General features: G+C 37.4%; 1 protein-coding gene across 2 annotated transcripts; it reads left to right on the plus strand.

The window, feature by feature from the left end:
- Window positions 1-36,576: 36,576 nt before the first annotated feature.
- Window positions 36,577-48,432, plus strand: LOC107780673 (uncharacterized). Of its 2 annotated transcripts, none has more exons than XM_075234084.1 (19): window positions 36,577-37,724; window positions 37,820-38,377; window positions 38,509-39,867; window positions 39,959-40,283; window positions 40,408-40,669; window positions 40,810-41,026; window positions 41,285-41,646; window positions 41,780-41,872; window positions 42,150-42,285; window positions 42,667-42,803; window positions 43,669-43,737; window positions 45,089-45,158; window positions 45,233-45,308; window positions 45,611-45,684; window positions 45,837-45,944; window positions 46,387-46,551; window positions 47,468-47,572; window positions 47,684-47,764; window positions 48,091-48,432. In XM_075234084.1, exons 2-19 carry the CDS (start codon window positions 38,321-38,323, stop codon window positions 48,220-48,222), a joined length of 3,828 nt encoding a protein of 1,275 aa, XP_075090185.1. In that variant the 5' UTR covers window positions 36,577-37,724; window positions 37,820-38,320; the 3' UTR covers window positions 48,223-48,432. The 2 variants fall into 2 exon arrangements, with proteins under 2 accessions (XP_075090185.1, XP_016456724.2); XM_016601238.2 differs by having other exon boundaries at window positions 36,578-37,724; window positions 45,086-45,158.
- Window positions 48,433-72,089: the final 23,657 nt, after the last annotated feature.

Here is a 72,089-nt window from a genome sequence, read left to right on the forward strand (position 1 = left end):
GTCTTAAATGAAACTACGGAACTATTCCCGATCTCGAAATTCCGTTTGGACCTCGATATAACCAAAACCCGCTCCAAACCAAATTTTAAAGAACTTCTAAAACCTTCAAGAACCAACTTTCACTATTAGGCGTCGAAACGCTCCCAGGTCATCCAAAACCCGATCCGAACATACGCCCAAGTCCGAAATCATCATACGAACCTAATGGAACCGTCAGATCCCGATTCTGAGGTCATGTACTAAAAATATTGACCAAAGTCAAACTTGGCCTTTCAAGCCAACCTTAAGGAACCAAGTGTTCCGATTTCAACCCAAACTCTTCTAAATACCGAACCAACCATCCCTGTAAGTCATAAATCAGTAAAAGCAAGTACGAGAAGTCTTATTTAGGAAAACGGGGTTCTAGCAAGTAAAACGACCGGTCGAGTCGTTACATTCTCCACCTCTTAAACAAAGGTCCATCCTCTAACGGGTTTAGATTTATACCTGAAGTGCTGAATAAGTGTGGATATTTGCTCCGTATGTCCTCCTCAAACTCCCGGGTCGCCTCCTCGACTGGTTTGCCCTCTACTTAACCTTTACTGCGGAAATCCTCTTGGATCTCAACTTGCGGTCTTGTTTAGCAACAATAGCAATTGGCTCCTCTTCATAACCTAAGCTCTCATCTAACTGAATAGTGCTGAAATCTAGCACATGTGACAAGTCGGCATGATATCTCCGGAGCATAGACACGTGAAAAATTGGATGAACCTGTGATAGGCTGGGAGGTAAAGCAAGGACATAAGCAACCTCCCCAACTTGCCTCAACACCTCATATGGGCCTATAAACCTTGGGCTCAACTTTCCCTTCTTTCCGAATCTCATAATACCCTTCATCGACGAGACCTTCAAGAGAACCTTCTCGCCGACCATAAATGATACATCGCGCGTCTTTTGATCAGCATAACTCTTCTGTCTGGACTGTGCTGTACGAAGTCGCTCCTGAATCAAAATTAAAGTCCTTTCATTTGTTCTTAATTATGAAATAAAAATTGGGATTGAAGAATTTGCACTTACAGATGATTATGTGATGTGGTAAAGTGCTTAGGAGGGTTAGCCATTATTCCTAAATATATCATACCCGTCCCTTAGCCCACATTATAATCATGAATAAGTCATAATTGATTTTAGATTGAGCGAGCCTCTATTAGTAGAGATTTACATTAAGGGAAAGCCTATGGTACCAATTGCATGCATGTGACTTCTTCTGTGAGAGTGAGCGATTTTATTTGATATATATGAGTCCTTAAAATATATTTGAGCATTTGCTTTGAATGTGTGGATTCAACTTACTCTTTTGTTCTTGTTGTGAGGGTACATGGTTTCACGAGGGATAGGTAACGTTACTAGACTTCTCTAGGATGTTGGGTGTTCAAGCCATGAGAGCATTATGACACTGAGTTAATTTTAGAGGCTAGAATTCTTATAATCATGTCGTCTTTATTGTGAATATTTTTGAAGAATGGCATAAGTTAAGGGAAGTGTAAGTGATTGCATATGCTGCAGTTTAATTGTTGCTATCAACCGTGGTCACTGGTGTAGTGTGCTTCAAATGTGTAAATATAAAGTGCCCAAGAATAGTATTAATTTATGGTTGCTCGAGGACGAGCACGAGCTTAAGTATAGGGTGGTGATGTTTGGCTAAAAATCTATATTTTTGCATGTAATTTGCCTTGCATTATACATCGATCTTGTTAATTTTTGTGTGAACATTTATGACTCGAGATTAATAGTGTTATTTATTTGTGTATGAGTCAATTGGAAGTGATTTGGAAATTTTGCATGGAAATTTACATCAAAATGGAAGAATTTGGAGGAAGAATAAGTTTGGTGCCTAGGTTGGTACCAGGAACCAACCAAAACGCCATTAACAGAAGTGGAAAAAGTTTGGGACTTGGGGATTTCAACCCTACACGTCCCCAATATGTATAAAAGGGGTTCTAAACCTATTTTTGAGGGGGATCGAACATACTTTGGAGCAAGGGAGAATACAGAGCCGCCATGGAGGCCGGAATTCATCAGATTCAATCTTTCTTTTATCAAACTTAGTAATTTTTTCGTTTCTTTGGATGAATTATTGTTTTTCTACCATGTCTATGTGAAGCTAAACTTCGCGTTTTAGGGTTGTGGTTGTCATGGATATTGAAGTTTATTACTTACATTACCACTAATTCGAGTTATCGTCTTTTGTTGTTTCTCTAATTCTATGCATAATTGCTTAATTGTTTGGCCAGCAATTGAGTTCTATTTTCTATCTATGTTATGCTTGGAAAAGCCGTGTTTAGATTAGAGTAGAATTAGAGACAACTTGTTTCTGAACCCGTGGCTCGGGGAAAGATTTTGCGGTTAGGATAGGAATATACCTAATAGTCTTGCTTAGTTGAATACAGTATTATATTCATTCGTGATAGATTCAATACCATAGGAATATAGGGTTGATATATTATGGATAGACGGATAGCATTGTGGGAACATGTTATTTATATAAACGATCCGGTCAACTAGAAACCATAGATAATTCAGATTAGCATGTGTAATTACGAACTCAATAGGATTGATAAAATGACCACAACCCTGAAATCTCTATCTCCCTTGGTTACGTGTTTAAATTTCACAATAGTAGTTGTAATAGACAAACCAAACTTTTGATTATCTTGGATAGTAAATCGATTTTAGTTTGCTTAGTTAACGATTAATCTAAGTCTCTGTGAGTTCGACATCCGACCTTCGAGTCACTTTATTAGTTGACGGCCACGTATACTTGCGTGTACTTGGGGAATCAACATAACGCCTCTGAAAAAGCGTGTGATAGTATCAAAGAGATGCTACATGAATTTTGTATCATGTCGGGATATTCCATCAACTTCACAAAGTCTAACGTTTATGTATGTTCCAATATATCTAGATGATATGCTCTTACTCTTTGTCACGGCCCAAAATCCACTAGTGGTCGTGATGGCTCCTAACACCGCTGTCAGGCAAGCCAACAGTGACTAGTCAATTTAATTACTCATTCTAGTACGTTAAAATCATATTTTTTCTTAATGAAATAGTGCAAAATAAAATTTACACGAACTACAATAGTGAATAACCTATAGGAACCCCCAAAACCCGGTGTCACAAGTGCTTAAGCATCAACTAGGAAATGTAATAATATACAATATTTGTCTGGAATACAAATTAGAATGGATAACATAAATAACTTTGATGGAGACTTTGCAGGTTGCGGGTCATAACATGAAATGCAGCTCACAGTAAAGTCTCCCGCAATGGACGCGCCTCTGCACACAAAAGACTACCAGACATATAAGTACCTGCACACAAAGTGCAGTAAGTGTAGTATGAGTACGTAAATCAACACATACACATTAAGTATCTAGCCTAACTCCAGAGAAGTATTGACGAGGGGTCGACATCAATACTTACTAGTGGTCCAATAAGATAGATACAATAGAAGTAAATAGATGTGAGTAAGAGTAGATAAACGAAGTAACAAGTTTAAATACGTGGTACAATCCTTCTCTCAGCAATGACTCAAACTCTCAGCTAGTAGCTACCTCCTCAATCGGAGTATATATATAATGCACCTTACCAGATAGATCGTCACAGCTTAATCAGGGAAAGCTCATATATTTGTTGGCTTCTTGCCAATTATTACACATGATTTCATAAGAGTATTTGATAGAAATGTCGAGGCGTACAACCCGATCCATCATAACATTACCAAACAATAGATACATTTATTTTATTTCCGAGGTGAATGGCCCGCTCCCATGAGAGTGTAGTACATAAATCCTACTGAGGCATATGACCTGATCCATCATAGTGTGCACACTATCGAGGGTCGAACGACACGAACCATAGATGTATATATCCTGCGGAGGTGAACAACCCGATCCCATTAGAATAAGAAGCTTTGACGGGTCCTCGACCCCACTCATGATTAGTCGTGTGAGTTATAGAGTTTTAAGGGAACATTTTGATGAGAACACATAACGCGGGAGAATTTCATAAGGAGAGTATAATTAAATTTGTGGCTTATCATGAAGCCTGTCAAATCCCTACAATAGCAAGTCTATCACTGTACACAAGTCTAGTCTCAAATCGCAACGTAATATGAAGGAAATTACTAGGCAAGAGACAACTCAAATAGTATAGTTATAGGATGGTGTGAACCTAAGTCTACCCGGACATAACATGAATCTAGATACGAATGGACTCTCGTCACCTTGTACGTACGTAGACCCCATAATAAGTAACACATAACAATTACATCACCTAGGGGTAGTTTCCCCCTTATAGAGTTAGACAGGAGACTTACCTCGCTTCGAAGTTCCATAACTGGCTCCAACACCCCTCAAACACCTCGAACCAAAGCTCGTTGATCCAAAACTATTCAAACAATGTGCAAACCAATCAAAAGATACTCTAATACCCATAATTAATCAATCTAAACAATTCCCAAATTTGCTCGAAAAGACTATAAAATCAACCCTCGGGCCCCCGTGCCCGGATTCCGAAAATGTTCGAAGATAAATCTTACCCATAACATTACTAACTCGAATATACAATTTATTCTTAATTTCATTTCCAAAATTGTGGTCAAATTCCAAAAATATCAATTCTAGATTTTTTACCAAAACCCCCACGATTTCTACTAATTTTCATGTTTAAATCCTTATACAAACCATGTATTTAACATGTAATAGGTGGTAATCACTTACCTTGTGTTGCTTGATGAAAATCCCTCAAAATCTCCCAAGAATCGAGCTCCAAAAATACCAAATGAAAATGATGAAATGACTGAGTTCGATCCATTATGTTTTGCCCAGTTTTTGCGTCTGCGGATCACTTGACCGCATTTGCGGTCCTGCTTCTACGGATCTCTCATCGTTTCTGCTATCTAGGGCTTCCAGCCCATTTACACATCTGTGGTCTCCCATGCGCAGATGCGCATCTACATCTGCGGATATACTTCTGCACCTGCGCCCCCAGGCTTCCTCTCTCATTCTCGCACCTGCAACACTCCTACGCATCTGCGACCTCGCAGGTGCGGACAAGCCTTCTCACCTGCGATCACTGCCCAGCTTCGCCAAAACCGCACCTGAGACCATTTATTTGCTTCTGCGGTCATGCACCTATGGTCAAATTTGCAGGTGCGATTACACCAGAACAGGTGCCCTTCAGCCATTCTTCAAGATTCAACCTGATCTGTTTACCATCCGAAACCACCCCGAGTCCCCCCGGGACCTCAACCAAATCTACCATCAAGTCCTAAAATATAATACGAACTTAGTCGATCCTTCAAATCACATCAAACAATTCTAAAACAACGAATCGCATCCTAATTCAAGATTAATGAACTTTAGAACTTTAAACTCCTACATTCGACGCCGAATCCTATCAAATCAAGTCCAATTGACCTCAAATTTTGCACACAAGTCCTGATTGACATTACGGACCTACTCCAACTTCCGGAATCGGAATCCGACCTCGATATCAAAAGGTCCACTATTGGTTAAACTTCCCAAAAATCATGTAATTTCCAACATCCACCAATTGACGCTGAAATGACCTACACACCTCCAAATCAACGTCTGGACACGCTCTTAAAACCAAAATCACCATATGGAACTATTCCAAGGCTCGGAATCCCAAACGGACATCGATAACATCAAAATCTACTTCAAGTTAAACTTAAGAATTTCTTAAACTTTTTAAAATACCAACCTTCCATAATAAGCACTGAAATGCTCCCGGGTGATCCGATATTCAACCCGAATACACGCCCAAGTCCGAAATCATCATATGAACCTATTGGAACCTTCAAATCTCGATTCCAAGATCGTTTACTCAAAAGTCATTCCTTAGTCAATTCTTCCAACTTAAAGCTTCCGAAATTAGAATTTTCTTTCCAAATCAACTCCAAACTTCTCGAAATTCAATTCCGACCACATGTACAAATCATAATACTTGAAGTGAAGCTACTCGAGGCCTCAAACAACTGAACGATGCACTAGCATGCATCTATGCTGAAATCACACCAGGCACCACATAGGTCGGTTATCCATAATAAGATCCTCCAACCACAATAGCTTTAATTTCACGAATTCGGTTCCCGCAATACATCTCCTGAGGCATATAAATTCTGTTCCAAATCTCGCAATACTTCCACTACAAAATAGACGTGTAGAAACTCATAACAACCTGCCGAATCAATAATTAATGGAGTTTCTCCCTCTGTCCAGAACCATTACCTCATTCTGAACTGAATAAAAATATTTTCCCTTTAATGCACCTTGTATAAATCTGATTGCATAAATTTCAGGTATAATAATCTCGTCTCACCCAGTACCAATCGCTCAGGCAATAAGCCGCCTCAACACTGACTCGGATCTCATATGACGTCGTCAATGCACCGAGAAGCTACAACTCGAATATGACACATAAGGAGGAAGAACTCCACGAAAGAATTACCCAGCCCGCGAAACGAATAAAACGGTCGAACAAATGGTATGAACCCTTCTCAGATGATGAGAAGCAAAATATGTTGGAATAGATATATGGAACTTTACTCATCATAACACTATTGCGGTGTGCAACCCGATCCAAACATGATACCGTTGTGGCATGCAACCCGATTCGAATGACGTACCCGTGGCAGCGTGCCACCCGATTCACTCATAACAATAAATAAGGACATACTCATCAAGCTATAATGCTTCTACCTGTGGAATATCGAATATCAGCCATAAGCACGCTAAGTACAAGAATACAACTCTAGGGAGACGGATAGCGCCATACGCTTCAAAATCCGAGCATAACTAAGGTGCAATAAATGAGCTGCATCTCGGGAGCCATCCTACTCACATAACATCACAAGCTACACGGGACCTCAACACGTGTGCGAATAATCAAGCCATAAAATCTGAACCAAACTCACACGGTCCACAACCCAAAGAATAGGACGCCTCTCAGGCATAAACTCTCGCATTCACGATATTACCATAACCTCCATACTTGGTCTAAATCTTTATCAATCAAGTGACTAACATGCCACACTTATACAAATCTCCTAGTAGGGTACGCTCCCACGACCTTCCGCTCAGGTGGAAATGTCCGCACATCCATACCACCGATCGTACTAATTATGTAAGGCAAATAACTATCCGCAAATCAATACACAATGCCTCTTCCACCGAACAACATTCTCAGGCAACACTAAGATAATACCAACTTACTCTAAACATCTGAATTCTTCCTTGATCCTCCGAGCTCATGACATTCTTATCAACACCAAACCGCACCCTTGATCCTTAACTTCCAATTCCCATGGCACTCACAGCACCCATCGTGTCGCTACGCGAGAATACATGATTTCATCATAACCCATGAACTACTAGTAGAATAACACTTCATTGGCTAGAAACCTTTCACTTAGCTCATTTACTAAGAGCCCATGCAACCTCAAGTCGTGATCTAAATCGTCATAACTCTTCCGAAATCTATTTACACAACAAAGCCATTTAAATCAAATACTTTCCAAATCAATCAGTTCATGGTGGTTGTCAAGCTCGCACGTACAACTACAAACCACATGTTTAACTTCACTCAACGAAGAAATTGATCCTTGCCACAATCATGTTGATTCAGCCATTACTAACCGACCCAACTTTGTTCAATTTACCCCTAACCTGTTTTAGAAATAATAATAGCTCCATTCACAACATAATGAACCCAACTCGCACTCGTCCTGAGTGACCCAAATCACGAGACCACATCGTCTCAATACTCATGAATCATCTCAAATTTTCCTCATGTGCTCAATAGCATCTCCGACTGGTACACCCATTCTGCAGGACCTTCCGTGAATCCGAAGCTATTTATTCCTTTCCTCCAATACTGCACCGTATACCCGATAGTAACATGGAACATTCCAATTTCTATTCACAATCCACTATTAAGACTCGATTCTTAACCACACATCGGACCCGAAATCCTTAGGCACTGCATTTAATTCTTCAACCCACTAGGACCGTTATTGAGAGTCACCCACTCTGACCTGGTCCTAAATATAACCAACTCCAACGCTCTACCAGCACATGAACAACCTCTCAAAGAAGCCACGCGCTGAACTCTTTTCCTTGTACATCACGTCCATAAAAGCATAAGCTCCGAGTCTTCACAAAAACCTGAACATGCATCGATAACGCCGAATATAGCACATGCCCATCTAGTTATTTGCTGAATTACCCCTTATATTTCCTTTTCTTAGTCATAAATAATCCGCCAACGCACCGATAACCAGAAACCGCACAAGCAGACAACCACGCAATCCAATTGTAAACAGTGAGTCTCCCCCACTTAACTCTAAGCTACCGTCACATAATGCATAGCCCACGACGATTCCTACTTCTAAATTACCATGATCTCATTCCATTAACCACCGAGACTTCTCGAAGTATTTTGTTATGCTTTTCATGAATATCCTGGATCACCAGTCACAGTCACACACTCGATCTCTTACCGAGTAGCAAGAAATATACCTCGTAGAAGCTTCATCAACATCACACCACCGCTAACCTGCTCACAGGAGATAACCCACTTGTGGAATTCCTTACCGACATCTTCCAACGATAATGCACTGGGTACTACTACCACGTAATCAGTAAATTCTTCGGAGCCCATGCTCGCCCACCAGCTGTATAAGTCTGTTCCTTCCCCATCTACATCAACTGAAAGTTCAACAATACCTTCAAAACCCAAAGTCATGTTGTATCCGAAACGATAATCAAGTTTTCCACACCCCTCATTATTTCCAGCAAACTCCTTTCTGCCATATTCAATCTTTCTTCGTACAATAACCATCACTCCAAATAAAATTCGTAGGCCAAATCACCTTCCATCACGATTCCCAAACCGTTTTACACTCTCTCAAAGCATGTGGCTATCCTACCACAGAATCTATATGTTACTCTGCCCTTCCCACTTCGGTCAAACTATCTCCTTTAAGCAACATTTCGACCTCTGTTGTTCATACTTGACCTGCTAGTGATTCATCTATCGCGAGACACTTTCTGCCATGCCCTCCCTCATATTTTGCTACCCAAATGTTGCACCACATCAAATCCATACTTGTAGCACCTGAACTGATAAATCACTACCAACTCTAAAGCTCCTAGAAGATCACTTATCTCGAGCCATCAGCATTAGAAACACCAATTCGATTCTGAATCGCTGCACACCACTATCTCTGACAACCGACCCTCAGGCACCATTTCACCACACCCTGCCCCAAAGGCAAAATCAAAGGAGACCATAACACCGGTGAACAGTAATGTGTTCAAACAATGACGGCGACATCGCATCACAATGGAAATTCCACCACACTCGAAAATATCAAGTCTTGTTACTTCATCAACCAAACATGGACAGCTATAGTCTGATTGCCTTTCCTTCGCTGGAATTATATGCTGAACCTTTAAATCATACACTGAGAAATCCATCTTTCGAGTCATTCACTGTCGCATTCCATACATAAGCACTCTACCATTTCACCAACATTTTATGATAACAATGTATAGTCATCGTAGCAATCTGTGCACGGTCTCAGAACCATAGAATATACCGCTACTGAGCTGGAACATAAGAACATCCCTCCACAAGGAGATGATAATATCCTTCCCAAACACGCAGGGAGAAACATCTGGCACCACGTCTGTAGTAGCACTACAACTCTTCGACTCCCAATTAATAACAAGTGCTTTGTGCCGCATAATATTGAGTAGGAAGGAAATAAAGGCACAAGCTGCAATGGAATCAAACTGCACGATGAGGAAATCAAGAAGGGAAGTTCTCCTAACAGCCTGTGTAGCCTCTCGAAGATAAGTACAGATGTCTCTGTATCGATCCGCAAGAATCTACTAGATAGAAATTATTAGGTTCAATCAGGATATTAACCTCTATGTAGCCTCAAACATGGTTCAAATAGCTCACAAAGGGGTACAAACATAAGAAACATAACAACGTGAAGCTTAGCAATCAATTCAAGGCATTTTATAGCCTATGCATTATCCCAAGCATGAATAATACCCATGTGTACGCACATGGGCTCAAACCTCACATGTGTGTCACCCATAGCACGTAGCCATCACAAATAACTTAGGCAACTAGTGTCTCAACAAACTTTAGGTAAAATACTTACCTCAATCAAGCCCAATAAATACTATAAGAATCCCTTCCGCGTGAATCAACTTCCGGAGCTCTAATCTAGCCAAAATAAATTAATAATATCAATAGAAGCAACAGAAAATAACCCCGACAATAAACTATGATCTTGATACAAATATACGCACTCAATCCAAAAACGTTAGCAATTATTTCTTCACTTAGATTCATGATTCAAATGCTAAAATCATGAATAATAAACAAATATGAGTGAAATATACTTACCTCAATCCAAATCGTAAAAATCCTCTCCAAAATCGCCCAAGTCCGAGCTCCCAAACTCCAAATGTGATAAAATAACTCAAACTCTCAAAATAAGATTATTTAAGTGGCTACCTAGCGATGTCCTTCGTGATCGCATGACCTACTTCGCTATCGCAAAGCACAAACCAGAAGCTATCTCTGAAGACCATATGCAATCACGAGGACCTGGGTGCTAATGCGATGCCTAGCGCTATTGTGCCTACCCGAATGCGGACCTTCACACGTGAATGTGAAGGCTAAAAGCCTGAAGCTCCCAACCGACCACCCCTTCTATGCGAACGTGACTCCCAAGTTGCAAACGTGAAGGCCACTGCCCCTTATGCTCTGCGAACATGACAACCCTCATCGCGAATGCGAAGATCGCGAATGCAAAGAGAAAACATACTTGCCACCAAAATACTCTCCACCATCGCGAAGTACACTACAACTTCAAAAACCAAAACAAGGGAAAATGGTCTAAGACCCATTCGAAATCCACCTAAGGACCCCGGTATCCATCCAATCACACCAACCAATTCCAAAACAAAATACGAACCTAGCTTTAAATCACACAAACCAATATCAAAACCACGAATCTCACCTCAATTCAATCCTAAGGAACTAATCCAAATTTAAAACTTACGTCGAGCACGCCTAAACAACTCGTAATGACCTCAAATTTTGCATGCAAGTCCCAAATGATAAAATAGACCTATTCTAACTCCCAAAATCACAATCTAAACCTAATATCATCAAAGTCAATTGTCGGTCAAACCTATGAACCTTTCAAACTTTCAATATTCCAACTTTCGCTAAATAAGACCAAATCAACCTAGAAACCTCCAAATAAAAATTCGGACATACGCCTTAGTCCAAAATTACCATAAAAACATATTGGGACAATCAAAATACCATTCCAAGATAGTCTATACAAAAGTCAAATTCTGGTTAACTCTTATAACTTAAGCCTCCAATCTTGGGCCTAAGTGTCCTAGTTCTATCCAAAACTTTCCCAAAACCAAACCAACCACCACTACAAGTCACATAATCACAAATACATATATGTAAAGCATCGAGTAGGGGGATCGAGGAAGAAATACACAAAATAACTGGCTGGGTCGTTACACAACCTTGATCGTATCATATGACATCACATGGCCCAAGAATGTCACCAAATCCAACCAAAACTCGCACTTAGAAAACTTAGCATACAACTTGTTTCTCTCAAAATCTAAACCACAATCCTCAAATACTACTCATATTTCTATGCACAATAGGAATATACCAAGATATCATAGATTAACACAATAACAAAATAATCCAAACACGACTGAAATACATTGTTCATCAAATGCATGAAAGATGTCGGGGCATTAATCAAACCAAAAGACATTACGAAAAACTCATAATGCCTATAACGAGTCCTAAAATCCATCTAGGGATGTTTGAAGTCCTAATCTTCAAATGGTGATAACCCGATCTCAAATTAATCTTCAAGAATACCCTGACACCCTACAATTAATCAAACAAATCATTAATGGAAGGAAATATAACGACTCTACTAGTCATTTTCAATATTTAGCATTATTTCCCCTATTTGATGCATTACCTATATGTATTTTGATTACATAACATGTCGGGGTAGTTGGTTTGGTTTTTAGGAGTTTTGCAGTGAATTGGGACACTTACTCCCAAGGTTGGAAGTTTAAGTTGTAAGGGTTGATCAGAGTTTGACTTTTATGTATACGACTCCAGAATAGAGTTTTGATGGTTTTAATAGCTTCACATTGTGATTTTGGACTTAGGCGTATGGCCGGATGTTGATTTGAAGGTCTGTAGGTTGGTTTGGTGCTTTTTGTCAAAAGTGGAAAAGTTAAAGGTTTGGAAAGTTGATAGGTTTGACCGAGAGTTGACTTTGATGTTTTTGAGTTTGGATTGTGGTTTCGGGAGTTAGAATAGGTCTGTTGTGTCTTATGGGATTTTCATGCAAGATTTGAGATCATTCGGAGTTGAATTGATATGGTTCAACATGAGTTTTGGAAGTTTAAAGTTTATTAGTGTATTAGGCTTGAATTGGGGTACGATTCGTGGGTTTGATGTTGTTTTTTGTGATTTGAAGTCTTGAGTAAGTCCATGTTATGCTTTAGGATTGGTTGGTGTAATTGGACGGGGTCCCGGGGGCCTCGAGAGTATTTCAAATTGAGTTCGTGAACTTAGTTGTATTACTAAAGGTTCAGACTTTTAATGTTTTTGCATCTGCGGAGGGCTTGGCCACATATGAAGAGCCGCAAGTGCTGCTTATCAATGCATAAGCGGAGAGTGGCCGAGGGAGGCTATGTCTACAGATGCAGACCATGGAGCACATGTGCGAAGCCGCGGGTGCGGCCATTAGTCCGTAGAAGCGCACTCGCAAGTGCGAAGGAGTGATTCGCAGAAGCGGATTGTTGGGGGATTAGTTGTGTCCGCATCTGCGATGGTATTTTTGCAGATGTGGCATCGCATGTGCGACTATATGGAAAACAGATGCGGTTTTGCTGGACAAAATACATATGTCGAAGGGTTTGGTCTTTTTCTCATTTTGGAGTTGTAGAGCTCGGTTAGAGGCGATATTTTAGTGGATTTTCATCATAATTGAAGGGATAAGTGATCCTTAATTGATTTTGATATTAGATATTGATTACCCATGGATTATTACATCTAATATTCATAAATTAAAGGTGGTATTTGATGTTTTTAATATGATTTTAAAGAGTGGGATTTGGTGATTTGAGGTGGCAATTGGATGAAACACATGTAGTTGGACTCGTATCGGAATTTGTGAGTTTGGTCGGGTTCAGGGGTGCGAGACCGGGGTTGAATTTTTTATTTTGATTAAAGATCTTATCTTTATCACTTGGAATCATTTTCTATGGCTTTTATTGATGATATTAAGTTATATTGGCTAGATTCGAGATATTCGGAGGTTGATACACGCGTGAAGGGCTTATTAGAGGTTTGATTTGGCTTGCTTGAGGTAAGTATATTACCTAAACATGGTTGAGGCACTAGTTGCTTTAGTTATTTATGTTAGCTACGTGCTATGGATGGCGCACATGTGTGGGGCTAAGTCCATGTGCGTGCAGGGGGTATTTTCCATGCTCGAGGTAGTGCTTAGGATATGATATGCCTTGAATTGATTGATAAGCTTCATGTTGTGATGTTTTTCGTATTTGTACCCCTTGTTGTGAGCTATTTGAGCAATGTTTGAGGTTCATAAAGGTTAAATCTCCTTATTAAACTTGATAGTTGCTAATTTGTGATGTATTTACCTGATTTGAGCTATGATATCATACTTGCACATGCATACACTTTAGCATGTCATTTATGTCGGTCCATGAGTATGAAATTTCATGTTCTTTGATTATGTACCTTTATTATTGCATATCTGCTTTATGTGTGATATGGATTGGACTGGTAGCCCGTGACCACACCGGGCGAGTTGTGATATTGTGTCAGTGACCATGCGGGTTCCTTCGAAATGATACAAACTCCTCTTCATTCTGTTGTGCTCAGCGAAAGAATTACCTAAGCATACTTTTTTGGATCCAAACTTCTTTGTTCTATCTAAGTCTTCTTTTGCACAGAAAAATGTTGTTAAGACTGTGATCACGTCGGGTGAATTATAATTATTGCACGTGAGTATGTCATACAATGTGTGGATATGGATCCATCCCCCTAGGGTCACCCTCTCATGTGCCTTCTTGATGGTGTACATGCGGATTTAGGAAAACTGATCAGGGGTTTAGTACTGTTATGGAATTATGAGGAAACGGTGGCCAGTGTTTGATTTGATTATTGCATTTCATCTTTACTTGCAACTTCCTTGACTGCTATCTATTTTATTTCATATCTTCTTTTTATGCTAGATTTTTGACTGAGTAGAGTACGTTACGTAATTGTGTTCACCAAGGTGGTTCTCTCTATGATTTATGACTTGATCATACTATTTTTTTTGTACTTGTTGGATTTATGAACTGTATAGGTAATTAGTGAGTATCACTTATAATTCTTACTTCTATTTTAGTAATGACACTTGTTGTGTACATGGGGTTGATTGTACTCACACTACACTATGCATTTAATTGTGCAGATCCAGGTGTTATCGTGTCGCCAGTAGCGGAGTTTTTCTTGCTGAGTCATTCCGAGAGACGAGGTAGAGCTGCATTTTGACCGTAGTCTTGGTGTCTCTTTTCATCTTGTACTATTGTCTATATTTCAGACAGTATTGTTATTTATCTTTTTCAGACTTGTATTTTTGTTTAGAGCTCATGACTTTGTGTTTACCAGTTTTGGGGGATTTATCATGTATTAGCATTATTATGTTATATTGAAGGCTTTAGACTTGTATCATTTTGTAAATTCTATTATTATGTTTCGACTGGTTATGTTAGGCTTGCCTAGCAAGTGCATTAGGCGTCATCACGCCCAATTGGTGGTTTTGGGTCGTGACAGGAAATGGGTACTTGTCTTTGATAGTTACCTTGTTCAGTTGCCTATAATCATTGCACATCCTTATAGAACAATCCTTCTTCTTGACAAACAACACCTACACGCCCCAAGGATAAACACTTAGTCTGATGAATCCCTTATCCAACAACTGTTGCAACTGCTCCTTCAACTCTTTCAACTCAGCTTAATCCATGTGATACAGTGCGATAGATATGGGTTGATTGACCTACACCAAATCAATACCTTCCAAAAGTCCACAGTAACATATCCCTAACACATATCATTAACTGTCTAACTCTTAACATATCTTCACAGTCTACAATCAAGGAATAGTCTGCCTATGAGAACATCCAGTCTCTAAACCTCAAGGATACACGAACCTCCATATCTGATCCTAACTCCTCTACTCAAATGACTGACACATTGCTCATACACAATCACCTTATAGGAAATACTCCCTTCAATATTTCGCGCCACGGAGCCAAAACTTGAACATCAGCAGCCAATAACTAGGCGATAATCGATAGTGCTCGCATTCTCTTAAACATCTAAAATTGTCCATGTTGTCTAGATCTCACGACCTTCCCTTCAAAACTGAATCGTAACCTTGTACTTGCAAATCTCAGTCACACGCAGTGCACCGCATCTATCATGATATCACATGAAAATACGAGAATCTCATTATTAACTCTATATCACAAGTAGGATAGACATCCCATTAACCAGAAACCTTTCGCTTAACTCAATCCTGGAGAACATCACAACACACAACAACTTTCCATACCAGTAGAAGATATCACGCTCGAGTTGTGGTCAAATCCATTATGAACTCTTCGGAACACATTTACACATAACCAAACCATCAAGCTGAATTCCTTTAAATCAACTAAGTCACACAGATTTCCAAACCCAAAAGTATTGCCACATAACACATGTAAAGCCTCACTACAACAAAGGAACCGATTATTTCTATTATGATGATGGTCCAAACCACTACCAAGCTGGCCCATTTCTTCGAATTCTTCTTAACTTTCCTCCAAGATAACACTTCTCTTTTCCAATACACTACAGTCCTCAATCAAAGCTCACCCCAAGAGACCCTAACATGAAACCACGTCATCTTAAGGCCCATAAGCCACTTTATTCCCTCTTAAGTACCCAATAGTACCGCAAACCGAGATGCCCACTCTAAAGAGACCTTCTATGAATCTGAAGTTATTTCTTTCCTCTCCCTAATACTGATATAGAATCAATAATGATATAGAAATACCGCAAGTCTCGGCACTATCCAATGCAAGTCTCAGAACTTAGCCATACACAAATTTGAGAACCCCTAAACACCATATATGAATTCTGAACCCATTAGAACCTTCTCAAGAGTCATTCACCTTGCTCTAATATCCTATCCACAGTCAATGCGTGTTGAGCGACTTGTGGCCCACCAGCACATGAATATCCAAAAAGAAGTAACCAAGCAATTCATTTTCCTTGCGCGCTACATCGTTAACAAATATCAAACCTGAATCATTCCAAGATCTTCATATAACTATACGTATAGTGCATTATGCATCTAGAAATTTCCTTGCCCGCATCATCATCGAAGTCAGCCCTTCAAGTAATAGTTGATCCACGAGTATGCCTCAGTCCAAAACTAATATAACACCTGATCTTGCAGTCTGATCGTTGATAGTAAACTCCCTCACTTGGCTCGAAGACACATAACATAACATCTGATAACCCACAATACTCTTCCTTCATAACTGCCATGATCTCGTACTATTATCCAGCTGAATTCTTCATAAGTTCATGTAGCACCAGTCATAAAACATTCCAAATCATCTGCCTCGTGCATACTCATCCTCGTGATAGTCGTGCGAAGTTACTCAAGTGATCCAGACTCTAATTGTAGCTCATACATCCCACTAGATAGAAAGTAAACTCTTCACAGAAATATCACAAGAGTTACTCAACCTCAGACCCTATCGTAAGAGATAACCTACCTGCTTAGCCTCCAAACCGACATCTCACTATGACCCAACCATGGTCACAACAACTACGCAATTAGCCTTCCTAAGTCTACACTCGTCAACAAGCTATAAGAATTCACTCTACTCAACAAATGAACAACCAAAAGATCCAACCGCGCACTCGCAACTCAAGACGATACAACTCATCAAGACAAAAATCAAATAATCCATAGCCCTTTGCATCCCAAACAAATCCTTCCCGTGATATCCAACCATATAGGATTACTTTTTAATCACATAATACTTATCACATGGCTATCTCGCAACTCGCTGAGCCATCAATCCCACTCCTGGGACACTACTAGACATATAAGTCCAAATGCACATGCTCATACAACTGAATCTGCCAAACCCTAGTTGTGGCCTAAACTTGGCCTCAAGTCCTCCAAATCGGCTCACCTTCACAATACAGATACATATTCAGCACCTTAACCACGACATCACAAGTTGTCGGTGTATAGTTGATACCGCATACTTAACTTCAAATATGAGTGAATGGAAGAAAATCGAAGATATAAGCTTCAAGCTGAATAAATGTCCCATGATAAGAAAAAAAAGAAGGTGAAGTTTCTTAGATGACACGTAGCCTCCCGAAGATAGGTATGGACGTCATCATACTGATCTGTAAGACTTTACTAGACATTTGCTCATGACTCGTAGAACCTATGAACTTAGAGCTCTGATACCAACTTGTCACAACCCAAAATCCACCTAGTCGTGATGACACCTAACCCCAACATGCTAGGTAGGCCAAATATAGAATAATGTAACTCAAATGAAAGATCATTATTAACAAGAAATAAAAATAGTTGAATTCCATAGAACATCCCAAGGATTGGTAGTACAAGTCATGAGTCACTACGATTTAGATTTATAAAGCTGATACGAAATAAATACATTATCTGTTTGGAATATACATAAATATAAGTACGTATCCTGAACTACCAAGAACAAGTGGTAGCTATTTTTTAAAAAGCAGGTACATTTTTAATGCCAGCCTCTGTCATCCACAACAGCTCAGCTCCAAGATCTGCATGGAAGGTGCAGAAGTATAGTATGAGTATAACCAACCCATGTACTCAGTAAGTATCCTAACTAACTTCGGTAAAGTAGTGACGAGGTCTCAGGTAAAGAATACATGTTATATATAACTTGTACAACTCAAAAATATATACGTGTACCCAACAATAGTATCGAAGTCTAAACATGAAACACAGTAGCACATAGAGAGGAAGTGTGTATCTCTCTTAATAGTTCAGCAAATAAATAAAATATGAATTTGATATCAGATGACACATCAACAATTGCATATAGAGAAGATATACACATGTACTATTCCAGTTAAACAACTCAGCATATGGAGAAGATATGTGTCCAGCATCATTAGATCCTAAAGCTTGCAAATAAAGAAGATATGCATAAAATATCACGTAATCCATCAGCAGTTGCTTATAGAGAAAATATGCTTGTCATATCAGGTAATCCATCAACAATTGCATATAGAGAATATATACATGATTAAGCAAGTCAAGTTACACGGATCTACATATAGAGAAGATATGTACAGTGATTCATCCCATTAAACAAAGCAGCATATATAGAAAATATTCATAAAAGACATGTATACATTCAATAGCTAGCATATAGAGAAGATATGCAGTAAAATCATGTATACATCCAAGGAGTTGGCAAATAGAGAAAAGATGCAAAGTTCAACCAATGATCAATTTTCCATAATCCGCATCAACTAGAAACCCATCGGTTTCTCACAACCTGCGTGTACACCATCAATAGAGAAACATGAGAGTGTGACCCTAGGGGGATGGATACTTATCTACACACTGCATGGACAACTCGCATGCCATAATCGCACAAAACAACTCACGTGCCATAATCATAACAACAGCACGGATAACTCACGTGCCATAATAAATCAACTCGTACGAATACGCCAGACAATAGCAAATGTTATGCTCAAACAGGGAATCAACTCCTTCACATGATCTCTAACTTGATTCATGGAGCTCGCATAGTCATACAAACATATATAGCATGGTAGCAAAAGGCACAGTATCCAAATCAAGGCATAGAATAGTTTACAGACTTCTCCGAACATGAATCATACATAGCACCCATACATACGCTCATCACCTCGCATATACGTTGCATCTCACACATGTCAAATAGACAAGCAAGGTAATTTCCTAAGGGTTATTCCATTAATAAGATTAGGCAAGATACTTACCTCATTCGGACTAGCTTTCAACCTTAAATCGGGTACAAATCTCTCTCTAGCCCTCCAATCGCGCAAATCCAAGTCAATCATCAATCAAGAAAATCAAATAATGCTATAGAAAGTGATCCCAATCCATAAAATTTCGATCTTTGAAGAATTCCCAAAGAGTCAACAAAGTCAATCCAGGTCTGCGTGCCTAAAATTCGAAACCAATACCAAATTTTGGTGACTCATAAGCTACCGACTCCAAATATATAATTAGTTTCCAAATCCAACTTCAATTTCATGTTCAAAATCCCAAAATTTATTCTCTTAAGTTCAAGTCAAAACCCCATAATTTTCACTCTTCAAATCTTTGATTTAGGTGTAGTAATCCAGGGAAAACAAAATATATAATCAAAACAAAGATAAAATTACTTACTCTCATGATTTGGGTGTTTATCTCCTCCAAAATTGGCTTACTTGTGTTCCAAGAACTCAAAAAGTGAAGAAAATGAACTCAAAATTCCAAAATTGGATATTTTAAAACCGCGGCCAAGAAGTCTCGCGTTCGTGATGAATAAACCTGAATAAACTTACTCAACTCTCTCCTAACAACCTTTAGTTTAATAGCCATAACTTTATGTACAAAGCTCCGAATGATAAACGTTTGATTTACTGAAAACTAGAAACAAAGGGCTACAATGTTCGTTTCTGGATTATCTCCATGGGTTGCAAGATATAAGCTCCCAAGTTCAGCCCAGTGACAACAGAAATTTCTTCTGCGCGATCGCGAACAAGGCGTCTGTGATTGTGATTTGCAAGATCCAAACTGCAATTTACTCTTCGCGAACGTGGCCTGGAGCTCCGTGATCGCGATTCATACACCTATAGCCAAAAACCAACAACTGAAAAGGGCTTAGAAATGGTCCAAAACCACCCCAAAACTCACTCGAGCCACGCAGAACCCCGTCCAATCATACCAACAAGTCCAAATACATCGTCCAAACTTATCCAATGGCTCAGAACAACAAAATTAACATCAAAATCAAGAATCGAAGACCAAAATCATTCTCTTAACTTACAAACCTTCAAACTTTGTTGAACGCATCTGAACCATACTTAAACGTCCCGGATTAGAACCAAACTATGCGTACAATTTCCAATCAACTAAAAGAATCTATACAAGGTATCAAAACCACAATAGGAGTCTGATAGCATCAAAGTCAACTCTCGGTCAAACTTATGAACTCTCCAATTCTTCAAATTGCTAACTTTCAACAAATAGAGCTAAAACCTTCTAGGAACATCCAAATTCAAATCCGAAAATATGCCCAAGTCCAAAATCACTATACAAATCTATTAAAATAATCAAATTCTGATTCTGATGTTGTTTACTCAAAAGTCAAACCTTGTTTAACTCTTCCAATTTAAAATTTCCAAATTGAGAACCACTCTATCAAATAAATTGCAAACCACTCAAAAATTAAATTCAACCATGTACGCAAGTCATAATACCTCATATGAAGCTACTCAAAGTCTCAAACCACCGAATAGAATTCTAACGCTCAAAACAACCGGTCGGGTAGTTACACAGACTTTGAAGGCTCAACATTTACTTTACTAGGGGAAGCTTTAGAAGTATCTATATTTTGTTTCCAAGCGGCAGGCTTTGAAGGCTCTGCAATTGCTATCTTTGCTGAAGATTTATGCTTCTTAGTAATTGATTTCTTTATCATATTACCTACATGCAAATATGCTATGTCACATTTAATAATTTAAAACTTATAATCGGAATAAGAAAAATAAGCCTCAATTCCAGCAAATAGCTATGACCATACGACAATCGACCACATATTTATTAATAAATGTTAGGTCACCAGACCAGCGAAAATTTAAAATACAGAGCCCAAAGACAGTCGAACAAGGAAATATAATCACCCGCACCGTAGAAATAGTAAATAAACATGTACGAATCCCTCTACAAACCCCAAATCACAGTTGTAAGAAACGAAAAAATAGAAATTTAGGATTTATCCAGTATTGGCAAGATTTTTGGTAAATATTCAGTACTTGTTGGGTCTATATAGACGATTCAACCTAAAATCGAAGCTTGATTCTTGTCGGAGGCTGTTGGAAACCACCGTGATCGAGTGGGTGAATGAGAGAGAAGAGAGAGAATAAAGAGAAATTGGGCGGAAAATAAAGGAAATAAAAGTTTTTCAATGTTTAATAGTTAACCTACAAGTTTTAAAACTGTTAAAAAGATCCCAACCACCTTAACCCACTCTTTAGCTATTTTTCAAGCCATAAGAAATTGAGAAAAAAAATAGGAGTTTATATGGCCAATTCAAGTTTGGTGGAGGTCTTTACTACAATTATTCTCGTGAGACTTCACAACTTTCCTATCATAGTAGGAAAAGATAATGACAAACTCTAACTCCTTGTATAACAAATATCGCACTTTCTTTTTCTTTTTTTACTATTCTATTATAATGATAGGACCAAAAGATAATTTTTTATCTCATAATTTCTTTTCCATAAATGACAACATAATTAGAAATTAATTGTAATAACTTTGAAAAAATCTAAATTAATCACTAAGTGTAAGATGAACAATTTAACAAATGTAGTTCTCCAATCTTCATAAGTTTTTTCCCTACTTTATGGTAGTCTTTTGCAATGAAATTTCATAAGTAGTAGTAAGTATTTTTCCTATTATATTTTCTTTTAAAATAAATTATATATCTGTTAGCTTGCAAAAGATAATTAATTAACTTTGTGATTTCAGTTCTCTCTCACCCTCTTCTCTTATTTTGTAAGTATATCCATATTAATTCATTTTTGTTGTCTTGAATACTTACTCTTTGTAATTTGCATTTATTATTTAATTTTCACTTAAAAGAGTACCACATATTCTTTCAAGAATAATAAGAAAAAAGGTTAACATTCTACTATAACTAAAACTAACAACCGTTTAATTAAATTCAAAAGAATTTAAAATTAAAACCTTAATAAATATCTATATCTATATTATATTAAAAGCACGAAACCTCTTAGAGAAATGTTCGCCTTTTTTACCCTTTAAATATAAATTTTATATTGTACAAAATTGTAACTTAAGTTAATTTCCTAATATTTAGGACTACAAAATCAACTAAAATTTTGATTATTAATCTTTCCTTATTGGAACTATTAAGAAACTCCTAATATTTAGGTTACATAAATTTGTTCCATATTTTAATTGTGTAAATTATTATAGCTTCTTTCCTACATGTACATTAGATATTTACTAATAAAAATGGATCTAATTCTAAGTATTTAAACATTGTAGTTGACATTAGTAAGAAAATATCTTTTAAGTAAGTTTACAACGACATGCCTACTTTTGAAAATTATAATAATTTATAGTAATAATAAATGCTACAATGTAATTTAAGTTTTTATTTACATATTGTAATATATACCTATATTAAATCAAAAACCCAGTTACAATATTTGATAAGTGAAACATATATAAGATACTCAAATTTATATATTGAAGATAATAGCAATAAATTGTACTGTAATTTATAAGAAATTTAAGTTAGTTTTAAGTAAATCTTCCTACATATTTCTTTAAATCTGTAACGACCCAACTTGTCATTTTAAAAATCTATGCCACATTCAGCTGCATAAGGTCTCGAGCAGTTTCGTAATATATATTATGACCCGCGTGTATTATCGAGTTTCGTTTTCGGAAGATCCGGGATTTAATTTAAAGAACAATTCTCATTTTTGAAGCTTAAATGGAAAGAGTTGACTAGAGAGTTGACTTTTGAGAAAATGATCCCGGAATAAAATTTTGATGATTTCAATAGCTCTGTATGGTGATTTTGAACTTAGGAGCGTATCCGAAAAAAAATTTAGAAGTCCGCAATGAAATATTGCTTAAAATGACGAAAGTTAAATATTTGGAAAGTTTGATCGGGGAGTTGACTTTTTGATATCGAAGTCAGAATTCAGTTCTGTAAATTTTTATAGATCCGTTATGTCATTTATGACTTGTGTGCAAAATTTGAGGTCAATCGGAATTGATTTGTACGTTTCGGCGCAAAATATAAAAGTTGGAAGATTTGAAAACTCATAATTCGATTCGATGCGCGATTCGTAATTTCGGTGTTGTTTGGCATGGTGTGAAGCCTCAACTAAATTCGTATTGTATTTTTGGACATGTTGGTATATTTGGTTAAGGTCCCGAGGGCCTTGGGTGGATTTCAGAAGGTTAACGAAATGCATTTCGGACAAAAGGAGCTGCTGGAATTTTTCTGCTGCAGAAGCTGTTTTTGGACAACAACTGGTGCAATCGCAGAGTTGACTTTGGAAACTTATATCTCAAAATCTATAAGCAATCTGAAAATTATCAAAACATGAAAGTTGTAGCCTTTGATTCTAGTTTCCAAAATGATAAACCATTCATCATTCGGACATTTGTACAAAATGTTATGATCGATTGACTGAAACTGGTACTGTAGATTTTGGCTACAGCAGTGTGCATCGCCAGAAATTTCTGCTGCACAGGGATGACTTTGGGAGCTTATATCTCGCAATCTATAAGGAGCTGGGCGATGATCAAAACATAAAAGTTGTAGCCCTTTGTATCTAGTTTGCAGAACTTTAAACCATTTGGCAGTTGGAGTCGAGTACAAGAAGTTATGGTTGATACACTACAGGTTATCGAGGAAGAGTTTGATGTTTTCAACATAAGTATGTAATGATCCAAAGGTCCATTTTTAGTTCTAGAGATCAAAATTCAATTTCGAGACTTTCGAGATTTTGATAATGAATTATATGATTGATTTGGAAAGTTTGGTCTAACTTTATCTAGTCACGATTGAGTTTTTAGCGCGAAATATGAGTTAATTGTTTAACGAGCGAAATTGGTATCGCATTGAGAAAATGAGCTCTGAATTGAGTTTCGCTTAAACGAGTAGGTCCGTATTTTTATTTGTGACTCATAGGAATAAGAATCATCGAATTCTGAGTTCGTATGATGGAGTTAGAGCCTTTTTAGTGAAATAAAACTGCTAGTGTAAACAGTCCTGGTGCGCACATTAAGCGACCAGATTTGACACTTTTAGCGATGGGATTGGACTTTTAGCGACCAGAATAGTATTTTTTGGGTAGAAACTTAAGGACCAAAAATGGTCATTTCCTTCATTTCGTTTTGGATTTTTGGAGCACGGTTCTTGGGCGATTTTGAGGATTTCTTCAAGACTTCAACTTGGGTAAGTATCCTATATCCAAGAGTGATTATATTTCATAAATCTATGATCATATTCATTATTTATTTCGGATTTAAATGGAAGAAATCAAGATTTTTGTAAAACTTTTCAAGAACAAAAATTTTAGATTTGGAGGTCGAGTTGTTATCAGAATTTGATAAAATTTATATGGGTGGACTCGTAATTGAATAGGTTATCGGATTTTGTAAGTTTCATCGGATTCCGAAATATGGGCCCCACATGCAATTTTTGAGTTAAATTTCGGATTTTGTTAGAAAATTAGTATTTTCATATGGAATTAATTCCTATAATTAGTATTCACTGAATTGAATTAATTTGGTTAGATTTGAGTTGTTCGGAGGTCAATTCAAGCAAGAAGGCGATTTTGGAATATCGACCTAACTTTAAAAAGGTAAGTATCTTGCCTAACCTTGAGTGGGGGAATTACGCCTTAGGCATTGAGTCTTATGTGAAAATTGTGTAATTGAAACCATGTACGCGAGGTGATGAGTACGTACTTGGTTTATATATGCATATTATATCGGTTGAAATTCGTAGACTCCCTTAAGTATTAAATTGGAAAATTGTTGTAACCTATTAAATCCCTTATTTGTCATGCCACATTCCTTGTTTGCCGAGGTTGTTTTTATATGATAATTTGGTGCGATTGTCACTTGACTTTTATGTGAACTTTGTGTTTGTTTGAGTTGCCATTTTTATGGAAAATACTTTCATTATTGATTTTTACCTACAGATAATTTAAATGGAAAAATTTAGTTAATAAGATGAATAAATCTATTTATTTCTTGAAGTTATGATTTAAAAGAGGTATTTTTCCTTGATGAATTACTTTTCAGTCCATGTTGTTGAAAATTTAGAATTGAATTATAAAGGGCGTGAATCATATTGAGGCAAAGTGTCAAATTGTGAAATATTATTTGGTTGAGTTGTTCATTACCGAACATTTTGTTAAGATGTTGTACACATTATGATCGAGTCGTGGGCTCCTTATTGTGGAAAAATAATAAATTATTGATATATGTGGAAAGTTGTAATATTTGAGCACTTGATGTGCAATTTGTGATATGTTGTGATATGTTGTAATATTTGAGCACTTGATGTGCAATTTGTGATATGTGAGCACTTGAGGTGCAAGTTGTATTATGTTGTGATATTTGGGCACTTGAGGTGCGATTTGTGAAATATTGTGATATTGATACGCATGCGGTGATATAAGGTCAGGGTATTGAAACGCATGCGGTGAGATAAGGGTGGCTTGAAACGCGTAGCTAGTAGGGAAACTATTAGAAGTCATGCGGTGTGATAAGGGTGGCTAAAATGCGGGATGCTATTTCGGGAAAAATAATTTCTTTAAAAAAAATAAAATGTGAAGGCTCCCGCGGTGATATAAGAAAATGAGATATTGTGAATTTATTTATGATTTGGGACTACGAGGCGGTACCTCGGGAGTGCCTTGTTGATATTACTTTATTTATGTTCTTGTCTTGGGTGATTTTGTTTCATTTAATATGTAAATTCTTGTATTATTCTGTGATGTACTAGTTAACTTTATTATTATGTGTTTTGTGCTCCTAGTTGTATTGTGTTGGCTTTGGCGTTTTAGCACAAGACTCTGAAGAAGTATATTTCTCGTTTTTCTTACAGATTTTCGATGATTGAGCTAATTTAAATTAAAAACAATTATTATTATGTTTTAAATTAAATAGTTTTACATCCAAGTCAGTAGTTTATCTGATGCTTTAATTTAAGTGCAATGTTATTTTCTACACCCAAATGATTTCTAAAATAAATTCATTTCTTTGTTGATTGTTTACTTGATTTAAAAATTGTAAACTCGCTTTAGTGGAAATAAATTGATCATGTGGATCTTATATATATTGATACTATTGGCACGTGAGTTGTCCATGCAGTTGTGATAGAAATATGGGTACGAGGTGCCGTGAAAATATGGAAGTAGGCTGAGACCCGTATGTTTATGATTTTGAAATGAGGTTTCACAAGGTGACTTTTATTTGAAAGAATTATATTCAAAATATTATTTCAAAGAATTATATTCGGAAGGTATTTATTCGAAAGAATTATATGTAAAAGATTTATATTTGAAGGACATGTTTAATTGGTTGTACTTGTGTTCCTTATTCGTCTGAGCAATAATTATGATGTTCTTGTTTCCTTGCTGTTATATCACTGGTTGAATTTGTTGTTATCATTGCTAGTTATTTTTCAGAACTATTGTAAACTGTTATATTGCACAGGTTATTTGACTAGTGAGTATCTTGACTGTACCTCGTCACTACTCCACCGAGGTTAGTCTTGATACTTACTGGGTACCGACTGTGGTGTACTCATACTATACTTCTGCACATTTTTGTGCAGAGCCGGGTATTGGAGATATCACACTCGGGCAGAGTCAGTGTGTTGATCACAAGGATTCAAGGTAGAGCTACTTGGTCGTCGCAGTCCCTTGGAGTCTTTCCATTTTATTGTACTGTCAACTCTTATTCGAACAGTATTGTATATTCGATCTTTGAGATTCATTGCATGTATTCAGTTAGAGTTCGTGACTCAGTATTACCAGTCTTGGAAAAGTATTATAATTATTTCCGCTGTTGATTTCGACACGTGTATTAAATTATATATTTTTAAAAAAGGCTTAAAATGCAATTGTAATTGGCTTACCTAGTCTTAGAGACTAAGTGTCATCACGACACCTTTGGTGGGATTTTAGGTCGTGACAAAATCTTTTCTTGTTTGAAGAACGTGGGAAGTCCTAATATTTAATAAAATTAATTAATATAATTATAATACCTTACATGTTACTCTTTAGGATATTGATATAATTTTATTCCAGTGTAAAATTTATTTTTAAAGAGTAAAAGATTGATTAAATTTTTTATGAAATTTATTTTTAATGAAACTTGAATACGAAATGTTGATCGATTTTTTTATCCTTTAAACATAGATTTTACCTTTGACAAAATTATCGTTTAATTATTTTTCTAACATTTTAGGACTTTGGAGTCAACTAAATTTTTACTTAGTAAATCTTTCTTTATTTTAACTATGTAGGAAACACTAATATTTACTCTTTCGGACCCAACTTATTGGCAGTGTTTAACTGAGCATGGAGTTTAAGAAAGACGAAAGACTTTTGATATTAATGGTCTAAAACAAGCTACATGCGTTTATGCACGTATAATCATTTTCTTAAGAGTAAATTGGAAAATTTAATATTAAATTATTTCTAAACAAGGAAGTATGGTATTTTTTATTGAGATAAATTAGAAAGGAAGCATGATACGTAAATTGGGATGAAGGAAATAGGATTTTAAAATCTAAGATTTTATCTTATATAAATTATTCATTAGATGAATTTGGTAACATAACTATAATTTCTTTTGAAAATATAGAAAGCCAAAATAAATAACCTTTTTATCGAAAAATTATTAGAAATGTATGGGTTCAATATTATCCTAATTGCCTTCAGAGACAACTAAAAAGTCCAATAACTTTTTATAGCAATTAAGCAACAAAAATAATCAGTAAATATGATTTTTTGGTTTCATGGCAAAGCAAATACTTGTACTCGAGAGACACAAGAATTTTTTGTCCATTTAACTAAATAGTATCAACATTGTTCACTTTCAAAAACATATAGTACTTTTTTCTTCCGTTCTTATTTTATAACTCAAACTATAATATTTATATAATTTTTAAAATCTTTATATTCATTAATATGAGGTACACATGCAACGCGCGTACCATAAAGCTAGTAATAATATAAAGATGAGAGGAAATAGCTAACTTGAATAATCCAATATGCTCAAACACATACACCTACTAATTTTGTATCGATCCCATTCAAATAAAAATCTTAGGTTACTCTTTTAGTGAATATGACTCAAGCCATTCTCTCTAAATCTAGACCGCATATTTAATATTTTAATTTTCTTTTCACCTAAGATAATAGCTCCATTTACATGTAAAATAAAAAATAAAAAATATCATGGCTACAATAAGAATGAATATTAAATTCACCTTAAAATAGGCAACTGTAGCATCTTAATATTATCAATTGAATTGTTTTTCTACCTCATGAACACAAATCCTATAGGAGTGGCTTAATTTCGTTGGATCTTCTGATCTTCATGAGTTCGTCCACCGTTTTCACATAAATTTTATTCACTAAATAGAATGGAGAGTTTAGTGACCTATCCTTAAACATTTTGTGATTGTTTGGTCTAGATAAATGATGGTCTTTAATTCTTTTGAGTGAATAACTATGTCTCTGAAAAATTAGAGAATATCTTAATTGTAGATAAAATTCAATTTTTTCGTTTTTTTATAGCATTTTAATTCTTTGATTGTTGTCCACTTTTCCCAAATAAACTTTATAACTTACAACACATTATCCATTATACTGATTAACAATTACAGTATTTTAATTAATGCACGTACATTGTACGTGTTGCTCGCTATAGAATATTTCTTGAAAGATATTTTACTTTTATTTTTATGTTATATTGTATATATTTCTAAGATTAGAAGACAATCTAATATTTTTGGACAATGTATTTTACTTTTTATTTACATTATGAATTTTAGGAATGGAAGACTGTTTGATTAAGTATTTGTCAAAGCGTATTTTTCTCTTGTATTTAGGAGTTTTTTTACTAAACAGTTTTATTCCTTCTCAATGGGTACTTGTCTCGTTTTATTTATTTAAAAAATTTATTTCAAGATAATGTGATTTTTTATTGAAAACTTTTCCCCTCTTTTTTAAAAACTTTTTGGATTTATATATATATATATATATATATATATATATATATATATATATATATATATATATATATATATGTTTAGACAGTGTCAAAAATATTATTGACGAAAGAAAATATTTTATTTGTGCATTATGCACTCATATTTATCCAAGTAATTAAGAGCCTGACTAAGGAAAACTCACACGTCATCTCAACAACTCCTAACAGCTTGTTTGGATGGTTGTTACCTATCGTTTATAATGTATTGTATTGTGTTATATTATATTGTATTATATTGTATCATTTTATAAATATAATGTTTGGATAGATTGTATTGTTTGCGGTTGTTAAATAACATTTTGCTGTTTGGTTTGACTGTATGGTACTGTACTGTAACTGATAAGTTTACTAAAATACCCTCAATTGTTGAAATATTAAATTTATCAATAATTATGCATAAAAATAATTTTTAAAAACTCCTTTCTACTAATTTATCACCAAATATGTCTTAAAAATAGATTAAATAATTAAATTCATGCAAATTCTAACAAAATTAGCAATTTTAGGTTCAAGTTGGAAGCGGCAGAAGTTCTGAAAAAAAAAGGACGAAGACAAAGTAGGCTATAGGTGAGAGATTTGGAGTTACTTTTTTTTTTTAAAAAAAAGGTAAACGGTAAAATAGAATTATGGAGTAATAAGTTAGGGTATAATTGGAAAGAAAAATAAGAAACAATCCCAGCACATCAAATCGGTTATTTAAAAAATAAGACTTTTTATTATTCCGAAATAATAAATTTAACAATATAATATAACTAATTTTAATAAAATAACCAAAATAAATATTATTTTGATTAAATAATAATACTATATCATACATAACAACCATCCAAACAAGCTATAAAATTTCCATTAAATTACACTTTCACCTTCTCTCAAATTTCATCACTCTTCCCACTTGCACCACCTTCTCGATAACTAACACCCAAAATATGGCGCGAGGCTCTTCTTCATCCCAATCCGCCTCCTCCTCCTCCAGCACCCGTCCGGGTACCGCCGCACCCCGCGGTTCTGCCGCCGCAACAGCCGGCATGCGCCGCCGCAGGCTTGGCGGTTCCTCCTCCGCAAGTGGAAGCTCTGGCGCTGCCGTTGGCTCAGGCAACGCTAGCAACATGCTCCGATTTTACACCGATGATTCGCCAGGTCTCAAGATCAGCCCTACTGTCGTCCTAGTTATGAGCCTCTGCTTCATCGGCTTCGTCACTGCTCTCCACGTCTTTGGCAAATTCTACCGCTACCGATCCGGTTCCGGACCCTGATTAATCAGGTTCGGATCTCTGATTTCGGATCATGATGATTTTGATACCCACGGCATAGGGGATAAGCTTAGGGCTTTTTAAATTCAGTTTTTGTTTTCACGATCTTTTGCTGTTTCTGTTTCCTTCTTTTAATTTTTGTTTGGCTGAATTTGACTCAGTATTAGGAAGAAGATAAAAGAAGCTCCTAATTGAGGAAATTTTGGAACCCACGGCATACAGGATCATGTACTTTTGTTTTATGTCTAATACATAGTCTTTGTTCAGAAAAAGGAGTATTAATTTGGAATACGCTCCATTTTAGCTTGTTTATTCATTTATCTTTTATGTTTTTCATGTGCTTGTGAATTTGAACTCCGCCTCTGTTTCACAAACTATTGCTGGTCTTGAATACCGATGAGAAAAAAAGGATGTGGTCAGAGGTGTTGACAGAGGATTTAAACTTTATGGGTTTTGGATGCACTGAACCCACTGATCATTTGAGTTACTGGATTTGAAATTTAATATTTGTTCGATACCCATTGCTTTAATTTTGCATCCGTCCCTGGGTGTGGTAGGTTGATGAACTGTATAAAAACAGGGTAACTATACATGATCAGATGCGAAAATATATGCTGAGTTCAGAGTTGCTGTGGTCTATTCTATTTATATTTTTTCTTAAAGCTTTTTTTGCATATATATACATGGTCTATTGGTCTGTGTAGAACATAGTGGATTAGTTGAACTCCCTGTGAAGAGTTGGATTCACATGTGAGTATGATGAATTCTATGAATAATGAAGAACCAGATAGAACAAAATGGATGCAGGGTAGTTAAGAGCTGGCCACAACTACTTGCGATTAAGTCGTAGTTCCTCCCATCGTTTGTCTCATTAGCTTTGGAGGCAGACAAACTAGGAACTTCTTTCATCGGATAGTTAGGAGTAACTCTAATCTACCTTTTGGACAATCTGGTACCTCTGTTAGTACCTCTTTTTGAAGTGATCCTGTGACTATAGGCACTGTTATTGGTTCCTCTTCCAGTTCTGACGCATAAATTACATATATAATTTCCTTTTCCAATCCAAAAAAAAAGTCCAATTAATGTGATTTCCATACAGTATAAGTTTGATTAGCTGGATTGATGAATTAAATAAGGATTTTTGAGAGACATCATAATCCGAATTCCCAGAGTAGCCTTCCCTACTCCTTCAAAGTTCATCTTGATGTGATTTGAAAATGAAATTGCAACAAGATTGAGATGAATATGTTTGAATTTTTTTTAGAGCTTTCTGGTGTCATGATACTGTTATCTTCCAGGTATATGTTCTTGTTACTCGAGGAAATTACTTTAAATAAGTGTTCAGTGGAAGGGTTGCTATTCTTGAAAGCTCTGTTAAATTCAATTATTCTTGGGGTGCTCTGTATAGTTTCCATGTATGCTAAACTTGTACCCCAGTCCAATAATACATATCTATTTGCCATGTCTTCTTGATTTTGGCATAGCCCTTCTTGAGGTTTCAGTACCCTTTAATGGATTTCCTTTTTCTTGTTGAAAGGAGATTGAATAGTTATTTACATAATAGAGTATATATCATGATTTTAGTTTGCATTTGTCTGTTCATTTTAGCTTTCTTCAGGGACTTGTTTTAACAATCACCACATGCAGGCACTTCGAACAGATTGTACTTATATAACATGGTTCTAATTGATTTTGGACGCATGGATTTTTCTTGATGCATTTCACAAAGTTACTAATGAACTTTGACTTGCTAGTTGCTACACCTGTAAAGTTGTTGTTTTGCAGCTTCTCATAACTATTCTCCATTGGATGCAAAGTTATAGCTCTGTGTGATATCCATTTCATGTAATTAACTCTGTTCAATGCTATCTTTCTCTCATTAGACAACTTCTTCGTATGATAAGTTGAGAGGAGTGCTTTTGATTTCTTTTTCATCTCTGCTTTTATGAAGGGGTAACCAGATTTAACGGCTCTATCTCATTCAGCATAATTAGCACTTCTGATTAGTTGAACTTGGACAAGAGTGGGTTGCTCTAGTGGCAAACACCCTCCACTTCCAACCAAGAGGTTGTGAGTTCGAGTCACCCCAAGAGCAAGGTGGGGAGTTCTTGGAGGGAGGGAGCCGAGGGTCTATCGGAAACAGTCTCTACCCCAGGGTAGAGGTAAGGTCTGCTTACACACTACCCTCCCCAGACCTCACTAGTGGGATTATACTGGGCTGTTGTTGTTGTTGATTAGTTGAACTTGCTACTTTACATACCAATGGATGAGCTCATTGTTCAACCCTGTATTAGGATGTGGCTAAATTATCTCCAATGGTACGCTGAGATTAGCATAAATAATGATTTACGTGCTATGATAAGTCAATCAATTAAGACAGAGAAGTGACTCCTTGATTTCTTTTGGTATAATCAAATGTTATGTTCTGGTTTACTTCTTTTGGTATAATCAAATGTTATGTTCTGGTTTACTAAAGAACTTTTGATAGGGTCTTGTGGTTTATCATGATAATTAGAGAGGCTTGGGTCCTCAGTCTTGATTATCATGCTACCCTATGTGTCTCTGAAGTCATGGAGTGAACGTAGTCCTTTTTCTAATCAAGAACAGGCCCCTAACCTGGTGGTTCGCTGAGAATCATGTTTTCGACAAGTATTATAGGTAGAGTGCATTGTAAATTTTCAAATTGAGGTATTAAACAAAAATACAAGGTACCTTTAATAACTCAATTTAGTATATGACATGCACATTGAAATGAAGTAAATCAGGAAATTCGTACTCTACTTGTTCTCCTATATAAAGTGCAGCAAAACTAAGCAATAAAAAGGAAATGGGGCAAAAACAAAAATGCTGTAGTAACATATATTCGAATGACCATGTAATGCCAATTTCTACTTTTAAAACTTATCATGGCAAGTAACTGAAGGCATAAAGAATCCCTTGGATTAGGATCAAATTTTCAGTTACACACTTTACCTTTGTGGAAATTCGCTTTTAGTCCGGGGGCGAGAAGTAAGAAGATATCTATGATTACATATGCAATTGGACGGACAAATAATTCTGTTTTAGTAAAATAGAAGAGATGATAGAAATTTGAATGATTTGAGCATTTATAAATCCAAAGAGAAGTTGAAAGGTTAGAACACAAAGAGATACATTTTTCTAAAAGAGTTCTGGTGTAGTTAAAGTTTAACGAGTTACCGATGTTTTAAAAATCTGATTTGGGTGAAGTTTGGTTTGAAGATGAAAATCTGTTTGGACATAATTTTTCAAAATATATTTCATCTTTTTTTGAAAAACATAAAATGTGGCTTATACCCATAAGTTCTAAAAACTATCAAAAATACCCAACAATACCAAACAAACAAATTTGCTAATCGTGTATATGCAGAACCTTCATCGATGTCATTCATTATCATTATCACAAATCATAATCCTGAACATAGATAAGTTTGACACAAAATTATCATTTTTATAATGAACTACATAATACATTATCCTAAAATCATAACCTAATATTTTAATATCAACTGCTGATAACACAATTACTAGCCACTATAATTCAACAAATTACAATAATATTACAAGATCCATCGATCCAAAAGAAAATGATAGTAATTAGATGGTGGTTAGTTGGGTCATAATAGATGGTGATTTTTTTTTTTTATAAAATATAAAAGTTTGGGGTAATTTAAAATTGTTAAAAATTCATATAGTGATATTTTATGCCAAAAATAGGTTTAGAGCTAGTTTTGAGATTTAAAAATTTTGCTTTCAAAATCTACCAAAACATGAATAAAATCTAAAATCAAACATATTTTGCCAAAAAAATATTGAAAAAAAAACTTGACAAAATTTATGGCCAAATGGGCTCAGCAGATAGCATGCGAAGAAAATATGAGCATATATCCATTCGTGCATAGCAAATGAGAAAAGGTGAAAAAGGAGAAGAATATAATTAAGGAGATCATGGAAAATGTAAAGCCTAATCTTCAATTCCTAACGAAGAAAACGAAACAATCCCTAAAATCGCATTTCCCCGTGCATTTATGACTTCACTTCTTCCACTGCATGCATCTTTATAAATTGCAAGCCTATTCACTTCCTTTAAAATCTCATTTGCTTCATCTTCCTTGATTTGATCACTAGTGATTTGCAACATAAATAATTTAATCCTAATACCAGAAAAGGGTAGGAAAAACACTTTTTCCTACTATATATTTGTTCTTGTATGCATTTCAAGTTGAACGAAAGTATTTATCTTAAATATCATTTATTTACTTGCAGTATTCTCCATGTTCGATAAACTTGCTTCATTGAAGCAAGAAAATATTGTTCCACACAAAGAGGAGGAATGTGCAAGAGAGAAAACGGGACAAGGTGTTCGAATAAGGGAAAAAACAGAACGAGTAATTATTCCAGGCTTGATAGATGTGATTTTTTCTTGGTCTTTAGCTCATGTCCTGAACAGAGATCTTCTCAAAGACAAGGTTCTAGTCTTTCTTGCAATTGTTATTGAATTCAGTTATATATACTTTACACTAATTCTTATATTATAGTTTAACTTGTTATAGCATTTTATTAATATAAGTTAGAACTTAGAATCTTTAAGAATTATTTCTTCCGCTAGACTAAAATCGATCGACCACTTCCGTGGTACAATAGGATTTTCTGTCCCAACAGTTTCTTTTCTAGCTGTAGATAGCACTCGTGTTTTTCTTTTCTTTTGTTTTGGTTAGTTTATTACCTTATACTATAGAGTTATACTCCTAATTAGCATCGTCCTAACTCCCGGGCATTGTTTTTGTCCCGCTATGAGTTTTTTACACACTTCCTTTTTTAACTATTATTTTAAAAAAATAGCATAATTTATTGTTTATTTTATAAAGAGCACCTTTTTTTTTCATTATTAGCATATTACAAAAATTAAGCCCAACATTCATCTTCTTCACTCCATTTTTAAAAATTCGATGCATATTTGAATGCCACCTAAATTCAAGATGTATTGATTTATACGTCTTTTATACTTTGTATATCAAGTATCACTTTAATTCAAAATGTATTTTTATGTATATAATTTTTGTATATTTATTTGTGAAGTGCCATCTTATTTTAAGATGTATTTTTAATGTATATTTCAAATATATTTTATATGTCAAGTGCCATTTTAATTCAGGATGTATTTTTTATATATATGTTTTTTGTATATTTATATGCCATCTTAATTAAATTTAAGATATATTTTTTATGTATATTTCACATGTCTAAGTGTCATCTTAATTGAAGATGTATTTTTTATGAATACTTTTTGTATATTTTATATGTGTTAATTCAATATATATATTTTTATATACGTTTTGTATATATCAACGTATATTATTATCGAAGTAAGATGTTTATGTTAAGAAAGGAAGAAAGAAGGAAGAGAAAAACTTAAGAAAGATAACTAAAAAGAAAACGAATGGAACAAATTTAGAAAATATATTGGATTCGGCAGAAGATGAAAAAAAAGAAGGAAAACTAATAGATAAAGAGAAAAAAAGGAATAATTTTTGTACAAAGAATTATTGACTTTCCATTCAAATTGCTTATGTTTAGAAATTAATAATTAATATTCCTATTTTAATGGAACTGTGTGTTACAAATATAAATATTTTCCTTCTACAACTGTAATATTAGATTTCATGCTACGAATTTGTTATATTTCTTTTAAAGTGTAACAGTTATATATAACTAATAATGCATACGATTAAAAAGCGTACCAAATAAGATATTATTAATATACAAAGTGGGTGAGAACAAAAAAAAGAGTCCAAATCAGTTATTTTTTGCCACATGGCATTCTTTGTTATTAAAAATGTTTTCTTACTCTTTTTATTTTTGTTTTACATTTTTATTCTTTTCTTTTTCTTTCTCTTCATTATTTTTCTTCCCTCCTTTGCCTGAACTCACGCTGGAAGGAGTTCGGGTGTTTGCTAGTTGCTACAACTAGTTTTTGGGAGTAGAAAAATAGTTTTCTCTTTTACAGGATTTTGACATGGGGTATTAGGACCAATATTAAAATAAAAGGATTCAACAGAAAGAAACAAAAAAAATAGGCAAAATACACACCAGCTTCTTCTTCTTCGACGAGGGGGAGAAAATGGACAAAAATAAAAATGAAGAGAGGAGTAGGGGGAGGAAGAAAAATGGACTCACTATAACAAATAAAAATGAAGGGAGAAAAAAGAGAGAGAAAAGTGGTAAAACCCTATAGCTAATTGAGATTTTTATACTAATATTATTTCTGAATAAGATTTTATAGTATCAGAGCACAAAGTGCATAGTTAATGACTACGTTGCAGAGGCGAAGTTATGCAGATTTCTGATAATTTTGGCATATGTTGCATTTAAAGAATTTGTAAGGGGAACTATGAGGGAATGAGATTTGTTACATTATGTGGAAACTTCTGTGGAAAATGGAGTTTGAATCTGGAAAAATGAATGAGGGTGTTGAGAAGAAAAAGGAGAAATGAGTTGAAGAAAATTAGTTGCCGGAAATGTCTGGAAATTCATTTTTTCAGTGAAAATTCCACATTTTCTGGCAATACGCGCTCAATTAAGGTGGGGAATCGTGACAAAATTATACTACGTAAATAGGGCAAAAACAGTTTTTTTTCGTGCATAAGGTAATGTAATCCAAAAATTGCTTTAGGTTGCAGGTTTGAATTCCCTATTTAAAATTCCTGGCTCAACCATAGCAAAGTCATGTCTAATAGGCACATTTTGCACAAATGTTCGCTGGCCTATAAGTCATGACCTCAATCGAGGTGTAAATGAAATTTTTTGGTATGCTTGGGGATTGTCTATGAATTCTGCCTTTAGAGATCCACTGGTCTTATGCTTCATGCTTGGAGGTTAGGTCCCGTCTCCTATTAAGTTAAACGTTGTCTTCGCGCTCGTGTGTTTTGGGATTGTCTATGAATTCTCCCCTTAGAGATCTATTGGGATTCTACTCCATGCTTGGAGCTAAGGTCTCGTATCCTTTTAAGTAAAACATCTTTCCTCGCGCTCATGTCTTTTAAAACAATGGTTGGAAGCAAGGCCCTGAGCATTTACGTTTCTGGAGATCCCTGCTTTCTTCCTTGGTAAACATAGTGGTTTGAAACGATATTTTGTGTATTTTTCATACTTTGATATATGTGCGATTTGCTAAAGAGTTAGTTGTATTCAAATTTGTCAGGTTAAACAAATTCCTGAGACGTTCTTGTCAACTGATCATTACTTCCATTCATTCATCAGTCCGCTTATCGAAGAAACACATGCTGATTTGCTCTCAGGCGTGAGAGCTGCCTGGCAATCTCCTGCACTTGAGGTTATTGATGTCAAATCATCAGCAGATTTTAAGCCTCCTAGGGCTTTATACTACAACATTTGGTTAAATAGAGCTAGCGAGGGAGAAAGAGTTAGAAAAACATATGAACCAGGGGTTGGAGATCTGATTGCACTATCAGATGTGAGGGCGAAAAGCATTGATGATTTCAACAGACCAAAGAGATCATTTCTCATTGCATTAGTACAAGGAAAAGATGTAGGTTCAGACAGGCTATCTATCCTGTCTTCGAAGACTATCCCATTTAAAAAACCAGACAGGGAAAAGGGTGAACGAGGAGACAGACTCTTCATTGTTTACCTTTCTAATCTTACAACGAATATTCGAATATGGAAAGCTTTGAATTCAGACATGGAAAGTGCCAACTTGAACATAATTAGGACTGTGCTGAAAGTTGATCCAAGTGTTGTAAGTAAATTTCTGTCTCTCTTACTCTTGTTGCAGCCATTCTGAAGGAATATTTTATGGACTCTTTCCCTATTAGTTTTGATCTACAATTTTCCTTGATTAAGGTCTAGTAAATTTCAATTATTTTGCAGGATGAAGAGAAGTGTGTTCTTTGCTCCTTCAGTGAAACGAAAGCTAGTGCCATATCAAATCACAGGACTACCATTGAGTCATTTGGGCTAGATAATGCTCAACAAGAGGCTGTTATAAGTTGTATTGCTACAAGAGAATGTGGCCACCGGAATGCTATTAATCTAGTTTGGGGTCCTCCTGGAACTGGCAAAACAAAAACAGTTGCTTCCTTACTTTATCTCCTGTTTAAAATGAAATGCAGAACTTTGACTTGTGCTCCCACAAACATTGCTGTCTTCGGAATTATAAAGAGGGTGATGCAACTACTACAGGATGGTCTGGAATATGAAACATACGGATTAGGAGATATAGTTCTATTTGGTAATGGGAAAAGAATGGGCATTGATGATCATGAAGACCTGTTCGATGTATTTCTTGATAACCGTGTTGCGGCTCTTGGGAGCTCTCTGTCTCCTGATCATGGGTGGAAAAATCATATACTGTCCATGGTATCTTTTCTTGAAGATCCTGAAGAGCAATACCGTGAATACTTGGGAAAAGAAAAAGAAAATAAGGAACATAACACGGATGATGTTGAGGTGGAAGAGAAAGCAAGGATTACAAGTATAAATGATCAAGGACTAGATAAGAATAGGAAGAGTAAGCTGCGGAAAACATTCGTCCGTCAGACCTTAAAAGATAACGAGAAGATATCAAACGATGAAAAAAATTCGCAAATGAGATCAGTTGGCAATGCGAACAAGGTCAATTCTGCTGTGAGCATTCAGAATGAAGGGGAGGCAAGAAACAAACAAGACGGTAGTTGGACATTTGAGGAGTTTGTTATCAATAAATTCAAAAGGATCCAGGAGCAGTTGACATTTTGTCTAACAAGCTTGTACACTTATCTTCCTACTTCTTTCCTTCCACTAGAAGTAGTTAAAGATATGATCAGAGTTCTTGAGATGCTTCAAACTCTTGAAACACTGTTCCGCACTGTGGCAACATTCAAAAGGTCAAAAGAAATTCTGTATGGAGTTGAAATTGTTACAAGGAATAATGGGAGACATTTTCGGAATATGTATGCAACTAAAACAGAAAGCATCAAAATATTGAAATCTCTTAGCGAGAGAATCTCTCTTCCTAATATCACTGATATTCGAAGTTTTTGTCTGAAAGGTGCATGTTTGATTTTCTGCACTGCTTCTAGCTCCTCAAAATTGTACACAGAAGGAATGATCCCTCTGGAGATGGTGGTAATTGATGAAGCTGCTCAGTTGAAAGAATGTGAATCCATTATTCCCCTACAGCTCCCTGGTATCCGTCATGCCATACTTATTGGGGATGAGAAACAATTGCCTGCAATGGTTCAGAGCAAGGTTTTCTGTTAATCTTGTTATTATGATACTTGTTTCCTAAAAGTTGGCTTTGTTGCTCTTATATCATTGACATTGTGTCTATTATTGACAGATCTCTGAGAAGGCTGACTTTGGAAGGAGCTTATTTGAGAGGCTGGTAATAATAGGGCACAAGAAGCACCTTCTTAATGTTCAATATAGGATGCATCCTGCAATTAGTTTGTTTCCAAATAGAGAGTTCTATGAAAACAAAATTATGGATGGTCCGAATGTGAAAGAAGCAATGTATGAGAAGAGATTTCTTAAAGGAAACATTTTCGGTTCCTATTCATTTATTAACATAAGCAGTGGAAAAGAGGAGTATGATAACAAACACAGCACAAGAAATATGGCAGAAGTTTATGTCATTGCTGAGATCGTTGCCAACCTTTATAAAGGTAATACTTCATCTTTCAGGTACTTCATTTATGCTTATAATGAATTTTTCATGTTTTCAGTTCTGTATTTTGATTAGCTTGGAAATCGTGTTGGAAAATCTGATTTATTTTTTCCTAACTATAGAATCTGTTGCTTCAAGGCAAAAGGTTTCTGTTGGTTGTATATCTCCCTACAAGGCTCAAGTTTTTGCAATTCAGCAAAAACTTGGACAGAAATATAGCACAGATGTCAATAGCTACTTCTCAGTGAATGTACGATCTGTTGATGGTTTTCAAGGCTGTGAAGAAGATGTGGTTATTATCTCCACTGTTCGTGGTAATGGGAGTGGATTAGTGGGATTCCTTTCTAGTCGTCAGAGAGCAAATGTAGCACTGACTCGAGCAAGGTACTAATTTATTGGACAACACTGTTACATGTAAAATTATTGAATGTTGAGGATGATTATACTGCCATCTTTTGGTGGTAATTCAGTGATAGAACAATTGATGAGCATGCTCTTAGTTGTTTCATTGGCTTTGTACACAGGTTCTGCCTTTGGATATTAGGGAATGCCACAACATTGGTTAACAGTGGTTCCATTTGGAAGCAATTAGTCATTGACTCCAAGGCTCGTGGTTGTTTCTTTGATGTTCATGAAGACAAGAGTTTGACTCAAGCGATCTTGAGCGCTACCATTGAAGTTGGCCAGATTGAAACTTTACTCAGCATGGACTCCCCTCTATTCGAAACAGCCAAGTGGAAGGTATGCTCCTTCATCTGGCTTATAATGGATGTTTTTCTTTTTTTGAGCCAATTGATTACTTTGGAAAATTTGAAAGCATTACCATTTCTTTGTTGTGTAACTCATTGGCGAAAAGTACTTCTCGCATGTTTGTTTGTTTCTTGGGATGGCCAAAAAGCTCATCTGTTGATTTTGGATTTTGCTAGTAAGTGTTTTTGGTATTCTTTCTTTTCCAGGGATTAATTTTTTTATTTTGTTTTCAATTTGGGGAAATCACAGGTTCTCTTTAGTGAGGATTTCTCAAAATCCTTGGCTCGAATTAAAGATGCCATGATCCGTGCAGAAGTGATTTCCCTTTTGGTGAAGCTTTCAAGTGGTTGGCGCATGTCAGGAAAGCACAACATTTTCTACAATAATGGTGGGAATTCATCTGAACTATTGGAGATCTACAGTGTCAAGTACCTAAAGCTGATTTGGACAGTAGATATTCTGCTAGAGAACTCCACATACTATCAAGTGTTAAAAATCTGGGACATCATACCAGGTTATCAGATACCAAAACTGGCAAAGGACATTGACATCCTTTTTGATGTTTATACAGTGAATATGATGAACCGCTGCAAATGCAAGTGTGTTGAGCGGTACATACATGTCTTAATTCTTCCTCTGATGTATTGCTGTCTCGCCATCTGTTCTTAAAAAACTATACCAACATTTTCTGATTATTGAAGAATTATTAGGTGCTGACTTCACAAGTCTTCATTCTTTTTGTAGAAATTTAACACTTCCAATGACTTGGGCAATTGATGGAAGTGATGATTCAATTGACAAGAACTTGGCACGTCAACTGGCTCCTATGAGTTTCAGGTATACACCAGTGTGTTCAAGAAGTTCCGAGTGATTCTAGGGTGTATATGTTCTTTAAGGGAGCAACAGAAAATAACAGGAGAGAAGAGCCTATTGTAGAGCTTTATGGTGAAATAAGCTTGTTTTTACTTCCTCATTTCATAGGTGGACACGATTCTTTCTGATTAATTTTGCCTTAGTGAACTTAGATGAAGCAGAAGTGTGATTCTTGTTGCCCCGTACATGTCACTCGGAAATTCTTTGATTTGTGATAGTGATGTTTTCTTGCCTCTTCCAGAAAAATGCAAGAGTTTAAGTCACAAGTTGTCTCAGATAGCAATAATGTTAAGTTAAAAGAGGAAATTGAAGATTCTTACCAGATGAAGATTCGATGTCCATGTGGAAGCTCATTACAAACTGAAACAATGATTCAGGTTTTACTTCAGTACTGAATCCCTTCATCTTCCTTAATTATGAGAAATAAACATTTACATGCAAAAATAATTCCTGTGGATTGTTTGATTGAGGAAAGTATCCTCTCATCTTCACATTCTGTTTCAAAGAAAATGCCTAATTGCTTTTTGTATGCTAAGCATCTGGAATTTATATAAGGATTTTTTCCTCTAATTTAAGCCTCTACCCAAAAGATAACTGCAAGTAACAATAATAAGTGGGATTAGTAACCTGATAAATAAGGCAGGCGACCAGCTACAATAGGTCTAATTTGTGTAAAATTTATTTACATGATCCTATATAAATTTAAATTGTTAGTCAATACAATTCATTTGTGTCTTATTAAGGAATTTCACATGCAGTGTGAAGATAAAAGATGCCGCACATGGCAACATGTGAGTTGTGTCATCATTCCAGAAAAGCCCATTGAGGGGGGTGCTCCGCCAAATCCTCCTGAGACTTTTTACTGCGAATTATGCAGATTGAGTCGTGCGGACCCGTAAGTATCACTTATTCTCTGTTTACACCTTGCTTCATGAGATTTTCTTAAAACACAGGATGTTATGATGCAAACCCATTCTGTTTTTTTCTCTGTTAAAGGCCATAGTCCATGGAGTCATGTATACTCAATTATCCTTTCTTCCCCCCTTTCTTTTTTTTTGGGGTGGGGGGGGGGGGGGGGTTGTTTGGTCGTTGGGGTTGTGGGGGAAGAACATTAGCTATAAACAGACTGGATTAGTCCATTTAGTAGAGCAAGTTAGTGTCATTTCAGATTTTTCTCTTTTTAGGTCTGATATCTCTAGGCATAGGTTGTTTGGTCGTTGGGGTTGTGGGGGAAGAACATTAGCTATAAACAGACTGGATTATTCCATTTAGTAGAGCAAGTTAGTGTCATTTCAGATTTTTCTCTTTTTAGGTCTGATATCTCTAGGCATAGGAATTAGATATTTAGGCTTTTTCCTGATTCGAAGCTTTTAAGCTAATCATTACTTGGTTTCATCACTGTTGCGTATCTTCAGCTTTTTTCTTCTATCAAATGAGCTATTGTTTAGTCTTCCATTATATGTGAATCTTAAGTAGTATGTATGAGAATGAAGCAATAGTAAGTGCAGAATTCTCCGCTGTAATTTGCTATTTGTAAAGATTCATACACAGGATGTGGATGCTAACCTGGGATCTCCAATGCGTGGCAGTAAAATCTTAAAAGAGCTGGGTTTTTATTAGACTCTTTAGAGCTCACACTTTCATTTTCCGTGCATATGAGTGCTTAAGTGACACATTGAGTTGTTGACTTGTTTCTGACATTCGCTACATACGGAATTGTAAATGCTTTGACATTCACTGATTGAATTGTATATATGCAGGTTCTGGGAGATGATTGAAAACCCTTTATATCCTGTGAAGTTGGCTTTTACTGGTGTTCCTGCAGATGGGTGAGTTTCCTGTACCTTGTTATTTTTGTGAAGATATTCTGTCCACGAAATTGTTCAGTTACTGTTCTTTGCTGGGTTTAAGCTTTCAATGTTTAAGGTGTTAATTCCTTGATCAGTCAACAAAGTCAAAGTAGAGAGTTTCTGATGCCTGTTTTGGTGGTTACTAAGAAAGGATAGTTTTATTTCTTTACCCTCAAAAGATAGGAAGGGCTGGGGTTTGGTTTCCAAAAGTTGGTTGGTGCCATTCCATTTTCTCCCTTCTGATGACTGGTGTAGATGAGAGGCACAAAGAAGGGAATTAGATGAGGAGATCTTACTTTGTCTCCTTCAATCATGTATCTTGTGCACATGCAAGTTAGTGTATCAGTAAGTGATATAGATCTTCTGTTGGCATTCAGATCTACACCGTCTTGTAGGTCCGATGTATTTGTCCATTTAAAAGTGAAGAATGATATTTCACAATGTAGGACTGCCTTCATAGAGGTTGTGAGATCTACACCCTCCACTTCCAACCTAGAGGTTGTGAGTTCGAGTCACCCCAAGAGCAAGGTGGGGAGTTCTTGGAGGGAAGGGAGCCGAGGGTCTAACGGAAACAGCCTCTCCACCCCAGGGTAGAGGTAAGGTCTGCGTACAAACTACCCTCCCCAGACCCCACTAGTGGGATTATACTGGGTTGATGTTGTTGTTGTTGTTGTTGTAGGACTGCCTTCATATAGAAACAGGTTACCTTACTTAAATTACTTTCATTTACATCCAAATGTTATGGAGCATCTAAAATATATGACTTCCTTTCGTCCTGTCTGTTATGCTTTTGTCTGCTTTCTATGTTAAGTTTTACTCTAGAACATAGGAAGATTCACCTGTTGAGTGGCACTTCCTCTATCACAAAAGCCATAGAATGGCGGGATTTGGGGTATGAGGGTCAGTGAATCTAAATGTTCAGAGTGAATTTGGATGTTGATTCTTAGATTGTTCGAAATTAGATTCACATATTTAAAAGGTACATAAAAATATATATTATTATAGTTAAAGCCTCTAAAAAGTGCGTGAAAATCTTAGTCAAAGAAAAATATGTTTAACTATATAGTAATAATGGCATTCTTTTAGGGCTAAGGGGGTGTTCTGTTAATAAATTTGTAAACATATAAACTACTCTTAGGAGAATTTTGTATGTGCTTTCTAGGCATGACTATTATGACTCTTCTTCAATGTCCTCTTCATGCTGTATTTTGGTTTGCCTTTTTGCTTGTTCTACTGTGAACTTACTGCCTTATCATATTCACATTATATTGTGGTGATGCGAGAATGGACCCGTTGTGAATCACTTGTTACATTTGCAATTTTTCAGCAGAAACATTGAACAGAGGATTGAGAAAACATTTCAACTCACTACAGCGGCGAAACAGGATTATGATCTTCAGGTTGTTGGTTGAATAATGACTTGAGTTTAAGTAGGAACTCTGTATTCATAATTTTTGTTTTATAACATTTTCAGGCTTGGTGCATACTTCTCAGTGACAAGGTACAATTTAGGATGCAGTGGCCACAGCATGCTGATTTGCAGGTCAACGGTATGCTCTATTATATCTTGCTTAAGTAAATGAAGAAAGTATATTTTTTTCCAGTAATTCGTTGTGGGTCAGGCATATCATATGTTATATATGTTTCCTCTCTCCATTGCGAAGGCACTGTCAGCTTTAATATATAATATGCAGTTGTAGGACTCACTGGTGCAAGGAAACTTGGAAAAATGTCTTTTGCTAAATCCGAAAACTACAATTTCCATAAACTGGATAGAAATTGATCTACACTTTTATTTTTGTTAGTGATTTATTTGCCAGTTCAGTAACTTCATTTATATTTGAACCAACAGGAATTCCAGTGCATTGCATAGATAGAACTGGCTCACAATTGTTGGGTGCAAATGGTCGAGATTATGGTGCAATAGTGAGTATTCAGTTGCGCATACCCTGCCATCTTCTACTTTTTGGGAGGGGCAGATTAGGTGTATATATATGATTATATGTGCTGTTTTTGTTTTGCTAAGGCAAAACTCTCCGTGATTACTTCTCATGTTTATTCCTTGCTTTATTTGACAGATCACACAGTGCTCCAGAGATGGAATAAACAAAATTTTATTAGGAGGACTTGATGCCCGTGTCTTTTGCTTAGGGGTTAGACTTGTAAAGCGACGTACTTTCCAACAGGTAGTCAAATCTCTCTAATACACTTGTAACTTATTTGTTTCAAAAGCAAATCTCGTATTAAATATTTCAGAGAAGTTTTGAAATTTTATTTTGGAAAAATTTATTGTGTATGTGATCACATTTTCTCATCATTTTCCCTATTTTATAGTATTGCCCATTAGCGGCATAGTGTGTTTCTAAGAGGTGTGCACTATATCTATCTTAGACGAGCAGTGTCTGATGTTATTACCGAGAGTCAGAGATCTCTGAGACTAGATCGCCCGGTTATGTTTCTTAGACATGTTTTGCGTTTGACTCACATAGTTGTGTTGCCTCTTTGACTCTTGAGCAAAGTTCAACACAATGACTTTACATATAGGTTGACTAATAATGGACATGTACAAGTGCCTGGTCCTGTTACTGACTCTTATGGTGTCTGAATAACATTATCTTTTCTGTCTAGATTCTAAACATGATCCCTAAGGAGCCTGATGGTGAGATATTTGAAGATGCTCTTGCTCGCGTTCGCCGTTGTGTTGGTGGTCGAACAGCCACTGAAAATGCTGACAGCGACCCTGACCTTGAAGCAGTGGTTACTGATTTTGTTCCTGTCAATCTTCGATGCCCTGTAAGCAAATACCGATTGTTATCCTCTTTTTTTCACTACCTAGGTAGCGGCTAAAATGCTATAGTTACATTACACAAAAATTGCTTATTCTATGGGATATATCGTTACCCCTCTCTCTCTCTCTTTCTTCTTAATGAGATAAATATAGATGTCTCGACTGCCGAATCCTTATCCTGCAAACAACTTGATTCTGTCTCTCTCTCTCTCTCTCACACACACTCACTCTCACAAACACACACACACACACACACACTCTCTCTCTATTTTTTTTCGCATGTATGATGTAACAGTCAAGCTTGAAGCTTCCAGATTGTGCAGTTGCACCAAGTGGCAGTAGCTTACTCCTAGACGTCTCTTCATATGCGACAATAAAAACTGCGTTGCGCATTATTTCTGCATCAGACATGATTTAAGTTTTTATATGATTGTTTAAAACAAGAAACAGTGGATCTATGTCTTCAAAGCTGAGACTTATTATTCCTTTGAGGCCAGAGGCGGATCCATTTAAAAATTTTTTAGCATTGAACCCATTATATTTTTAAAGTTATGGGTTCATCTCTACTATTTTTTAATTTTAATAAATTTTTACATATAAAGTTTTACTCCGCGTCGAAAGTTATGGATTCAATTGAACCCGCCGAGTATATGCTACATCCGCCCCTGTTTGAGGCATCACCTTGTCAAGACAGATGGTGGACCACAAATTAGCAGAGGGTGTTAATAGATAGATGTTGGCTTACTTTATATGAACTTCCTCCTCCTCCTAATATGTGATAAATTCCTTATCAAGGGAGGATAGGATGTATTTAATTTGTATTATTTCCTTCCATTAGATTTGATTTATTCTTTGTTGGTTTCCTGCCAGTTTACCACTTTGTGACACAGTACGAGTATTTGATTTTCTCGTTATGTACAGCTGAGTGGTTCGAGAATTAAAGTTGCCGGACGATTCAAACCTTGTGTCCATATGGGTTGCTTTGATCTTGAAGTCTTTCTTGAAATGAATCAAAGGTCGAGGAAGGCAAGCATCTAGGACCCTGATAATCTAAGTTTCTATCAGTTTCAGATAAAAAATCTTTGTCATGTAAACAGCTGATCTATTTAGTAACAAATATCGTTCATATTATTGCAGTGGCAATGCCCCATCTGTCTCAAGAACTACTCTCTGGAGGATGTCGTTATAGATCCATATTTCAATCGGATCACTTCTCAGGTTTGGCTAGTTATTTCTTGTGATCATACACTGTTCCAACCTTGTCATTCTCTTTTTTGTTCACTTCTCAGATAAGACTAGTTATTGCTTATGGTCTTAATTCCATTATCCTTGTTATCCTTATAGATGTAATTTATATGCACTGACGATGTAAAACAACCTTATTGTTTTATTTTTAAGGTTACTAATTTCACTGATTATAGGCAGTTACTTGTGCTTTTATTTTAAATGACCGTGATAATATGTAAACATTTACATCATTAGTGCGTAAAACTTAAAGACTTCATTCTTATTTGTGCTTTTTTTTTTTGGCTTTTGTGGTACAGCTGCGAACTTGTGGAGAAAAAGTGGCAGAAGTTGAAATAAAACCTGATGGTTCTTGGGGGGCAAAGGCAGATGGGGATGTGGGACATTGGTACTTACCTGATGGCATTCTCATTGAATCTCTGGATATATAGAGTCAATAACCCAAGCCTGGAATTAATTCTATAAAATACATATGAAACATTATGTTATCAAAGAACATTTACAGATCATTGGTTAAAAAGTGAGATAGTAAGTGTTTATATCCTAGAACTTAGTGGATATTTTTATTGGATCAAAATTTTAATTCAATAGATTTGTATGTCGCTATTTATTTTTTTGAATATATATTTAATCTTCTTTGACATTTTTCTATTTCTAGTATGTTCAGCTTAGTAGTTTGCTTGATACTATGACTACTATTCTTTTTGGTTGAATACGTCAGTGAAATGGTAACATGTTTTTTGTTTCGCAAGTCTTTCCATGATTTTATAATCATAAAAATATTTCCGCTCTACAAGTAAACAGGGAAACTTAAGGAGGAATAATTGATCCGAAGATTTACCAAAAAAATAAAAATTAATTGCTCCCAACATAATGGCCTCACTCAAACGGAAAAGACTCTAATATTAGCATTAACATATTTGCTGTATATTGTCTCATCTCTTAAGGCTTTTTTACCCCCTTGCAAAAATATATTTAACAAATATATTAGATTGTTTGTCTATTGTAGTTTTTATCTTTCTTTTTTTAATTATTTCGTTTAAATAACATTTCACTAATTATAAAATAAGAATATTTTCTGCATTTTGCACTTTTACTGAATATTTTCTTTTGTGATTTATATCATATTCTATTCTTTTAAATAATTTGGCCATCTATTTACTTTTGCGAAACCGTAAAATCACTTTTTTCCTAAACCCAAGAGAGGAAAACTGTAAATAAAGAACAAAAATAAGAAAGGATTAATATATGAAAACTCTCTAATTTGTCAATGTTTTACATCAATCCATATTTGTCACGATCCAAAATCCCAACTACGAGGTTGTGATGCCGCCTAACATTCACTTGTCAGGCAAGCCAGCCCTAGTCCAACACTTATCCAGTTTTAGTAATTTAAAAGCAAACGAAAAAGAATCTAAGTCTGAAATACTGATAATATGATAAACTAAAACCAACACAGTCTAATCTATACCCAGACACTAGTGTCACAAGTACATGAGCTGCTAAAAGTGCTACAAACAAGGTCCGAGATAAAATACAACTATCCCAATGAAATAAACAGTATAAAAGATAAGAAGGGGACTTCAAGGTCGGTGAATACCATGCACCTCTACCTCAAGTCTCCGGATAAATGACAGTCTAAGCAAGCCCCCTCTAAACGCTATTGATACAAACACCAAAATATGTATACGAAGTGCAGAAGTGTAGTATGAGTACAACTGACCCCATGTACTTCGTAAGTGCCGAGCCTAAACTCAACAAAGTAGTGACGAGGCTATAACAAGGCACACACAATAAACCTATACGAGTATAAGTAAAAATAATAGAATAATAGAGCGACAATGATTAACGTGAAAACCATAAAAGAAAATACATAATATAGGGCCCCAGAACATCATCTATGCTCAAATTCACAATACAACGCGGATACAGAACCAAGACTCAAGAACAATCATAATATAACTTCTCAGTTGCGGCGCACAACCCGATCCACACACATACATATACCAATACCGTTGCGGGGTAAATCTGATCCCATATACAACATCAATATCGTTGCGGCGTGCAATCCGATTCCAAATATCATATCAATATCCGTTGCGGCATGCAACTCGATCACAAACATCATTTCAATATCCGTCGTGGCGTGCAACTCGATCCCATATATATATATATGGGATATATAACATGTATGTACAATACTATAACCAACTATAGCGTATTTCACAATAAAATGCAATAAGGGAATTAAAAAGATAAAGACATAAGACAAATAAAAGCGGCTATTTTCAACATACAAAACATAAGGCAAGTAAAGGCAATCAATAAATAAAGATACAGATACATAAAAACATATAGCAAATTAAGACATGTAACGAACGATAGCATGAATTTAACAAGGCAAGTAACAATTAAAGCTCCGAATGAGTAATAACATGGAATAAAGAAAGCATGGTATAAATAAAAAGCATGGTACATGGTTAACCTATGACAACACATATGCACTCGTTATACGCCGGCCCCACACATAAATCACGTAGCAAATAGACCAATCAAGTCCTAATTCCCTCAAGTCTAGATTAACAACCACACTTAACTCTTTTCAAAATCCAATCAACAATCAACCACGACTTTTCCTTTAGAACAAGCCTGTAAACTAGCCGAATCTAGCCAAATATCATTCAAACAATCCAAAACAGGCTTTAGAAACTACCCAAGAATGAAAAAGTTCAATTTTGATCTTATATGAAAAAGTCAACAAAGGCCAACCCCGGGCTAGCTTGGTCAAAATTCGAGATTCAGACCAAATCCTGATTACTCATTCACCCGCAAGCCCAGTTATGTCATTTGTTTGTAAATCCGGCCTCAATTCGAGGTCCAAATCTCAATTTCTAGCTTGAAATTCATAGGTTGGATGAAGAAATTCATGAAAAAGTAATGTGAATTGATGGAAAATAAATTAGAGTTTCTTAGAAGAAAAAGCTCTCAAGAAATCGCTTCAATGGAGTCTAGGGTTGAGAAATGGTGTAAAATGAGTTAAGTCCTATTTTTTCCAACTTTTACCCAACTGCAGATATCGCAATTGTGAATCGCTAATTGCAAATATGATCAGTGTCTCAGCCTTACAGTACTCACAAATGCGATATTATGTTCGCATTTGCGAAGGACTACTCACTCACAAATACGAGCCAAGCTTCGCAAATGTGAAGCTGCTCTACATGACACCGTGTCACAAATATGACTCAAAGAGCCGCAAAAGTGATCACAGCATAGTTCGCAAAAGCAAACCTTTATTTACAATTGCAAAGATCCATCCCCCAGCCCATGTTCGAATTTATGAGCCTGACATTGCAAATATGAGGCTCACAATTGCGATCAGATTTTCGCACATGCGAGACCTGCAACTTCACACCAGCAACTCCTAAGCATCAACAGTTCCAAAATCAACTATAACACATTCGAAACTCGCCTGAGTCCCTCGGGCTCCAATCTGAACATTCACACAAGTACAATAACATCATATAAACTAGCTTGCTTACTCAAATCATCAAAACAATATTATATTGAGAATCGATCATCAAAACTCAAGGATTTTAAGTTTAAAATTAAATTTTACAATCTTTCGCATAATGCACCGAAACGCCCTCAGGTCACTTGGAACCCCAGCCAAACATGCGTACAAGTTCAAAAATATCATACGAACCTACCAGAATTCTCAAAATACCGATCTGAGGTCGTTTACCAAAAATATTGATTGTGAGCAACTCAAACCTCATTTTAGGGCAAAAATTACTTTTTCTTTGAAGTTTTCACACAACCTATCCGGAAATCATCACGGACTACGTATGCAAGTCATAAATAACCAAATTAAGCTACGAGAGGTCTCGAAATATAGAAAAAGGAGCTAGTGCTCAAAACAACCTGTTGAGTCATCACATTCTCTACCTCTAAAAGAAACGTTCTCCCTCGAACGGGCATAGAGATGTGCCTAAACTGGTAAATAGGTGGGGGTATCTACTCCTCATATCAGACTCGGAATCTAACATAGTGTCACGCCCCGAACTCGGGGAGCGTCGACCGGTGCTCAATCGAATGAACCCGGTCAAGCAAGCCTGTTAGATACTTTCTACCCAAACTCACTTATGAATAAAGAGAATTCATATTTTCGTTACTTAAACAATAAGGAGACCATGTATACAATACCAATTCATTAATTAGTTACTTCATTTTAAAGTCTCAAATTACACACATTTTCATGGTCTGAAGTGGAACATGTAATTCAAACACAACATAACTTGTTTGACTTACCAGCACTAATATACAACCCACACTATGTCTACGGAGCCCCTAATAGATACAAAAGAATACTATGATAGTGCCGGCAACAAGGTACCCGTCTATACCTCAAACACAATACACAAGGAACAAAAGATACATGACCCCGAAATGAAATGAGGCTCACCAAGTCAGATGCGTAGAGGGTGTACCACTATCACTGATCAATGTCTCCTGCCGTGGAACCACCTGTATCCATTGAAGATGCAGCGCCCCCAGCAAATCGCATTACACCCTTCATGGGGGAAACCTTCAAGAATACCCAATCATCTTCTTTGAACTCCAAATCCCTACGACAAATATCTGAATAGGACTTCTAATGACTTTGAGCAGTTTTCAACCGCTCCTTAATAATATTAACCTTTCCATAGCCTGATGCACAAGGTCTGGCCCTATCAACTCTGCTTCCCCAATCTCGAACCACAAAATGGGAGATCTACATCTCCTACCATATAAATCCTCAAACGATGCCATCTGAATGCTAGCATGATAGTTGTTGTTGTAGGCAAACTCTATGAATGGAAAATGATCATCCGAGCTACCTTTGAAGTCAAGAACACAAGCACACAACATATCCTCAAGCGTCTGAATAGTCCACTCTGCCTGCTCGTCAGTCTGCGAGTGAAAGGTTGTACTAAGATTCACCTGAGTACCCAAACTTTGCTGAAATTTCTTCCAAAATTTAGTCATGAACTGTGCTCCCTGATTAGAAATGATGGAAACTAGAGTGCCATGCAGCCTGGAGATTTCCTTGATATACATCTGAGCATACCATTTCGTTATGTCGGTAGCCTTAACAGGTAAAAAGTGTGTTGATTCCGTGAGTTGATACACATTCACCCAAATCGAGTCAAACTTACGAGGAGTGAGAGGTAGTCTTACCACAAAGTCCATATTAATAATTTCCCACTTCCACATTGGAATTTCTATGTTCGGTGCCAACCCACCGGGCCTTTAGTGTTCGTCCTTCACTTGCTGACAATTTGGACATCTCGCCACAAAGTCCGCTACATTCATCTTCATATCATTCCACCAATAGGCTTCCTTAATATCATGATACATTTTTGTAGAGCCCAGGTGCACGAAATACCTAGAAGTGTGAGCCTCGGTCATGATTCTCTCTCGGAGACCATCTTCATTTGGAACACATAGACGCCCTTGGTACCTTAGTGTACCATCACCCATGCCAAGAGAAAAGTCCATGGTCTTATGTTTATGAATCCCCTATTTCAATTGTGCCAACAATGGATCGTTGTATTGCCTCTCCTTGACTTCCACAACAAGTGATGATTCAGCCCTATTTTGCACAATCACCCTACCTTCACTAGAGTCCACAAGATGAACTCCCAAACTAGCCAATCGGTGCACTTTCTTGCCCAATGGCCTTTGATATACCTCCAAGTGTGCTAAAATACCCATAGATTTCCGGCTAAGAGCATCCGCCACAACATTAGCCTTCCCCGGATGATATAGAATATCGATGTCGTAATCCTTGAGTAACTCAAGCCATCTTCTCTGCCTTAGATTTAATTCTTTCTGTTTGAAAGTGTATTGTAGGCTCTTATGGTTCGTGAATATATCTACAAAGACCCCATATAGATAATGATGCCAAATCTTTAATGCAAATACCACCGCCGCAAGCTCTAAGTCATGTGTTTGATAGTTCTTTTCATGATTCTTGAGTTACCTAGAAGCATAAGCTATCACATTTCCATGTTTCATTAATACACACCCGAGTACGATTCTTGAAGCATCACAAAATACCACAAACCCATCCGTACCCTCTGGTAGAGTCAACACCGGTGTCGTAGTTAATCTTGATTTCAATTCTTGGAAGCTCCTTTCACAAGCATCTGACCATTAGAACTTGACCGCCTTCTGCGTCAATTTAGTCAACAGAGAGGCAAGAGTAGAGAACCCCTCTACAAACTTTCTGTAATATCCAGCTAAGCCTAAGAAACTATAAATCTCTGTTGTGGTAGTAGGTCTAGGCTAATTCTTCACGGCTGCAATGTTTTGGGGGTCAACCTCAATTCCTTCACTAGAGACAACATGACCCAAGAACGCGACAGATTCAAGCCAAAATTCACATTTCGAAAACTTTGCATACATTTTGTGCTGATATAGGGTTTGTAAAACTGCCTTGAGATGACCAGCATGGTCCTCTTAACTTCGTGAATATACAAGGATATAGTCAATAAACACTATCACAAAGGAGTCAGGAAAAGGATTGAAGACTGGATTCATAAGATCCATGAATCCCGTCGGGACATTCGTTAGCCCAAAAGACATCACCAAAAATTCAAAGTGTCCATATCGGGTTCTAAAAGCTATTTTCGGAATATCCTGCTTCCTGATCTTCAATTGGTTATACTCGGATCTTAAATCAATCTTGGAGAAGTACATAGCACCCTGTAATTGATCAAACAAGTCATCTATCCTTGGCAATGGGTACTTATTTTTTATTGTAACCTTGTTAAGATGCCGATAGTCAATACACATTCTTAGCGATCCATCCTTCTTCCTTACAAAGAAAACCGGCGTGCCCCAAGGCGGCACACTCGGCCGGATGAAACCCTTCTATAATAAATCCTTCAATTGTTCCTTTAGTTCTTTCAATTCTTTCAGTGCTATCCTGTAAGGTGGAATAGATATAGGTTGCGTGCCTGGCATCATATCAATCCCAAAATCTATCTCCCTGTCTGGTGGTATCCCAATGAGCGCTTCCAGAAAGACCTCTGAAAATGCATTCACAATTGGCATAGACTCAAGTGTAGGTGCCTTAGCATCAGTGTCCATACCTGGACCAAATGGTAAATACGCCCCTTGTTGACCATATTCGTATCCTTAAGGTAAGAAGTAAACCTACCCTTCGGTACCACATCATCCCCCTTCCACTCAATAACTGGATCATTTGGAAATTTGAACCTAACGGTCCTGGTTCGGCAATCAAGCTTGTCAAAACATGAATAAAGCCAGTCCATCCCCATTATTACATCAAAATTGACCATCCCCAATTTAATAAGATCGGTCATGGTGTCCCGACCACACAATGCGACAACACAATCCCTATAAACCCGCACGGCCAAAATAGACTCACCAACCGGAGTAGATACATAGAATGACTTTGACAAAGTGGAACTGGGATCAAGAAGAGCATACACATCATGAGATTTTACAGTTAATATATATGTGACATCCTCTGGAGAAGCCTCTGAATTCTGGCGACCCCTCATAGCATAGAAACAGTTGGATCCTCCCAAACTCTGGAATCTCCCTCCAGGCTGACCCTGCTGGTAGGGTCCCGTGTTGCCCTGAACGGGCCTGAAATGGCTCCACTACTGCTGACTGGGCCCTGATGTCGGTGCACTAACCGAAGACTGAGCAAAGGACTAAGATGGTCCTGACGACCCTCCCCTGAATACTGACCTGCCTCCACCAGAAGAACTACCAAAGTTACATGCGGACCGGGCCTTATTGTTGCCCTCTCGCTCTATTCTGTTCTTCAATTTGTGTGTCTATGTGGCTTGAGCGAATGCCACCATCTTCCCATAGTTCATATCAGAATTCAAGGCAGTTGTAGCGGCCTTATTATTTACCAAGGGACTAAGGCCCTACACAAACCGGTGCACTCTAGCCTCCATAGTGGGCAACATGTAAATAGCATACTTGGATAGGTGGGCAAATCTCATATGGTACTCCCACACACTCAAGCTACCTTGCCTTAGGCTCTCAAACTCAGTGGCACGGGCTGCCTTAGTCTCGGCAAGCAAGAAATGATCAATAAAGGCATCGGCAAACTCACCCCACCTTGCCGGAGGGCTTCCCTCCTCACGGAACTCCTCACATAGCTCAAACCAAGAATATGCCACCTCTTTAAGGTGGTAGGAGGCAAACTGCACTGCCTCAACCTCAGTAGCACGCATAACTCAGAGAGTCTTGTGCATCTCATCAATGAAGTCTATGAGGTCCTCCTCTGGATTAGTACCCGTCAACACTGGAGGATCTAAATGAAGAAACCTGTTCACCCTGGAACTAGCAGAATCCCCTAGTTTGCTCGAAGAAGTAGGTGTAATATTCGATCTCTGGGCCTGGGAAGCCACTATCTGAACCAATATGTGTATGTCTCCCCTAAGGTCCCCATCAGAAATACTAGGACCGGAAGTTGATGCTGGAGGTGGATGGAATATTAGTTGGAGGAATCGATGCACCCTCAATGGCGTAAGAACTGGTGCAATCTGAACATGAGTAGAATCAGGCAGTGTAGTAGTTGGGGAATTATCCTCACCCCTAGCGTGCTCACCCGCATCACCAAGTTTAGTATTTCATGCTCACCTTTTTCACTTTCAAACATCATCATCATCATCAACAACAACAAGGAATTTTAAATCAAGCTTTTTTAGTACACAAGTGAGCAATTAAGAGTCTTAGGCACATAGAGGTGTTTCACAAAATTTGGCATAATAGGCTTCGTTTGAACTTGACTTGAAGTCGAAACATTTTTAATCCACATCCCATACTTTGAATACATTCTCAAATGATAAAATAACATGATAAAAGCATTTAACATAATAAAAGCACATATATCTTTCAACACAAGCTTATTCGGAATAGCCAATTTTATAATGAACAACTCGGGACTTACATAAATTACATGAATACCGTGGGATTCAATTCTAAGAGAGGAGTTTAGCCAACATACCTTGCTTGAGCTGCCATTTAGATTACCACAACGTCCCAATACTTCTAGAAATTCCAATCAACTAGAGATATAATAAAATTGAACCATAATTAGGGAGAGATTCATGGTTTCAACTCATTTGAGCATTTTATCAAATACTAGATGTGCAAATTGGTTACAAGGTTCTTCCATAAGATTTCTTTCACTTTACAACCCAATCTTTACCCATTTGGGCACAACAATCTTACCACAAATCTTATTGGTACATGCATGTATATATAATACTCTCACACCCAAGAATCATACTCCCAATCACCCATCTTTTACCCCAAACTCGAAATTGAAGACTAGGGTTAGAACTTTACCTCTTTAGTGAAGATCTTGTGAGATTTCCTTGTTGGATTTCAAAGCTTGGACAAGATCTTGATGAACAAAGCATTTGAGCTTATTCCTCTCTCTAGAACACTCTCACTTCTCTCTAAAAATACTAGATTTTTGCCTTCAAAATGAGCCCCATAGGTTATTTATCATAATAGGGTCAGGTTATAAAAATCAGAAAATGGACCCTCCGATTCCAAGTCTGCGATCGCAGAGTTGATGTGTGGCCCGCATAATGCACTATAGACCTATTCTGCGGTCATATAATGCCCCGAAGAACTTCCCTCCAGAAATCTCCATGATTATTCTGCGATGTATTGTGCGGTCCGCGAACCAATTTTGCGGCCGCATAATGGACCGCAAAAAGGTCCAAAAATTAACGCAAGTTTCTGTTTCACTCTGCGACGCTTATGGGCTCGCGAAACGGACCGCATAATTGCCTTCTTCTGCCAAAAAATTTAATCAACAATTTAGTGCATTCTTCAACCTAAAACGTATGTACCGTGGCGATATCGTCAACACATAAGTCTACCTCGGAACCACAAAATCTTGGGTTTTCAGTAAGATTTTACGGGGCCTTACGCATAACCTCCTCGATCGGCTGACCTCTCCCTTGCACTTTCACAGAAGGAAAATTTTTAGACCTCAACTTCCGAACCTGCCGGTCTAGAATAGCCACTGGCTCACATAGGTCAGATTCTCATTAAGTTGCACTGTGCTGAAGTCTAAAACATGTGACCTGTCCTCATGGTACTTTCGAAGTATGGAAACATAAAATGGTGGATGTACCCCTTATAGGAGAGGAGGAAATGCAAGCCTATAAGTAACCTCCCCAACTCTCTCCAAGATCTCAAATGGTCCAATAAACCTCAGGCTCAACTTGCCCTTCTTTCCAAACCACATCATGCCCTTCATAGGAGAAACTCGGAGAAGAACCTTCTTACCCTCCATGTAAGCCACATCTCGAACCTTCTGATCTGCATAACTCTTTTTCTTGGACTAAGCTGTACGAGTCGCTCCTAAATCACCTTAAACTTTTCCAAAGCATCACAGACCAAATCAGTGCCCAATAATCTAGCCTCCCCGACTCAAACCAGCCAACCAGCGAACAACGTCGCTTCCATATAAGGCCTCATACGGAGCTATCTGGATGCTCGACTGATAGATGTTGTGGTAAACAAGCTCTGCTAGAGGTAAACACTGGTCCTACTGACCCCCAAAATCCATAGAGCATGCACGCATGTCTGTCACGACTCAAACCGATGGGCCATGACGAGTGCCCGAGTCCTACCTGTCGAACACCCTTAAGCCTACGTCTAATATATAAACATGAAATAGGGGTAGGTCATGCATAACATCTGTCAATAAACTGCCAAATCATGTGAATGACATATGTAAGGAAACATGCCCAAAAGATATATATACATATAGATATGCGAAATACGGTATGGAGAGCCGACAAGGCTGCTATGGACAACTATATATCAAAATAAAAGACGACAAGGCCACACATTATCCAACTATACCTGACTGTCTACAAACCTCTAATAGAGTGTACAACTATATAAAAGACGGGACTGGGACCCATCATACCCACATATGTATAAAAGAATATCGTACCAAAACCCAATGGCAGCTCCGGATCAAATGGAGAACACCAACTCTTGCTGAGCAAGGATCATAAGAAAGGGGGCTGTCAGACTGTCTACCTGAACATACGGGCATGAAACGCAAGCCCCCAGGCAATAGGGGCATCAATACGAATAATGTGCCGAGTATGTAAGGCATAAAAATCAATATATAAAAGACATGAAAGAAACATGGAGTAAAGGACTCAACTTGTAAGTCTGAATAGCTCTGTGAATCATGAAACATTTATAGTTTCATGCATATTCGTATAAATGTCATATCATGCATAATTATATGCGTACATAACATCATCAAGCCTATGAGGGCATTCATCATATCATCTCGGCCTCAGTGGGCGAAATCATCAACGTATGCCAACTTATCACGTGGTGGTGCATATATAACGTCATAACCTTTTCCCATACCCCATATACATATAATATATGTGTATATAATGCCATCTAGTCATAGGTCAATGTACATGTATAAATGAATGCAATGCATAAGAAGTAAGTCAATAAGACCTCTTGGGATGTCATAAGAACAATATGCCTTCGATTAATATCACGAAACTTTATCACTTATGTATTTTTTGAGACCCATGAACAGACAATATAATAGGACATATGGGGAATCAAGAACATAGGCAACACTAGTACTTCTAAGAATATAGCCATTTATGAAAGCTGCATGTTTGCTCATTTTGTTGTATCATATGGATCATGCCAAAATGAAAGAAGGGATAGCCTTAACATACCTTATAGAAATCTGTCCAACAACAATGCTAAACTCAGCTCACTGGACCTTAATCTACAATAATGGCAGTGAAGCTATTGTCAAGCTATGAATGACTCTCTTATTTATATAACGAAAGTAACTTAATCTGTAGCAAAACGGGCATCATTTCCCCTGATTTTACTATTCCTTAATCCTACTATGGGCAAGACAACAACATAATAAAATCACCAACTCAAAAATAATCTAACTACAATTCGGGACCTTTAATACAACAAAAAGCCCAAATATACCATAACACACCCAATCGACAAGTTATCAATTAGCCTGAAATTGCAACGACGAGTGACCGGCCCACTATTCTACCATATGTGGAATTTATACATTCCATTTGTCCTTCAAAACTCCATAAATCATCAGCACAAGAGTCCAACATGAGTGCTCTACAAAACAGTCCACTACAAGTGGAATAAATCGAACTCACGGCTTCTGATCACCGTCCCATGAGTTCTAACTATTAGGAAATGAATTTATCGACCTTCCTTGGGTTTAAAATCTCAAATACAACAAGTAGGATTTTTCTTAACTATGAAGTACCATCCAAAACTCAAACTATAAAGAAAATGAAAGGCGGTATAATGATACTTACGTCGTAGGAATCGTTCTAATGTTATCGCTTCTTGATTTTGTACCCAAAATGTTAATCCTTTTTTAACCCCTTGTAGGAAGCTTAAGGATGAGTTTATGGGACTTCTTTGTTCGTGGTCTCTGGAAAAATTAAGAAAAAGACGACATAGGACATATATATATCCACTTTTGAAAAGTCAAAGAGGTGCTAGCTTGGCACCCTAGCATTGGCTTTTCTTCAGATGCTTATATCTTTTTATTCGGACATTGTATGAATGAATGGTTAAGAGTGTTGGAAACTAAATTCCAAGACCTTTAATTTGGTATATAATATGTCCCAAAAAGATCTCATGTAACACACGAAATGTATTGTTCAAAATGCTTCGTTACAAGGCAAATCCTTAGTCGGTTGTTTCGCAACTTAAAACCGATTTTTTCCAAACTTTATATTTTATATCCAAACATCATACATAGTCATATTATGAATTTACACTAAATTAAATCATGATTACCAAGTATCATATTCATTATACGTCACCTTAGGATGCCCGGGGTGTAGCAATGTCCTCCAATATCTGAATAGTGCACTCGGACTGTCCATCCATATGAGGATGAAATGCGGTGCTCAGCTCGAGTTGCGTACACAACTCACACTGCAAGGCTATCCAAAAATGCGATGTAAACTGCGTGCCCTGGTCAGAAATGATAGAAATGGGCATGCCGTGCAGGCGAATAATCTCCCAGATGTAAATTTGAGCCACCGGCTCTGAAGAATAGGAAGTCATCACCAGAATGAAGTGTGCGGAGTTAGTCAACCGGTCCACAATAAACCAGACTACGTCATATTTACTCAAGGTTCGTGGTAAGCCTACTACAAAATCCATTATGATGTGCTCCCACTTCCACTCTGGTATCTCCAATCTTTGAGTCAACCCACCCGATTTCTGATGCTCGTACTTCACCTGTTGACAATTCAAACACCGAGAGACATAATCAACAATATCTTTCTTCATCTTCCACTACCAATAGTGATGTTTCAAGTCATGGTACATCTTCGTGACACCTAGGTGAATGAAATAACGCAAACTGTGAGCCTCATCAAGGATCAGCTCTCTCAACCCATCAACATTTGGAACACAAATCCGGCCTTGAAGCCACATAACAACGTCATCTCCAATCACCACCTCTTTGGCACCACCCTGTTGCACAGTGTTTTTCAACACCAACAAGTGAGGATCATCAAACTAGCGAGCCTTGATGTTCTATATCAATAATGACTGTGCCACAACACAAGCAATAAAACGAATAGGCTCCAAATAATCCAACCTCACAAACCGATTGTCCAAGGCCTGAACTTCCATGGCTAGTGGTCTCTCTACTTCCGATAAATATTTCAAACTACCCATGTTCTCAGCCTTCCTACTCAATGCCTTCCCCAAATGATATAATATTGTTATATCATAGTCATTCAGTAATTCTAACCACCTCCTTTGCCACAAATTAAGGTCCTTCTGCTTGAATATGTGATGAAGACTCTGATGGTCGGTATAGACCTCACATGGAATGTCGTATAGGTAGTGCCTCCAAATCTTCGGCGCGTGAAAAATGCCTGCCAACTCTAAATCATGCACATGGTAATTGTTCTCATGAACCTTCAACTGAAAAGATGTGTAGGCAATCACTCTACCGTTCTTCATCAATAATGCACCAAGTCCAATACGCGATGCATCACAATACACAGTGTAAGATCCTAAACATGTCGGTAACACCAATACTGGGGCTGTAATAAATGCAGTCTTGAGCTTTTGAAAGCTCACGTCACACTCGTCGGACCATCTAAAAAGAGCTCCTTTCTAGGTCAACATGGTTAATGAGGTTGAGATAGATGAAAACGCCTTTACGAACCGGCGATAATAACCCACCAACCATAAAAAGCTCTAAATCTCTATAGCTGGTGTAGATCTAGGCCAGTTCTGAACTGCCTTAATCCTTTTAGGATCTACTTTAATGCCCTTGGAAGATACAACATCCCCCAAAAGGCAACTGAGTCTACCCAGAACTCACACTTTGAAAACTTTACATATAATTGACGATCCTTCAAAGTCTGAAGTACGATCTGGAGATGCTGCTCATGATTCTCTTGGTTGCGAGAGTAAACCAAGATATCATTAATAAATACAATCACAAAGAAATCCAGATAAGGCTTAAACACCCGGTTCATCAAATCCATAAAGGTTGTTGGGGCATTGGTCAAGCCAAAAGACATCACTAAGAATTCATATTGGTCATACCGAGTCCAAAAAGTTGTTTTAGGGACATTTGATGCCCTAATATTTACCTGATGGTAGCCCGACCTCAAATCAATCTTGAAAAAACCTTGGCACCCTGAAGCTAGTCAAATAAGTCAACAAACCTCGGCAATGGATACTTTTTCTTGTAGTGACCTTGTTCAACTGCCGATAATCTATGCATATCCTCATCGATCCGTCCTTCTTCACAAATAACACCGGTGCACCCAAGGCAAGACACTAGGTCTAATGAATCTCTTGTCAAGCAAATCCTGTAAGTGTTCCTTTAATTCTTTCAACTCAACTAGGCCATATGGTATGGTGGAATAAAAATAGGGTGAGTGCCCAAGACCAAGTCAATGCAAAAGTCGATATCTCTATCAGGTGGCATGCTCATCAAGTCTATAGGAAACACCTCTAGAAACTCTCTCTCACCACCAGAATTGAATCCATTGAAGGCACATCGGCAGTAAAATCATGAATATAAATAAAATATGCCAAAACCCCTTCTCGACTATACACCGAGCCTTCACATATGAAATGACCCTGTTAGTAGAGTGACCAGGAGTCCCTCTCTGCTCCAATTGAGGCAACCCCGACATAGCTAATGCAAAGTCTTGGCATGACAATCCAAGTTAGCATGATATGTGACAACCAATCCATGCCCAAAATTACATCAAAATCCACTATATTAAGTAACAGAAGGTTAACCCTAGTCTCATAGCTCTTGATAGTACAAGAATGATAGACCCGGTCAACCACAATAGAAACCCCAATGGTCATAGACACATAAACAGGAGCATTCAAAGAATCAGGAGACATATCCAAATACGAAGCAAAATAGGATGACACATCTGAATAAGTGGAATCTAGATCAAATAAAATTGATGCATCTCTATAGAAAACCAAATCAATACTTGTGATGACTGCATCAAACGACTTCGTCTCAGGTCTAGATGGGAATGCATAGCAACAAGGTTGAGCCCCACCAATCTCACCTCCACCTCTCGGAAGACCTCTCATTAATTGGCCTCCACCTCTAGCTATATAACCTCTACCTCTGACTGCCTGACCCATATCTCTAGCTGGCTGAGTAGACGGTAGAGCAACCGGTGCCGGAATTATGGCACAATGGCATACTGCTCTAAAGTCTGGGATAGTACCTTCTGATATGACCTATACCTCCACACTCAAAGAACTCTCTCTACTAACATGGCTACTGAATCTGGGATTGAACCAGATGGTCCGAATAACCACTATGATAGCTCTAAATAGGTGGTGCACTAATGGGAGCTGAAGGTGCACTGTATACTAGCTGCTCATGACAAGACCCATAAGAACCACGACTGGCCGAACCACCATGTGATACCTGAAGCGCAAACTGAATCGGCCTAATAGGATGGCCTCTACCGAATGAACCCTTGTCTCCAGATGAGGCACTACTAAAACCATCAAAATGATGAGGCCTCTTCTCAGATGTCGCCTCCCTACCCTTTCCATGAATCCTCTCAATCCGTCTAGTGATCTCCATAACTCGAGTAAAAAAAATATCACCCTCGATCTCTCTGGCCATCTGAAGCCTGATTCTGTAACTAAGGCCACCTATAAACCTCCACACCCTCTCCCTCTCTGTAAGGATCAAGATAACTGCATGGCGGGATAAGTCCTCACATCTAGTCTTATATTGGGAAACTTCCCTACTGTAGATGCTAAAGCTGACTCCGTAAGTCCTCACTCTAAGTGAAGGGGATGAACTTATCAAAGAATAGTTATGATAACTGAACCCAAGTGAGAGGGGGTGAACCTGCTGGTCTTCCACGAAGATACTCCTACCACCACCTCTTGGAAGAGCCATACATATGAAACACTACGAAGTCAACTCCGTTGGACTCCACTATACGCATACTGCACAATACCTTATGGTAATGGTCGAAGAAATCCTGGGGTCCTCAGATGGTGCACCACCAAAGAGAGTGGAAATAACTTGGTGAACTTCTCCAACCTCTTCAGCACCTCAGCTGATATCGTGGGTCCCTTCCTAGACTGTGTAGCAATAACAAGCTGAACTGCTTTAACTGGTGGAACTGTCGGAGTCTGATATCCATGAGCCATCTTCTCTGGAGTGTGAGTAGCAGGAGTCTGGGCTCCTCCCCCAGTTTAAGAGACGGTTAGTGCCATAAGGAACACACTGGACTGGGCCACACTCTCTATAAGGCCAACCAGGCGGACTAAGGCATCCTGAAGCACTGGAATAATAATGAACCCCTCTGGGACCTAAACTGGTCCAACTGACATGGCCGGAACAGGAATCTTCTCATTCTGATCAATTTGAGGCTCTACAATAGGTGTTGTTGTTCGAGCTCAAGGCTGAGCTTTTCCTCTACCTCTGGCCCTACCTCGGCCCCGATCCCTACCCCCGGTAGTGGTTGTAGACTAGGACTCTAGCTTCTGATCAACTTTGGATGTCGTACGCATTCTCACCATCTGAGAGAGATTAAGAGAAAAATGATTCAAACTTCAGTGATAGAATAAAGTCACATGATCGATAAAGAAAGAAAGTAAAATTCCCTAAAGCCTTATAGCCTCTAGAAGATAAGCTTGCTCATGACTCGTGAGACCTAGGCAGCCTAGGCCTCTGATACCAACTTGTCACAACCCAAAATCCCAACCATGGGGCTGTGATGAAGCCTAACATTCACTTGCTAGGCAAGATAACCCTAGTCCAACACTTATCCAGTTTTAGTAATTTAAAAGCAAATGAATAAGAATCTAAGTCTGAAATACTGATAATATGATAAACTAAAACCAACACAATCTATTCTATACCCAAACACTAGTTTCACAAGTACATGAGCTGCTAAAAGTACTACAAACAAGGTCCAAGATAAAATACAATTGTCCGAATGAAATAAAGAGTATAAAAGATAAGAAGGGGACTACAGGGTTTGCAAATGTCTTGCAGCTCTACAACAAGTCTCCGGATAAATGATAGTCCGTGCAAGCCTCCACTAAATTTTGTTGGCACCAACACCAAAATCTGCACAAAAAGTGCAGAAGTGTAGTATGCGAGGGGCTCGAGTGTATTTTGGATCATGGGTTGAGAGATTAGTTAAGTATTTGGAGTTTGTCCACGGTCAATATTGGGTCAAGATGGCCTCTTTTTTATGCTTTGAGTGCACGAGCAAGTTCGTAGCATATTTTAGGATTGAAATGCATATATGGTTTGTGTCCGAGAGGTTCCGAATGAGTTTTGGGTAATAAAACGAAGATTTTTCAATTGCTGATTTTCTCGTGCAATAATTCCGAAAATACCGGTTATGTCCCTCAATTTGTCCATACATTTTAGACTTCCTTTAAAACATAAAAAAAATCATATTTCCCTCATTTTAAGGCTTAATTGGGTGATTCAAAAGGCTATCTGGGGTGTAATCTCGCAAGGATATGTTAGGCTTGTCAAGGATGAGTTTCGGGGTCACCTAGCATCTGATTTGATCTAGAACAACTACTGCTTTTTTTTTCTTGTTTTGGGATTTAATCACTTTTTCTCATAAAGGTTTGGAGTTCGGGAAGAGGCAATTGTTTAGAAGATTTTCATCAGTACTTTGTGGGTAAATAACTTCTACTTGGATTGGGTTATATATATTGATTCCCCATGAATTTTTACACCTAAAATATAAATTTTTGAAGTGAAATTAGGGGTTTTAGAACTCTGTACTAGCCCATAATGAGGTAAGTGTCTTGCGTAGCTTTGGTTGAGGTAAGTTTTCCTAATAGTTGACATTGTTTGTTACATACGGGGGTGATGTATATATGAGGTGACGAGTGTATATACATGTGTCATGGGTATTCATGCTCAGGGTGGATTTTAGATTACTCGATGCCTTTTTTGATTGTGTATTCTACTTGATTCTATGTGTTATTAAATTAATTGACAACGTGAGCACAATAAACCATGCTCGAGCTAATGTTAAGGCTATTGGTGCCTTGCTTTGAATATGATGAACTAATCTTGAGATCGATACTATACTTGCCTTGGACATAGTCACGTGTATGTTATGAACACACACTCGTACTTGTTGTTCTTTTGTTGTGCCTTGATTTGAACATATGCTCTCTGTGATATAAATGTGATCCTTTGTATGACTACACGAGTTTATTCTTTCATGCTAGAGACCATATTTTAGGACTTGTTTTCTTAATTAGCCAAGATAGGCACTTATGGAATCACTTCTAATTTGATTAGTCGTAGTCATGTCTTATATTTTGAGCACACATTCGCAATTTATTACTTTTATGTCCTTGTGCAATTCATTGATGAATTATGAAGATATGCCTCTTGATAAAATTTGTAATCTTGAATTGTTATGATTTTAGCACATGTGGACATGTAGGGTAGATCGATTGGGTGTTGGCACGAGGCTTTACCGTGCGCTTGTAATGATATTGTGGCACGAGGTCTTTACCCTGCAATTGTGATTAATATTGTGGCACAAGGTATTTGACGTGTGATTGTGATTATTGTTATGCACATGGGGATAAATAAGGGTGGTATTTCTCGGGCTTGCCCATGTAGCGAAATAAGGGTGATGATATGCGCATGTGGTGAAATAAGGGTGGCATTTCTTAATATTGCACATCCGACAAAATTAAGTCGTATCCTCAACAATGATAACAGAGCTCACTATTTATAGTTACGCCTATGGAACAAGGTCCTAGGACCGTGCCCTTCTTTAATGTCAATTATGAGGGCCATTGATGAAGGTGTAACAGTGAGCAGTGTTTTAAAAGGCGTGGGCGTAAGGCGAGGCGTTTTACATATGCCTCAGCGAGGCGTAAGCCCCGAGGCATGGGGCGTAAGCCCCATAGGTATTTAATTTTTAATATTTTATAAAATAATATAATGACAGTAAATATTTATAAACAGGTAAAATTGCATAAAAATTGAAGAAAACTATAAATATGTGAAATATATATATATGCTCCATCCCCACAAAAAAACTAATCAAAACAATCTATTGTTCGCTACTTACAAGCACAACTTACACGCACAAGTAACTTGAGTCTAAAAGAATAAGGTTTTCTACATAGAGAAACAAAAAGGATGATTAACCTGCAATTTGAACTTTGAACTTGTTGCTATGAATGAGAATGGAATTCTCTTTGTATTTGTAAAAAAAAATTAAATATTCGTTGCTTTTGGGAGATATTAGCATACTAGCGGACAAGATAAAGAATTGGGAAAGACCGTGAATTAGGGCTTCAATCAATAAAAAAGGCCTTGACTTTTAAATTTAATACTTTTGAGTTCCTTTTTAAACCTTTTGAGTAATTACCAAACTAACTTTTGAGAATTTGGGTATTATATGAAGGACTTATTCAATAATTTTTGTTTTAATTTGAAACAGCCTCTAGGGCTTACTCCTCACTAAAGAAACGCGCCTCAAATGCCCAGGTGTACGCCCCGATTTGCTCGGCGTACGCCTCTTGAGACTTTCGCCTCACACCATCGCCCCGGGCCATTTTTGGTACGCCTCATCCCAGGGCTCGCCCCGAAAATGCCTTTTAAAACTTTTCTCATGATTAAGAGTAGATGATGAGATTCTCATGTCTTTGTATTGCAGCAAGGTAGATGCAGAGAGTCGTGTAAGGCATTTAGATGATAGATTTTGGATGTTTAGAGTATGCTAGCACTATCTTATATCGCCTAACAAGGGGGTGTGTTGTCGAAGGCCATTGTGTATTGGTTTGCGGATGCTTGACTAGTATTGCGGTAATCTCTTGGTTGTTAACTACTGATATTTAAGTTTTTGGTACATGGCGCGGAAGATTTATGGGAGTATTTCTCATGAGTTGATTGTGCATGAGTGGTGTGTTAGTAATTTGAGTGGGAGAGTTGGGATCAAATATGGAGATTCTTGTATTCTTGAGGATAGAGACTAGTTGTTCTCAAAGGGAAATTGTTCCTTGGTTGCGGACTGTGAAGGTGTGTTAAGAGTTGGGACGAGTGATTGTATATGTTGTGGTCGAGTCACTGTGGATTTTTGAAAGGTCACTTGCCTATTTTTGGATGATCGAAATTGTTTATCGGCTCATTGGATTCCTAATGAGAATGTATATTCCATATCGGATCGAGCTTGCTTACTCTTGCGCAACATTTGTTGTAGGTGTATATTCAGGTGGAATGGATGTTACACATGCCCTAATTTGTTTTGTGTGTTACTCTCTTATGCTATTAGGGGGTTGTGAGACTGCTTGACTATTTACGCACATGATGTGGCTCTGTTTAGGCCTTTTGGCGAGATTCGAACGATATGGCTCTTGGGGTGTTGAGTTGCTTATTACACCTTGGTTATGATTTTCCTGACTATGGTATATTGAACCGTTGTTTTCTCTATGGTTATATTCATACACTTTGTGTGTTTATTGTTGATATCCATGCGGTTGTCGATTAAGAGCATTATGGCTCGATGGGTATTTCATGTGGATCGGTATGTTTGGATCGATCTACGTGTTAAAACAGGGTTATGTTAGGATGTGATTCTTTCTAGTTATTTCATGTATTTTGATTCTCCCTTGTGGGATGAATGCATAGCATTGTGTTGTAATGACCCGACCATTCGTTTCGAGCATTTGCACTTCGCTCTATAGTTTGAGGGCATGAGTAGTTTCGTATGATGTATTATGACTTATATGAATCATCGTTTTTGGTTTTTAGGTTATTCAGAATCGATTTGGAAGAATGAATTTAATGATTTAATCTTTAAGATGGAAGAGTTAACTAAGTTTGACTTTTGTGAATTTGACACTGGAACAGAGATTTGATGATTCTGTTAGGTCCGAAAAGTGATTTTGGACTTAGGCGTATGCCCAGATTTGTATTGGGATATTTCTAGAAGGATTCGGCGCTAATCGGCAAAAGTTGGAAATTTGAAGGTTTCAAAAGTTCATAAGCTTGACCAGTAGTTGACTTTGATGATATCGGTTCGGATTGTGGTTCCAGGAATTTGAATAGCTTTGTTATGTTATTTAGGACTTGTGTGCAAAATTTGGGTTCATTCGGCATTGATTTGATAAGCTTCGGCGCGAGTTTTGGAAGTTGAAAGTTCAAAGTCCATTCTAGTTCGAATTGAGGTGCGATTCGTCGTTTCGATGTTGTTATGTGTGATTTGAGGCCTTGAGTAGGTCCGTATTATGTTATGGGACTTGTTGGCATATTTGGATGGTGACCCGAGTGAGTTGCGGATGAGGTTCCGATCATTTGCGTTTCATGTTGCATTGCTGAAGGCATGCTGGTTCCGATGCTTCCTCATCTGCAGAAGAATGGACACAGATGTGAGTCCGCAGATGTGGACAATTGGTCGCAGAAGCGAGGAAGAGCTTAGTGTGTTAAATCGTAGAAGCGAAAATTGGGGCGCATCTGCGGCCCTACAGAAGCGATCGTCTTGGGCGCAGAAATAAGATGGAGCGCAGAAGTGCGTTTGGCTTCGCACTTGCAGTTGCGCAGAAACGGATGGAGATCTGCAGGTGTGAGGGGTCAGTTGGCTAGTGGAGTCCGCAAAAGCGGTGCTCGTTCCGCAGAAGCAACTCTTGTGTTCGCATAAGCAGAAATGACTGAGTCGTAGCTTTAAATCTAGGGTTTGGTCATTTTGTTCATATTTTGAGATGTGGGACTCGGATTAAGACGATTGTGGAGGCAAATTTCATCACAATGATTGGGGTAAGTGTTCTACACTCGGTTTTGATTATATTTCGTGATTTTATCTTCATTTTTGGTAATTGGATTATGAGCTTTAAAGAGAAAATTGGGGAATTTAGCCTAAAGTTTCATATAGTGAGTTTTTGAGTCTTGAATGTCGATTCACAGTCAGATTTGAGTGAAAATAGTATGGTTGGACTCATAATTGAATGAGTTGTCAGATTTTGTAAATTTTGTCGAGTTTCAAGGCATGGGCCCGGGTTTTGACCTTTGGGTCGATTTTGGACTTTTGATTAAAGATTCGATCTTTATCGATTGCGTTTGATTCCTTTGGCATTAATTGATATATTTGAGTTGCTTGTGGCTAGTTTGGAACTGTTCGAAGGTCGGTACGCGTGAGATGATATTTTTGGAGCATCGCTTGGCTTGCTGGGTATTAAAATTGGCTTGTTCAAGGTAAGTAACACTTCTAAACTTAGTGTTGAGGGTATGAAACCCCGAATTTAGTGTTATGTATTGGTGTTGAGGTGATGCACATGCTTGGTGATGGGCGTGTGGGCATGCACCGTGTGAATTGTGACCCCGTTATTTTTTGTGGTACTGTGTAGTTACCTGTAACCATAAAATCTCTACGTTTTAGAGCTATTGAACTGTGACCTATATTTATTAACCATGTCTAGGCTACATGCTTATTTTGTTGGGACCTACTGAGGTCATTTCTACTGTTGAGTTATTTATTTACATTGCAATTTCATACTCAGTCATGTTCATTCATTTCATATCATATCTCAGTCTCTATTTCTAGATATTGACACATCATATCGTCATTTATAGGTTAGTTTCATGGCATTGTGAGCCCGAGAGATCGAAGAGATTGATGATTGAGTGAAGTCGAGAGCCTGTTTGTGAGGATATTAATATATCAGCACGTGAGTTATCCGTGCGGCACGTGAGTTGTCCGTGCGGATCCAGATATTGATACTGTGGCACATGAGTTGTCCATGTGGATTATAGCGCTTGGGCTGAAGGAGCCCCTCCAGAATCTGTACACACCTCTAGTGAGCGCAGTTGATTATATTGAGGGATGGATCTTCCCTGGGCATGGATCTTGCCGAAGTATTTATATTTGGGGATGGATCTTCTCCGGGCCAGTATTGAGTGACTGACTACCAGTTGATATATATATATATATTTGGGATGGATCTTCCCTGGGCTGAATTGGCTACATACAGTACTGAGTGACTGAGTGTGTCAAGTGATTGAGCATGATGAGTGAAAAGTGTGAGACAGTGATATTGAGTACTCTGAGAGTGTGAATACATGAGCTCATCACTGAGATATATTGCATTTGCCATGCATACTTAAGATACACGAATACAGATACATTTCTTTTTGCCACTCCGATTTTGGTGTCATTCATGATTTAACCTGCATATTGACATATAGGCATAAAGATGTATTTTTCCTCATGCTATTTGATAATGAAACATCTTATCTGTTGTTGAAAATTTTTTGGGAAAAATCACGGTTTTCAAACTTAGTCATATATTTGGTGATTTCGGTAAAGGATTTGGGTTTTCACTGATCTACTTGAAAAGCAGGCCTATTTTTTCTGGAACTGTGAACAAGTTGAGCATTTTATCTCTGAGTTACTTCTTTTATTACTTCCATTATGTTGTTATGAATTGTTGTTGGCTATGGGTGTTGGACCCCGACCTGTGTTCCAGCGCATCACTACTTTCAACCTAAGGTTAGGTTTATTACTTATTGAGTACATGGGGTCAGTTGTACTCATACTGTCATTATGCACCTTGCGTACAGATACTGGATGTTGATGTTGATGTTGATGTGATCGGCAGGAGCAGGATTTAAAGACGTACCTGCATTCCGGTTGTAACTGCCTCTTGTTCATGGTAGCCTAAGATTTAT

Source organism: Nicotiana tabacum, chromosome 17, assembly GCF_000715075.1.
Source record: "Nicotiana tabacum cultivar K326 chromosome 17, ASM71507v2, whole genome shotgun sequence".
Taxonomy (NCBI): Eukaryota; Viridiplantae; Streptophyta; class Magnoliopsida; order Solanales; family Solanaceae; genus Nicotiana; species Nicotiana tabacum.

Coding starts and splice junctions, on each gene's coding strand:
- LOC107780673 (XM_016601238.2), top strand. CDS start 38,321: ATGGAAAGTGCCAACTTGAACATAATTAGGACTGTGCTGAAAGTTGAT. Junction 45,309..45,610: donor TGCTGATTTGCAGGTCAACG/GTATGCTCTATT, acceptor TTGAACCAACAG/GAATTCCAGTGCATTGCATA. Junction 47,573..47,683: donor TGAATCAAAGGTCGAGGAAG/GCAAGCATCTAG, acceptor ATATTATTGCAG/TGGCAATGCCCCATCTGTCT.